This window comes from Diabrotica virgifera, chromosome 6, assembly GCF_917563875.1.
Source record: "Diabrotica virgifera virgifera chromosome 6, PGI_DIABVI_V3a".
Taxonomy (NCBI): Eukaryota; Metazoa; Arthropoda; class Insecta; order Coleoptera; family Chrysomelidae; genus Diabrotica; species Diabrotica virgifera.
This window is the reverse complement of record NC_065448.1, coordinates 57790235-57862323: the sequence shown is the minus strand read 5'-3', so window position 1 is coordinate 57862323 and position 72089 is coordinate 57790235. Positions and strand designations below refer to the sequence as shown.

At 32.4% G+C, this 72089-nt stretch overlaps 1 long non-coding RNA gene across 1 annotated transcript; it reads left to right on the top strand.

The window, feature by feature from the left end:
- The first annotated feature begins 43305 nt into the window (after positions 1-43305).
- On the top strand, positions 43306-45000 carry LOC126887004 (uncharacterized). The gene is made up of 2 exons (XR_007698865.1): positions 43306-43713; positions 44183-45000. It is a non-coding gene; the product is annotated as an uncharacterized LOC126887004 (long non-coding RNA).
- The last annotated feature ends 27089 nt before the right edge of the window (positions 45001-72089 follow it).

The following is a 72089-nucleotide window of genomic DNA, read 5'->3' as shown; positions in this document are numbered from 1 at the left end:
AAGACTTATACAGTTTAAAACATAATCATTGTTTATCTATAGAATAGATAGTTAAAAAAGCAAAGCTTAATTGGCAAAGAATTAATAAAAAAAAATAAGTCCTTCATGTGTTAAAATGTTCAAAAAAATGAATAAGACAGCTTGTTACAAATACGGTTGGAACTCGTTTAGGCTTTGTCGTTCAGCATCTTTTGTTGACACCAGCACTTACACTGACACGACATTGACACATTACATTTTCTTTTCTAGAGTACTACTGCAAATATTGTTATTATATCAAAAGATAAATTTCCATAGTATTTCTATTTTTAAAAAAGGTAAAAACTCTTCTCTCGTCTTAATTAAAGGCAAGACTCCCGTTCCAAACAGAGAAATGCCCTCCCTTCTCATGATAATCGGATCTTTATCCAATCAAAAGAAATCAAATATTTTATCTACGAATAAATGTATTCCGAAGTTACGCCCTACCAGGAACCATCAACTTTTTGGATCAACCAGAAGAATTACGCAAAATCATATAGGGTTTTCGCTGTTCACACCAAAGTTGTAACGTAGACATTATTACAGGTGTAGTAACTTGATATTATTGGGAACTTATACCAACAAAGTCCAGTCCCAGAGGCGCGTAAGATCATTAAATTTCTTTGATACTTTGCCGCGATCAACAAATTTCTCCATTCAGTTATAATATCAAAAACATATCGACTGTGCGAACCTAAAACGGATTGCACAATACACATAGTCGGCGCACATAGTGGAGGCGGTTTCCGCTTACGGTTAAACCGCGCGAACCCGCTTTTAAACGTTTTCAAAATGAATGCACGTCTTTAAATGTTCACGAACATAGTAAAAGCAGGTCCGCGCGGGCCAACCGCTTTAACCCGCCTGACCGCTTTTACTAGAATGAGAATTTAGTTTTTTCCGCGCGGTTTTAATGTTTACTCGAATTAGAATTTCGTTTATTCCCTCTTTTATAATAAGAATTAATAGTTCTCCATGGATTAATTTTATAAATTGTACATTATAATAAACAAAAGTAATAAAGTCAATCTTATTGAAACCGTAACTTTGTGTGACTTAGGTATTTATAAAATCATTCCAGTATTAACTTTAACTAATAAGTACTTGAAAAATAAATTTACAATAAAACTACTTACCTCAATGTTATAACAAGCCTTTTCTTCCGGAAGGATAGCCTGCTTATGTAAATTACACCAGTTTTTAATTATACGATACTCCTTCTTCTTCGTAAAGTGCCTATCCGCTCCGGATGTTGGCGATCATCATGGCTATCTTGACTTTGTTTACCGCAGCGCGGAACAGTTCAGTGGTAGTGGTGTTATACCATTTTCGTAAAATTTGAAGCCAGGAAATGCGTCTTCTTCCCGGTCATCTTTTACAATTTACCTTCTCTTGGAGAATCAGTTGGAGAAGGCCGTAACGTTCTTGATTTCTCATTACGTGTCCTAGATATTCTATTTTTTTTTTGTTGATGGTTATGAGAATTTCACACTCTTTTCCCATTCTACGCAGGACTTCCACATTAGTAATTCGGTCAACCCAGGATATACGTAAGATGCGCCTATAACACCACATTTCGAAAGCTTCGAGCCGATTGATAGATGCAACAGTTAGTGTCCACGCTTCCATTCCGTAGAGCAGAACTCTGAATATGTAGCATTGCAACAGACGGTATTTTGTTTTTAATAATATGTCTCGACTGTTGAAAATGGGTCTCATTCTAACGTATGCTGCTTTCGCTTTTATTATTCGCTGTTTAATTTCTATTGAGTAGTCCCATTAGCTATTTAAATTCGTACCCAGATATGTATATTGTTCAACTCTTTCGATATTCTGTTGGTTGACTGTAAGTTGAGCGTTTAATATTGGTTTTAATGATACTGCACTTTCTCCAAAATATATTTAAAAGTCTCTTGAGTCATTCTCATATACTGGAAAAATCGTTCATTGTTTTTTAATTTTTGAAATAGATAATGATATTCTCCATAAATTAATCTTTCTCGATTAATAGGATGTACACCAACTTTCTTTCTTTTCAGTTTAGTCAAAACAGAATCTAAAGCAATTATATCGTCATCGGAAGACGACATTTTGCTACAAGTAGTTGACGCAACTGCCAAATTTGAACGATCTTTCTCGCTTTTACCCGTCTTCACTGTGTAAGGGGACAAACATAGTGGAAGCGGTTTCCGCTTACGGGCAAACCGCGCGAATCTGAGCGGTTGTCGTGCGCGGGAATGGTAACACAGTGAAGACGGGTAAAAGCGAGAGAAATCGTTTAAATTTGTCAGTTGCGTCTATAACTTATAACAAAATTTCGTCTTCTGATGACGATACGATTGATTTTGATTCTGTTTTGACTAAACTGAAAAGAAAAGAAGTTGGTATATATTTTCCTAGTCGCGAAAGAATAATTTATGGAGAATATCATCATCTATTTCAAAACTTAAAATAAGATAATGAAAGAAAGTGAAATATCGTTCTCACTCGTGTCCCAAATAGGGGATCTTTCAAAAACGGCAGCAATTAATGCCTCCTTATTCATTGTATAAACATTAAAACGTTAAAACCGCGCGGAAAAAGCTAAATTCTCATTCAAGTAAAAGCGGTCAGGCGGGTTAAAGCGGTTGGCCCGCTCGAACCTGCTTTGACTATGTTCGTGTACATTTAAAGACGTGCATTCATTTTGAAAACGTTTAAAAGCGGGTCTGCGCGGATTGGCCGTAAGCGAAAACCGCTTCCATTGTGTCAGTGTACTTACCATACCCGCGCGCGAGAACCGCGCGGTTTGCCCGTAAGCAGGAACCCGCTTCCACTATGTGTGCCGCCATACGTTCGATTCCCTCATGATTACAGGGTCGAACTGATATATTTTTTACTGACAATAAAAATTATTTATGGCGTTCCTTTTGGGACCGTTACAAATTAAAATGGAATCAAAGGCGCCTTAAATGCCGCACCAATGAAAAAACTGGAATCATTCGAGCTGTGAGAGTACAGAAGAATTGTGAAAATATAGTGGACAGAACACGTCACACACAAATAGGTTCTGAAAAAGATGATTAAAGAAATGGAAATCTTAAATACCATCAAAACAAGAAAATAAGAATATCTCATATATTCATATTACATATTCATATGACATATTACATGTCGAGAGAGATACAGCTTGCTCCAATTGATTAAACAGGGAAAGATACCAGGAAAAAGAAGTATAGGGAGACGCAGAATATCGTGGCTGCGCAACCTAAGAGAATGGTACGGATGTACCTACATCAAATGAACTTTTTAGAGAAGCCGTCTCTAAAATCCGAATATCTATAATGATTGCCACCTCCTTCGCGGATATGGCACTTAAAGAAGAAGACACTGAAATTGTGGTTAACTCTTGCCATTTCATCATCATCATCAACAGCTATTCCATCCATAGTCGGTTGTAAGCCTGCCTTAGGTGTGTCCATTCATATCTGTTTTCTCTTTTTTGCACCCATTTCTGGCCAGTCATTAGCTTGATGTCATCGGTCCATCTTGTTTGTGGTCTGCTTCTACTTCCTTCGCTTGCCCTTGGTAGTCACTCGAGAATTCGCTTTGTTCAGAGGTTGTCTTTCATTCTTCCTATGTGTCCTGCCCAGTTCCATTTTAACGTGGCAATCTTCTGGATCATGTCTGTTACTTTTGATCGCCTCCTCTTCATTGGAATTGCGATCACTAAGCTTAATGTTGAGCATTCTCCGTTCCATAGCTCTCAGGGTCACTTGAAGTTTGTGGACTATGCTGTTGTTAAATGCCAAGTTTCGGCTCCGTATGTCAGAACTGGCAACACGTACTGATCGAATGTTTTTCCTTTAAAGTGTTTGGCAAGTTTGATATAAATACGGTTTGTAATCGACCAAATGCTGCCCGCTGCCCATGCTAAGGAACATCTTCCATTTAAATCAGCCTTTAGGTTAAGCTTTCACAGTTCTATTTTTTGGCCCAAGTAAATAAACGAACTTTTTCTATATTATTGTTGTCCAGAGTTATATTTCCAATAAATGGAAACACTTTAAATCCACACTTTAAACAATTTAAATTATATTTCCAATAAATGGAAATTATATTATTATATTTCCAATAAATGGAAATATACCCCTTGCCATTTACTTTCCCTTAACGAAACAATTTTGGAAGTTAGTAACGTTTTTTATTTCTCATTGTATCTTATTTTAACTTTTGAGTTTTTATTGTCATCAGAATTTCCCATTTTTTCGATTTTGTGCAGCACAAGTCGACCGAACTATCTGAAACTTCCAAGATCAGACCGATCGAAAACTACGGTTGCGCGACGTTGTCAGATCAAGCGGGTTTCAAAGGTCTCATTTTTATATTTGTTATATCTGTTTAACAGTTGGAAAATAGTGTTCATTGTCAAATAATATCTCGATTCTTCGTTTCTGCATTAATCAGATATTGTAGTCCTTGATTACTAGCTAGCACAATAGTGTCATCTGAGTATCTAATATTATTCACTAACCTCTCGTTCACCTTTATGATTAGTTATTTAATTGTCGTCTTTAAGCATGTGGTAGAGAAAATTCGAGAAATTATGCTTGCATGATATAACCGATTTAATTTACTGTTTTTGACAATTTGAAATATACTTTAGTGTAGCGGTCAATTATTAAGAGTTCTTATTTTGTTTCAGGTATGTATCAACTGCAGTTTGTTTATTCGTAAGTGAAAAGTAAACAGTGTTGCAATTATTATAGAGCAATATTCCTTGACAGCAATAAAGTAAAAACCAAGGTAACGTATGTATTATCAATGGTATAGATCAGGGGTACTGGCTAATTGGCTAAGCCAAAGCCATTATAAAATAAAAAAAAAAAGATCAGGAGTCACCAATTAGTTTCCCTGAGGGTCCGTTTCGAAAACCTATGACACTTCCGGGGTCCGGATTTATGCTGCCTGTGTCTGACTGTTCTGATTCGGTTTCTTTGTGGATTCTTGTTAAAAAATATCCCCTATAAACAAATCAGAAGGGTACCGGGCGAAATTTTTGGGCAGAAATTGTTTAATATTTTTTTTTAACAAATTCAAAACATCACCTTTTTTGCCCTCGGAAATATGGTTTTAGCATTTTTGGGTCATCTTAAATAAAAAAGATCTGTCACTTAAGAGTTTTCAAGCATCGCAAATGCATATTTTCGCATTTTTCAGATTTTAAATCGCTTATAACTCAAAAACTATCAACTTTTCAGAAATATGACAAGAGACCTTTATTGTTTATAATTACCCAAGAAACTTAAAAATACATTTCGAGGCAAAAAAGTAATTTTGAATTTGCTTAAAAAATTGTTTCACCCGGCACCCTTTTGCTTTGTTTAAAGGGGACATTTTTGAACAGGAATCCGCAAAGAAATCGAGTCAGAAACATTTTTCATAAGAAAGTGGCCTCACACATGGACTAATATGGAAAGGAAAACTAATAATATCTGATTGTTTTTTGGTTACTGTATACTTTTCTGTAAGTTTTCCTGGTACAATAAATAAAATATAAATTCATTGTGTATTGTTTTGATGTTATTAGTTATTATCAGTATATTTTGAAAGCAGCAGTATTGTAAATTGTTACTGAGAATATTTTAAAAATTAGGAATTTATATTTTGAATGCTAATCAAGTTTTTAGACATCTTCAATTTTGTAGAAAGGAAACTGAGGAATTTAAAATAAATAATCATAGCATAAAATGCTAATTAACATGTTATCTTTTCTACATTAGTTTCAATGCAAGGTGTTTGTTGCAAACTTATTAAATCTGAAAATTATTTTAATTAAATGCACATCTGAAAAGTACTCCTACTTAACATATAGTAGAGAGGAAATGAATATAAAAAAATGCACATGACAATTTTATATTACAGCTTACTTAATTTCAAAATTAATGATTAGTAAGTATAACAATAAGGGGGAAAACTCTTTACAAAATTGAATTATCAGAGAGAAAAATGACATTTTTTTTATGTACAACCTGCCTGAAGTTTGGAGTGAGTTTAGTGCAACTGAGTCTCATTAGGGAGTTGAGATATTCATCTGTTAAGTGAAATCTCTACCGATTTTTAATAAAGTTCATTCTTGATAAAGCGGCTTCACACACATAAGCTGAGCCAAACACAGTACAAAATTTCATGGCCAAATATTTTTAAAATTGCAAACACCAGGTATATTCTGAATTTATTGACGGTCCACACAAAACTAGCTCACGGTCCGGATGCGGACCGCGGTCCGCTAATTGGTGACCCCTGGTATAGATGACAGATCTGGTAAGTAAATACATTTCTTTTAAATAAATTATGTACAGTGTCTTATTGTACAGTGTACACAGAGTTTGCACTTTTATTATTAGGTAGTAATAACCATATACCGGTTAAGATTTTCTATCAGCCGAAATGTGATAACTATGGTAAGTATGAAAAGTGTACAATGCACATTTGTGATATGTGCCCTTATCTCATTAGGATTATTGAACATAATTTTTCGAATGTGGAATGTCACATTTTTTGGCACTAAATGGCTCCTGTCTTCTTCTATAATATCATTAAAGTGTACGATTCGGTACCTCTTATTTTTCTTTCTTCGACGATAGTAACCACAACGTTATAATTAGATTTCGCTTCATATGTAGAGTACCTTTTATTTTATAAAATTATCTTTAGTGTTATAATGTTAACGACACGATGGAGATCAAAGTACGGTGGTAGGTTGTAGTCAAATCTTAGTCAAAGTACGTCAAGTACAACGGTCTTATGTAAAATTATAGTAAGTCGTAACGTACGTCAAAATTCCCGAACGTCAAAATCCTTAGTATGTGAAAGGAGTGCTACTTGACGACAGGTATTAATTAATATCTCAAGAGAGTGAGAATAAATTGAAAATAATGCGACAATTTCTGAAAACTTGTTTCTTGGCAATAGAAACAACAGCCCACAGGGCTGGAGTATCGATAAATCGGCGTTAAATAAATCGATAAATCGATACTGTAAAACTAATAAAAACGACGCGAAGTCTTGATTAGACGAATTCTAAAACAATACAGACTTTTTACTGACTTCATTCAAATTATCACTGCTTCGCCTATAAGGAATTCAAGGAAAATTTCTTCGAAATTTCTATTAGGTAGGCAAAACCACCTTTTGAATGCAGTGTACCCGGGATTTCTTGGGATAACTCTTTGGTGGGCAAAACCATATTTTAAAGGTAAAAATTATTTTACTACCAGAAGCGTAACAACACAAGGATTTTACACATTTAACAAACAGATAGAGCAGAATGCACAGGGTGTATCGGGAATAATTGACATTTTTTACAGCTTTAACAGACTAAGCTATATACAAAACTACAAATAGATCTATAAACTATGATAAATCAAAACCTTTTCTAACTGAATAATTTTTTTCAATTAAAACTTAATAAAACCCAAATCAGAAATATGTTATACCACTAGAAATAAAATTCGCATATATTTTAACTGACATGCAATCAATTTTTATATATGATGTACCATCCACTTGTGTTCAGACGTATTCGAGATTTTATTAAACTCTAAAATTCCCAATAACGACGACGACAACGTCATTACGAATTTTTTGCAGCCCTTGACAAATGCCGGCGCCGCATCGTTATGCAAAGCTTAAGAGCACTTTCAAATTGTCGCTGCCCATCACGAACCAAATTCGTAGAAGAAAATAGAAACATGCAATTAATAGGTCATGGAATGTACTTCGCCATAAATATTTCTTCCCAAAACTGCGTATTCAAATTCGTCCTGGACGAATTACTGGACGATAATAATTAAAAAATGAATGTTCGTCATTCGACCATTACTTAAGGAAAATTAATAGACCATGGGCCCACACTTAAAAAAATATTACCTCCCTCATATAGTCCAAGTAATGAAGCTTGAAATAGGACAAAACCTCGCAATTTTTACAGAATAGATCGATATGCTTGAAAATTTGAGAATAAGTAGTGCATAGTCCAAGGATCAAAATCTATATGAGGCCGAAAGGCGCTTTTACCATGGTGTGGTTGCCACCCCATCTCGGGGGTGGAGATTTTTTATTTTATTTTGACCCCAAAAGTTGGTAAAAACATTCATTCTAAGCAAAAAACGTTCTATGCATTTGTTTGATAAAATTAATAGTTTTCGATTTATTCGCTATCGAAAGTGTTAGTTGTATATCGAAAAAATCAATGTTTTTAATCAGTTTTTTGCTAATAACTCAAAAGTTTTCGTTTTATCAAAACAACTTTGCCTACCAAAAATGTACCTTTTGAAAAAATAAACAAAACAGTTTTTTTTTATTTTCTTTCAGACCAATAGTAATTGAGCTATACTTTATTGTTAGCTCTTCTTCGTCAAATGCTAAATAATGTAGTTTCAAACTGAAAAGACGGGAAAACTGTGAATTTTTCGAGGATAACTTGTTCAAACTAATTTAAAGTATTTAAAAATATCTATCTACAGAAATAAAAAAAGTTTCTAGCTCAGAAATTAAGTAACTTATTATGAAAATAATGTCAGTCCCTATTTTTTTCAGCGAAAAAATGATCGGAAACTTCCTCCTGATGACCACCCTGATTAAAATTGATCATTGACCTTATTTGGTTTTCTTTATTTATGTATTATTAATAGGTTCTGGAGGTTTGATGGGCTTAGAATGATTAGTTTTTAAAAAAATGCCCTTTTCTTCAGAATAGAAAGATTAGCATCAGAGATACGGAAAAATATGTAAAATTAAAATTGTTGCTTATTTAATTCCCAAGAACGGGGTTAGCAGAAATTTTTTCTATGGCAAAAACTGAGTGAGCTATTGACAATTAAAACATATAATAACATTCAGAAACCACCTATACCGGCCCTTTTACAGTCACCTCTTTTTGCGACTGAGGATTTTAAAAGGATTTAATATTAATAGCCTTATAGATCTTGTAGAAACCTACAAAAATCTTTTATACCAAACCTTATAGGATAAAAAATAACAAAGTTGAGGTTAAAAAATCAATATATTTTTTTGACAAAAAAAAAGAGAAATCCAATTGGAAGCTTAATAATCTTAGCGGTGTTTTTATTCATTGGCCTTATTACTTCTTTATTTATGTAATAGTAATAGATTCCACAAGTTTGACTGGCTTAGAATGATTAGTTTTTAAAAAACTAGAGTTAAAAGCGAATAAAGAATTTTTGTAGTTTGGTAAAATTTTCTTCAGAATAGAAAGATTACCATCAGAGATATGAAACAATGTTTAAATATAGAATTGTAGGTTATTTAATTCCCAAGAAATTGGTTTGAAAAAAGGTTTTCTACTGCAAAAATTGAGTGAATCGTAAATGAGTATAATATCGAAAAACATTGATTTTTTCGATATAAAACTAACACTTTCGATAGCGAATAAATCGAAAAATATTAATTTTATCAAACAAATTTATAGAACATTTTTTGCTTAAAATGAATGTTTTTATCAACTTTTGCGGTCAAAATATAATTAAAAATTTCCACCCCCAAGATGGGGTGGCAACCACCCCATGGTAAAAGAGCCTTTCAGCGTCATATAGATTTTGATCCTTGGACTATCCACTACTTATTCTCAAATTTTCAAGCAAATCGATCCATTCTGTAAAAATTGCGAGGTAAAAACCTGCGGTTTCTGGACTATCATGAGACTTTTCTTATTCAGTTATTCATGTCTAGTTGGACAACGTTTCTATTTTTGAAAATTCTCGGAAGGGGGACGCAACGTTTCGTAAATATAGACGTTTCTAAACTTTGATGGGTTGGCCATGTCCATAGACTCCCTAATAACCGCCTTGTCAAGTAAATCTGGGAGGAAGTCTTCACAAGAATAAAGCTGTTAGGACGCATATGAATGCGATGGAGGGACAATATATATGGTCAGATTAAGGAAATGGGGATACCCACTGACCCAACTACCCTGGACGACCGTTCGAGATGGAAGCGGGTGGGGCAGTCACACAAGGTCCAGTTCAGGTTGCATATTTACAAATGCTAGAATGTGTTGACATGAGGATGTTGAAATCTGTGAGGTTTTGGAAAAACAGTACATTTGCAAATAGGTACAGATTTGGACACAATATTGTTGAAAGCAATGAGCTTTTGTAGTGGCTATACATATGCAAACGGCTATTGACACTGATTTTAAATCCGGCGGTTTGCCAAAAGATATTGGGAGAACATATATACAGTTTACATAAATGAGTATAAAAAAATTAATTAATAAACAAAATTATCTGAGCAGCCAATCATTTTTCGGTTAAACATGTGCTAAAAGATCCTTTTGATAACGAAAGTTGTAAAGAAGAATTGAACAATTTCGAGAATAATGAATGAAATAATCACTGTCATTTTGACAAACCTGCGTCAGATGTTCTCTAATCTGTTCTGTCATCTTTATCGATATCTGTTAAGTACAGTAGTGTGTTAATTTAAGAATTCGTTATTATTGTTTCGTAGGAAAGTAGTGTTTATTGATAGTTAATTTATTATATATTTGTTGTTGTGTAAGTTGTTGGCCTCTTTGAAAGAATAGATTGTTGTTAATTGTGAGTTTTAGTTATATGTAGGTAGGTAAGTATAATTTACGTAAAAACATTTCGAATTCTAATGCGAGTATATAAAGTTTTAGGAGCATATTTTATTCTAAAAATATTATCAATAGTTTAACAAAATGGAAAAAGTAAATCAAACGAAAAATAAAGTGAAACCTTCCAAGAAAAAGTCCATTAAAAACATATTAAAAAAATATATATTTATTAATAATAAAATCGTTTTCTATTACTTCTATTTAGCGCGACTATGATATTGTCAATATATTAATCTTAGATAATGTCAAAGATTACCACTGTTGCCAAACAGTGTTTTATCTCCCGAAGCTATATTTTGTTGCTACCTGTTGATCTCTATTGTTTACTCTTAATAAAATATGAAGAGAAGTATCCATTCTCAAATGTGGTCTCGAGGTAAGAAAGTACAAAGTTAATAAAATAATTTTTTTAGTAAAACTGTGGCTTATTTCCCATTAAAAATAGTTAATCCCAGTAATAGTCTAAGAGCTGGGAGCGGATTTTGTGCGTGATAAGTAATATGGGAAAACTATACGGGGATATGTTAAATTAGTTGTGTACATGACTTTCCCCAACGGCCGGAAACCAGATTGTGGGACGAGGGTAGTTATAAGGGGTCAAAATCGTGGTTTCTATTATTCCTTTGTGACGGTCATCATCGAGATAGTGCACCAAAAGTTGGGAATAAGTAGGTCGACTAAAGACCGGATTATATGTTCCTGTTTTGACTGAAATATGTACATATATACGTCTGAAATATGAGTAAAATATGTTGAAAATATTCCCTAAAAGTTTAAAATATGTTCCAAATATGTGGAATACGTGAAAAACATTTTAAAATAACAAGAAAATATGCATTAAAAAATGTATAAAAGTTTTATTAAATAACGGTAAGTAAATATATTGACAAAATTAACCTAAATATACCAATGTATACCTACCTATATAGTACCTATTACTATTACTTACGTTTCTACATTTTATTCCTTCTTATAAAAACAATTCACAATCAAATGTTTTTGCAAATTTTAAAACATTGACAATCTCCGCATTTAAATTGGTATTAACATCAAAATCGCCATAAATAATTTGGTTTGCTTCCTGTAATAATAATTTTAAATCTCTATTTTTCTGTAAAGTTTCAATACATTTTTTATTTATTGATTGTCCAAATTTTCCAGAAACTTCTTCAGCGTTTTCCTTAAATTTATGAATTAAATTAAGACACTCTTGTAGTGGAAACGACTCAGTTTCAAGATTGGGGATGGTTTTATAAACAAATTCATAATTCAATTTAATAAAACAAAGCTCATTGTGCAATGATCTGTTTTTTAAAATTGATTTGCATTTTGAAATCGCACCAATATTTGTTTCTTTAAAACATAAAATTAGTTCTTTTATAGGGAGAAAATGTTCCGCATAAAAACAGGCAGCTTTTAAATATTATTATGTTCCCCAACTTGTGATTATAGGCTCCGGTGGCAAAGGAGTATTTGGTAATTTCTCTTTATATATCTGAATCCGTAAAGGTGATTTTAAAATATTTTCTTCACGTTGCTAATTAAACTATTGACTGTAGGAAATGAATTTCGAATTTCTTCCGCCACTCTGTTTAAACTATGTGCCAAACACGTCACATGAATTATATTGGGATATAAAACTTTTAGTTGTTGTCCAGCTTTGACCATGTATGACGCAGCATCGGAAACCATAAGCAAGATTTTGTTAGTTGGAACAATGTCGGGAAGGAAAAAGTTCATGAAAGCATCATTTATAAACCTAACCATTGTTACATGGTTAACTGTGTCAAGCTGTTTAGAGCCAAAAATATGCCAAAATATGTTAAAAATATGCCAAAATATGTTAAAAATATGCCAAAATATGTCAAACGGCCAAAAATATGTTCAAACGATCAAAATATGTTAAGAAAACGAAAATATTCTAAATATGTAAAATTTAATTAGTGTCAAACGCCTTTAAATATCATAATTCGTCCACATCCTGAAGCGTTTGATTGTATCTTTGATGGTTATGGATATGCAAAAAACATATAATCCAGTCTTTAGTCATGACCTAACTAAGTAAAATCTCCAGAGGTGGAACGCTGCATGGTCGACAAAGTGGTGGGGCAGGGGTGAATATAAAAAATAAAAGGGGTTTTTTGCGACGTTCGTGATAGAGATAGTGCACCAAAATTTGGGAATAAGTAGACCATGACATAACTAAGTAAATTCCCCAGAGGCGGAAACCAGAGTGGGGGACGAGGGTAGTTATAAGGGGTAAAAATCGCGGATTTTATTATTTTTTTTGTGACGCTCATGATGGAGATAGTGCACCAAAATTTTGGAGCAAGTAGGTCATGACGTAACTAAGTAAAATCTCCAAGGGCGGAACTCTTTATCAAACAGTCCTACAACAAAATCACAAAATTTATATCGGCACATCTGATATTTGTAGGACGGTTTGATAAAAATATTTAAAATTGACTGGTTATATTGTCCGACAGATTTTTAAGGGTACTCCAGTGGTGTAGGACGCATCAATGTTTAGAAACCCCTATATTTAGGAAACGGCTCCCTTCCGAAAAATTTTCGTATTAGAAAAGTTGTCCGACTTTACATGAATAACTGAATAAAAAAAGTCTCATAATTGAGGTAATACATTTTTTTAAGTGTGAGCCTTGCAATTTGGATTCAGAGCTAGTCATTCCGCAATAACGTATTTACTGAACAATTTATCAACGAACATTAGACACGCAATCGGCATCTTCCTCGAGGTCAAGAAGGCTTTCGACCAGCGCTAGCATTCAGGCCTTTATCGAGAAATTCCTCTGTGGGACGGCCGATTTCGCTTCTGGGAATCTCGAATTGCTGTATGTGATCCTTTTGATAACTTAGTAATTTATAATGTTTCAATCCATTTTTCACTATCAAAGCTCTTTCACCATAGGCATTTCCATCTAACTGCTATATTTAGTTAATTTAAAACAGTTTTTCTTCGCGAAATAGCAAAACATTAATACTGTTATTGATGATGACATATTTTATGAGCATATTGTGTTAGGTTTTTGGCGATCCAGATTGCTATATTTAGGACTTGTTCCGTTAGGCAATCTTATGACGAGCGTTGTGATTAGATTAATTATTATTGTACTCATCTGTGGTATTAGTTCTTGTATCATATTTTTGTGCTCGGTGATTTTCTTTGGTATGTCAGTTTCGTGTCATTTCAATATGGCAATTTCATCTCAGAAAACTAAAACAATACTATTAAATAAAAAACCAATCAGATAGAAAATAGAAATTGATGGTATCAATACTGAACAAGTAATGGAAATAAAATACCTTGGAATTACATTGTCCAGAGACAAAGACCTGAGTCAAAAAGTGAGAAATCAAGTACAAAAAGCAAATAGACTTGCAGGATGTTCGAATAACACAGTATGGCGAACGAAACCGACATAGGGTAAATGCACCAGTTGTTGGCCATGTGCTAGTTATTGGCCTACTAATATGTTTTGATTAGAATTAGGAAAATGTTGGTATTTTGTTAATTCTAACTACTCTTTTTAAGTTTGGAAACTTGTCTCCTAGAGTATGACACATCTAGTTTCAAGGTAACCATTACATTTTGGTCAGTATTCTATGTTGAACGAGACACTGTTCTGTGCCGCTAGTGTGCAACCGAAATTTTGTTATTTACCTAGAAAAACCTGCGTTGGTCGGTAAGTACTATATACTGCAATTCACTTTCTACTTTATATTTTATATTTTTGTGAGAATATAGTGTATGTCCTGCTCCAAACTGCATAACGAATATAACGTTATTTATTCAAATAACGTAAATTTTAAGGTGACCAACTACTAATGCATGAAATTATCAATGTATCAGTTATTGGCCTCGATGGCCAATAACTTAAACATTAGATTTTGTAAGAATCTAGTGATTGACATATGTTAATAACTAGTGTTTTATGTGTGGCCAATAACTAATTATTATAAATTGTTTTAGAAAATATGCGAAAACGATCTAAAACTGAAAACAATTATAAAAAAAGTATTCCGAAGACTATGTTAAAAAAGCGTTAATTAAAAATGGTATGAGTGAGCGAGAAGCCTTAAGAATTTTTAATATTCCTAGAGACACCATAAATTACCGGAAAAGTGAAAAATTTCATAACAAGATAACGCATGGACCAGATCCACTTCTTTCGAAGGATGAAGAGGAACAACTGAAACGCTGGATTTTTCATTGTCAAAATAGAGGATTTCCTGTTCGTGTTGACGACATTAAGGATCCGTTAAATCATTTTTAGAGAGTAACCCTAGATGTAATCCATTTGTTGAAAATAGACCAGGTAGAACATGGCTATCAGCATTTCTAAAGCGCAATCCCAACATTACGCTAAGGACTTCAGAGGAAGTGACTTTAGCAAGTTCAAACATTAATCAAATAGATATTACCCAAATGGTTTGACGACATAAAATCTTAACTAGATAAAAAAAGAATTTCAGACGTTCTTCAAGACCCAACAAGAATCTTCAACGGTGACAAGACATGTTTTTATTTATGTCCCAAAAATAAAAAGGTTTTGGCTATGAAGGGTTCCAGAAACGTCTATGAAATTGAATATAACCCAAAGGTTAACTTAACAGTTATGTTCACATTTTCTGCAATAGGCAATATTTTACCTCCTATGATAATTTATCCCCATAAAAGATTGCCAAATGATATATTAAGTGCTGTGCCGAATTCGTGGGGTATTGGTTTAACAGAAAATGGATGGATGGACAACAAAATCTTCTATGAATATTTGGAAATATATTTAACCCTTATTTAGATCGAAATAATATTACACGTCTGGTTATACTTTTTGTTGATGGGCATAAAACCCATTTAACTGTACAAGTCACCTTTGTACAGATTTGAAAACTATTTTAGTAGGTGGCTTTATATCCTAATGCCACGAGATTAATGAAACCAGCGGATGTGACTGCATTTAAGCTTCTAAAAACATTTTGGAACAAATCTGTGCTTCAGTTTAGGAGAGACAGCCCCCAAAAAGTGTTAACGAAAGTACATCTTGCCCCTGTTTTAAAATCTGCTATAGATAGGTTAAATCCAGATGTTATGAGAAGTGGGTTTAGGGCATGCGGTACATTTCCTTGGAATTCTTCTGCTCTTGACTATTCAAAATGTCTTGGGAAAGAATTTGAAACTGAAGATAATCTGGATGAGCCCAATGATTTACCAACACTTATTGATCCAAATACATACAATAATTTCTTATAAACAATGTTGTGAAATAGTTGGCAAAAATTAAAAAAAGGTTTCAAAGTTTACTTTCGTATTGAAAAATATCAAGAAAAGACAAAAAAAGCGTTGAAAATGTGTTCTCCTCTAAACCAGGAAAGTAGAAGTAACAATACTGAGGTTTTTGAGCCACCACTACCTTAATTTGTCAAAGTTCCTACACCAGAATTTCATTCTCACACAAAATCATCAAGCTCTGTAATTAACCAAGATAATATTGACATTTTTAAGCATTCACCTACACCAGAAGCGGATTTGAGATTATGTACGAAAATATTTCTCGCTCACACTAAATCTCCAAGCCCTGAGAAAAAAATTGTACCAAAACGGAAATTATTTGATGATAATACAAATCAGTCCTCAACAAAAATTACAATTTTGTCTAATAATTTATTATCAAATATTCCTTCACACTTCGAAAATCGAAACTTGGTATCAAATGTTTTTCTGCGTTTTAAAAATACATACAAACTTGGTATCAAACATTCGATCACATTTTAAAAAGCAAAAAGTTTCTAAAGGTTTCTAAAGTTTATTTATATGTGTACTATGTTACAGAGTGTAAGGAAGGCATTAGATGCCAAATGTGTCTTAGAACGTAATATCATTTAACTTGCATAACAAGATTCTATGGCGACACAGATCAAGTATATGTTTGCGAATCTTGTCAGAATAAAAAATAAAAGTTTACTTTGAATTATCTTTTTTGTGTCCACACTCAACACAAAATCCTTGCTTACCCAAACACCTACCTATCTACCTATATCACTTTAAAAAATGATGGCCAATCACTAACACGTATGGTGTCAATAACTGGAACAGGGTGGCCAATAACTGGTTCATTTGCACATTTACAAAAGAAGACATATAAAATATTTTCAGACATGAAAGATTAACATAATAAAATTTTGCAATATGTAGAAATAATAATAAAATTCCATGATGTTAAAAATAGTTATAATAGGCCACAGTGACAAAACATCTCATAGATATATTGACGTGCTCTCCTTAAGAGGCCAATAACTGGTTCTTTTACCCTATTAACCCTGAGATGAAATAAAGAATTTATAAAGCTAGTGTAAGACCAATAGACGAATGGACCCTAAAGAAAAAAGAATGGAATAACCAGATAAGCGGAATGGGGGAGACACGTGTGGTCAAAATAGCAAGAAATAAATCACCAATCGGTAGAAGAAGTATCGGCCGACCGCGCAAAAGATGGAGTGACAACCTTCCATAGAGGTATCAATCCGCCAATAAACAATCAGAATTGCTTATAAAGACGAAGGTTTGGTTGATGGGTTATTCGTGTCTACACGAATAAACCACGCTTACCATTAAAAAATAACTTCTAACTGGTGTTATTATTGCTTTGGTTATTTAATATTTTGAGAATGGTTCACCTTAGAAGTCGAAACGTCAAAATCAACATATGAAGAAATCGCTTATAATTAATACCACAATATGGCCTAGATAAGAAATATCAGCCTACGAATTAATAACCATATCCTATTAGCCCGAGTTAATAAAGACTTCGATACGAACAACAAAATTTATTCGATATTAATCACCACGGCATTCCACCGTCAGTATACATAGGGAAGCTGTCTGTAATCTCTGCGAAAGTGCTTTTCCAGAAGAAAATAGGTCCCTATATTCAAATTATTCTAGAACATTAATGAAACCCGAACGTCTCAGCTAAAGTTAATTACAATGTAAATTAGTAAGCTAAATGGCTCCTATTTCTACCGCTCATTAGATCTCGTCGATGTATTATAAACTGTTCACGGCAGCTGCGGTGGTTGCTAGCCCAGACCAAAATAAGCTGCGAGCGATGTAAAGCCGTTTTGTCTAGGATTTTAAACGATATAAGAAAAATATGGGCGTGATTTTGAACGGAACATCATATTTTTATAAATCAATAGTTTAGTTTGTGTTGGCTAATTGTAAATAAATAATGTAGAGGATTCAATAAAGTAAAACATAGTACGCTAATAATACATACTAAATGTCGGACTGGTATATTATTTGACAAATAATGACATTATTTCGAAGTCAGTTAAGTATGATATAATTCCCTAGGGCGTTATTTTGAAAAATAGTAATAACGCCCTAGGGCATTAAATTTGAATAACTAGTTAAATACTGTCAAGTTAACGAATACCAACCTAAGTCAAACTATGGTTACCACAATTACGTTACGACTATTGCTGGTAAATGTATTTATTTGAAAACTAATTAATTCAAAATGCATTCCAATTTATTGCATATAAAGAATAATTTAGTCGGACATTAAACGTTGAAGGCACCACGGGTATTATAGATAATATCGCTTTTGGTCAACGTATATTCCTCGGGAAAAAAGGCCCGCGGTATATATGCCATTGACCTCAAGCGTTATCCCTATAATTAGTCTGGGCTGATTATCGGAGAATAGGCCATTTTTGGGAAAAGTTATTTACCAGCAATTTTAATGCTGGAATCGAATTATAAGATCCTATATATTAATAATATAGGTATGCAAAGTCCTCAGATAGTGTGCTACTTTTTTTATAAACAAAATAACGCCCGAAAATCGTGTTTTTTTCAATTATTGCTCTATAACTCCAAAGATTTTAACATTACAACAAAAACACTCAAATAAAAATTCACCGTAATTAAATTCTGCATAGAGACGTGTTTTTCCTGATCTGCTCCGATGAAAATTTTCCTCGGAAAATGCGGGTTTTCCCAACAAAACCTTTAATTTTCATATAAAGTTTTAGATAAGTAATTATCTACCAATAATTAAATAATTTGGTGACTTAAAACCCTTCTTGGTTTAGATTATAGTTCCAGAAGCTGGTGAAAATTAAACGAATATTTTAGCAACAATTCAATTGTTAATTAATAATTTACGGTCGCAATAATAACCAAAATAATTATGATACACTGATCAAACTTTGAAATCTTATAAAGATGAGATGCCTATTTAATATTTTGTCGATAAAATATATTTTTTTTATTTTTTTGCATAATCTTTAAATGTTTAAAAAAATAGTTATTAACAAATTAACGTTTCTCAAAAAGTTTTTATTTTATTATAATTTAAAAAAATAACTAAAATGCGCATTTCAAATATCTTGAAAATGAATGCTTTAAAACTTTTTTGCAACCATTTGCAAAAAAGTTATGAAACAGCAAAATAAACATACGATTACTACGGTGTTTATAATTTTTTTTTAATTCTTTCAAAGCGTAGAAGTGAGCTTAAAGTACAAGCTAATTATTTACAAAAAAATGACGATTATCAGTTTAATGGTTATATTTTAATTAAAGATTATAAATATATTTTTTTGTAATTTACACGCGCGAAAGTAGAGTAATACAGTACTGCAGCTAAAATTTTCACTCGGAGCGACGATCGGCCGCGAGACGTACACTTTTAATAAATAATGTATGCTGCGTGTCAGTCGCTTCGAGTGAACATTTTAGCTCCGAATCTGTCTCAGGTCTACTTTTGCGCTAAAAATTACAAAAAGAGTAATTTTAATCTTTGATTAAAATATAACCATTGCACTAATTTTTGACATTCTTTGTGAGTAATTAGTTTGTACCATAGACTCACTTTTAAGCTTTGAAACAATTAAAACAAATTATAAACAACGGAGAAAACGTATATTTAATTTGCTGTTTCATAGCTTTTTTGCAAATGGTTGGAAAATTTTTTTAAAGCATTCATTTTCAAGACCTATGAAATACGCATTTTAAGTATTTTTTAAAATTAGAATATAATAAACAATTTCTGAGAAATGTTAATTTGTTTATAACAATTTTTTTAAACATTTAAAGATTATGCAAAAAATGAAAAAATTATATTTTGTCGACAAAATATTAAATAGGCATCACACCTTTATAATCTTTCTAAGTTTGATCAATGTCTCATGATTATTATGGTTATTATTGCGACTGTAAATTGTTAATTAACAATTGAATTGTTGCTAAAATATTCGTTTCATTTTCACCGCGTTTTCACATAGAGTTTTAGATGTCAAACTACTACAATTCTACAGGGTGTTAATATTGCTACGAAATTAATAAAAAACCGTAATTATCTTTTAAAATACCCTGTATATTACAAAACCTCATATTTTAAGAAAGAAGACATCGAAGAGAATCAAAAAATGTAAAAATATACAGGGTGTCCCTTTTAAAAAAACGAAGTTATAAGCAACTTCCGGTATAACCGGAAGTTGCAAAGAGATGAAAATATTTTCATTTAATAGATCATCCTTTAAAACCCCTTTATTCCAATTTTCATGATTCTGTTGCCTTTAGTTCTCGAGATATTTCTAATAGGCCCTTTATTTGCCTCACCCTGTATATGAGATGTAGTAAATCATCGTAACACTGACTGTTCAAATTCATAAGTAATTATCTTAGTCCCTAACAAATGAAAAGCGTATTTATTTTTGCCATCATCGTGGCAATCTGTACTTTGCACACTACTGCTCTGAAAAGATTTGTGGTTGTTGGGTTGAAACAAGTATTTTTAATAGATTTTTCAGCCAGGAAACCCTTCTCCTTTCTGGTTCACGTTTTCCTTCTATTTTTTACTATAAAATTAGTTAAAACAATTCATATATTTTGCTGTTCCGTATGATGTGACTAAGGTATTCGGTTTTGGCTCTTTTTATTGTGGTTAACAGCTCTTTCCGTTTTTGTATTTTTAATAAGATCACCTGATTAGTAACGTGGTCGGTTTAAACTATCTTGAGGATTCTATAATAAAGCCACATTTCTAAAGCCTCAATTTTCTTAAAGATAGCATCTATGAAAGTCCACGACTCAACTCCATACAACAGTATAGCGAAAATATAACATCGTAGTAACCTGGATATGGTCCTAAAATTTATGCGTATTGATAGATCATGTCAAATCATTTGAATACCTTTTTTTGAAATCCATATGTTTCTTTCTCTATCCTAGATTTGATTTCTAGGGAATGGTCCCAATTTTCGTTGACCAGCTAGGTGTATGTTTTTACTCTTTCTATTCATTGTTCGTTCACACTAATTCGTCTAAATTGCTGTTCCTTTTTAAAGATTCCTTCTAAAAAGAGATACATTTTGTTTTTTCATTGTTTAGTGAAAGTCCATATCTCTGACTTACTTTTGTGATTTTATTCACAATAATTACCGTTGATTTTTATTCCGGTTTGACCATCCTTCACTGCTTCTTAAAAAATTTCCTCAGAATATATATATATATATATATATATATATATATATATATATATATATATATATATGTATGTTGAATAGCAGAGGTTATAGTATACACCCCTGTCGTACCCCACATTTGATTTTGATATCATCGGATTCTCCAGCCTCTGAAATGGAAGAGGATATTTGATTCCAGTACATAATTGTCGTGCTTTAATGTATCGAAAGCGTTATGGTAATCAATAAAGCATGGGTAGATGTTAGGGATGGGAAAAACCTACCGGTTGCAACCTAAAACCGGTTTTTTAATCTGCAATAATCGCTTTTTCCGGTGGTTTTTTTGTCCCGGTTATAACCAGTTTTTCTTTTTAAGTAATAACCGGTGAAAAACCCGATAAGTGGACAAAATAATGAAATCAGAGAAAAATGGGAAAATTTTTCTGCTGACCGAAACCGATTTGATAATACTGATGACTGATATCGATTCGAATGGAGTATTGCAAACTAAAGACCAATGTAATTGTAACCCACTGGGTATTGGCTATCGACTAAAAAAACCAAACACCGGTTTTTGAAATAACCGGTTTTTTTGACCGATTATAACTGTCGGGTTAAACCGTAGGTAAAAAAAATTGTATAACCGAAAACCGGTGTTTTGCCAACAACCGCCTTCCCTAAGTAGATGTTGCAATTTACGTCTCAAGTTCTTTGAAATAGCACTTGTATGCTAAAGAGAGAATCTTTCGTACCCACTGCATTCCGAAAACCAAATTGTGTATGATTGGTTTTGTGAATCCAACATGTGGAGAAAAATGTGAATAGAGTGGATACCAAGGAGATTGAAAATACCTCTTTACATCTACACCTTCAAGCCTTAAATGGCTGGCTGAACTTGATCTAAAAATACAATATAAACTTGCACTTATCTGTACTATTTTCTGTTTCGTCGCATGTGTTTCTTTTTATTTTATCTTGTGGTTATTCCATGTAGAAAGGCATACGCTAAATAATCCATTTCTCTTATATGATACAATATCATCTAAGAAAATGAGACATTTTAAATCGCGGAAATAAACAAGTTTCAATCTAATCAAATCTTAATTTAAAATTTATGGATTTTATATATCACTCTAAAAGTCAAGATTGCGTGGAGGGAGTACACCGCAATAAAAATCTCAGAAATATTCAAGTCCTCAATGTGCAGTTTCAAGTTTTATTGACATCAAATCTACGAGTTTTATTCTAGCGAAATAAAAATTATTTCATCTGATGCATTGCGGTATTTTACAGTGCACCATATAAAGTACCGTTTTATACGACATGACAAAAATAAACATAGTCTCTGTTGAATATAAATGCAATTTGCGAAACTTTCCTAGCAAAGGTTGACTATTAAAACTTTTTAACTCTGTAACATCTCCAGCTAAAATGTAAGTTCAGTTTAAATTGCAGTTTAAATGGGAAATTAAAAGAAAAAATTCGTTAATGCATTTTAGTTATTCCTTCTTTAATAGGCTTTTAAATGAAGAGGAAGATAAAGTTTCGGGTGCTGCAACTAATTAATATAAAAACTGTTTTCAAAAAATCTTGTGAAGTAACTTTGCGTTAATTCGCTAATGCACGGCAGAGACGGGGTTTAAAAATTTCACGAATTAGAATTTTGATTTATATGCGCCGCGCCAGTTACAAACCTTTTACTTTATTTTGTTTTAACAAAATCAAAAACAAATCGAAAATTTTTGCTTTTTCCTCCCATAATTTCGCTTCTAACTCGAGAGATTTTGATCCTACATTACAATCCGTAAAACAAGTTGCAATAAGTAAATATTGTGACCTCTAATGTAGGTGGGTTGGAGAAAATGATTCTTTAACCATTTTCGTTGCATATATTTTACATAAGTATAAAATTGTTCGACTCTAATAATTAGGGCACATAATTAAAATCGTGATGGTAAAAAGCTGGGTGGATTCCGTCTAAGTCTGCATCTGACTGGTTGTCTCATCAGGTCAATCTGTCTTCGTATTTTTGAGCAAATTTATCAATCTCTTCTTTGACCTTTCCAATTTCGTGTCCAATAATATTATTTATCATGGGACATTTGTGATAATTCGAAGAACCTTCGACTGGATCCTCTCCAAGATTTCAATGTTGGAGTTTGATGCAGTACCCCAAAGTGGAATTTCCTTAACTCCATATTGACTTCTACTTATTGATGTGAAGTGATGATTTGTGACCAATCAGCCAGCATAAACTGTGTAATTTAAGACCAAGTTTTTTACGTTTCATAAAAATGTGTGTTTTCCAGTTAAAATTTTTGGTAATGGTGAATTACAAGGTATTTGACTCTTGCTTGCTGTTTTAGTTTGTGGCTGTCGTTATTTTTATACAGACAGGCAGTGCTTGGAAAGGAAATAGGACCTGTGAACCGACTTTGTTTCATATGTTTGAAAACGCCGTGGTTTTAGCTAAGCTTGTATTTTGTTGAGGCTAATTTCGAGAAACTCTCCGTGGATCCTAATGCACGGCTGTGTCATCTGCACGTGTAGCTATCGTGGTTTGAAAGTTTCTTGGTAAGCACGCTGTGTTCAATAGACATAACACTGGCCTCAAGACATTGACCTGTAAAACTGCAGATCCAATTGGAAACTGGACGTGCGCTCATCACTATAGTGTACAAAAAACTAACGGTCATACAGGTAGGATTTTAGAATTAGGAAATGTGTGAGGGAAAGCACTTTGCATAGAAGTCCTGCTGTCAGACTTTATATAATGCTTGCGAGATGTCTAGAAAAGCGGAATTACCGTACATTTTGTCTTACAATGCTAGATTCATTGAGAAATTCAATGAAACATCAAAAACATTGAGGCATTTGAGATGTGGTGCTACAGGAGAATTTGGAAAATACCATGGACAGAGAGAGTAACAAATCAAGATGTTTTGCTGAAGATGGGGAAGGCATGCGAAGTCATAGGAACCATACAAACTAGAAAACTGGAATATCTAGGCCACATAATGAGAGGGAAAAGTACTCCTTGCTAAGACTCATAATCCAAGGAAAAATCCAGGGAAAGAGAAATTTGGGACGTAGGAGGATTTCCTGGGTGTGAAATTTAAGGGAGTGGTACGCTGCAGTTCAATACAATTGCTCAGAGCTGCAGCCAACAGAGTTAAGATTGCTGTGATAACAGCCAACCTCCGGTAGGAGACGATACTGCAAGAAGAAGAAGCTCGATTCATAGTTCTGCATATCTGATGAGCCTATTCCCTGGTTGCATGTTGGGATTTGAATCCAAACTGGTGGGCAGGAATTGATTTTCTATCTGATAGGAGTGGTTGACCGTTTTATACGACATGACAAAAATAAACATAGTCTCTGTTGAATATAAATGCAATTTGCGAAACTTTCCTAGCAAAGGTTGACTATTAAAACTTTTTAACTCTGTAACATCTCCATCTAAAATGTAAGTTCAGTTTAAATTGCAGTTTAAATGGGAAATTAAAAGAAAAAATTCGTTAATGCATTTTAGTTATTCCTTCTTTAATAGGCTTTTAAATGAAGAGGAAGATAAAGTTTCGGGTGCTGCAACTAATTAATATAAAAACTGTTTTCAAAAAATCTTGTGAAGTAACTTTGCGTTAATTCGCTAATGCACGGCAGAGACGGGGTTTAAAAATTTCACGAATTAGAATTTTGATTTATATGCGCCGCGCCAGTTACAAACCTTTTACTTTATTTTGTTTTAACAAAATCAAAAACAAATCGAAAATTTTTGCTTTTTCCTCCCATAATTTCGCCTCTAACTCGAGAGATTTTGATCCTACATTACAATCCGTAAAACAAGTTGCAATAAGTAAATATTGTGACCTCTAATGTAGGTGGGTTGGAGAAAATGATTCTTTAACCATTTTCGTTGCATATATTTTACATAAGTATAAAATTGTTCGACTCTGGTAATTAGGGCACATAATTAAAATCGTGATGGTAAAAAGCTGGGTGGATTCCGTCTAAGTCTGCATCTGACTGGTTGTCTCATCAGGTCAATCTGTCTTCGTATTTTTGAGCAAATTTATCAATCTCTTCTTTGACCTTTCCAATTTCGTGTCCAATAATATTATTTGTCATGGGACATTTGTGATAATTCGAAGAACCTTCGACTGGATCCTCTCCAAGATTTCAATGTTGGAGTTTGATGCAGTACCCCAAAGTGGAATTTAATTAACTCCATATTGACTTCTATTTATTGATGTGAAGTGATGATTTGTGACCAATCAGCCAGCATAAACTGTGTAATTTGAGACCAAGTTATTTACGTTTCATAAAACTGTGTTTTCCAGTTTAAATTTTTGGTCATGGTGAATTACAAGGTATTTGACTCTTCCTTGCTGTTTTAGTTGGTGGTTGTCGATATTTTTAAACAGGCAGGCAGTGTTTGGAAAGGAAATAGGACCTGTGAACCGACTTTGTTTCATATATGTTTGAAAACGCCATGGTTTTAGCTAAGTTTGTATTTTGTTGAGGCTAATTTCGAGAAACTTTCCGTGGGTCCTAATGCACTGCTGTGTCATCTGCACGTGTAGCTATCGTGGTTTGAAAGTTTGTTGGTAAGCACGCTGTGTTCAATAGGCATAACACTGGCCTCAAGACAATGACCTGTAAAACTGCAGATCCAATTGGAAACTGGACGTGCGCTCATCACTATAGTGTTCAAAAAAGTAACGGTCATACAGGTAGGATTTTAGAATTAGTAAATCTGTGAGGGAAAGCACTTTGCATAGAAGACCTGCGTGTCAGATTTTATCGAATGCTTGCGAGATGTCTAGAAAAGCGAAAGTACAGTACATTTTATCTTACAATGCTCCATTCATTGAGAAATTCAATGAAAAATTAAAAACATTGAGGCATTCGAGCAGGGCCTATTTTACCACTAGACCCGTGAGGCACCGGCCTCGGGCCCGCATTTTAATGGCGCCCGAAAAGGTCACAAAAAATGTTTATTGCAATAACAAAATAATTTTTCAAAATTCTTTCATTTTACGAACAGGAAACGATAAATGATAACAATGAGAGTAGATTGCCTTTTCGACATCAATAACAATAAACAAAATTGTTAGATACCACTCCAATTGATTAACAAGAGGTATAATTAACAAGAGGTAGAATTAACAAGAGGTATCTTCACTATTATCTTTTAAGTATAAAATATACTACGCATAATGTTCATTCAAAATGCAGTAAAGGACACAGCACACATATTGTGGAAAATATAATGTCACTCACACGAAATAAAGTTTACATGAATAGATTGGTACTGAAATTACACTAATATCATATCATTGCGCCAACTCTGTATTTTGAATAATAAGAGCGTCAATTGATAAAAATGAATCTAAAATCAAATGGGAATGTCCGTGTGTCAAAGAGAGAAAAAAGATTTTGTAATTCGCTTACTCCATAAATCTTTCTGATGGATTAAGGCAGAGGCTTATTCTTATCTTATGCTATCATTATTGATAATAAAGTAGGTTTTCAATAGCCGCTAGACTAATATTATTTATGAATGACAGTTTTATGGACTTTAAAAATGCGATTTCGATAAAGTTTAATTACAATTAACGCCCTAATTAAGCAAAATGCAGAGTTGGCGCAATGGTATGAAATGATTGAAATTTCGAGACCAATCTATTCATTTAAATTTTATTTCATTTGAGTTACATTATATTTTCCATAATATGTGTGTGGTGTCCTTTAATATTTACTTTGATGCTGATTTTTGCAAAGATAAAGTGTTTTCAGTCCTGTGCTTCTAGTTCAACTAAAGTTCAACTAATATATTCACTAATCATAAGTCGTTTTAATAAATTTCTTTAAACATTCATTTTTCTTACTTTTTACTAATCGTTTTGTTATTATCATGAGTTACAAGATACGAACATTTAAGTAGCAGTAAAAAACAAAAAAAGCAAAAATTAAGAGAACAGGAACAGTAACAATGTTTAATTTCTTAAATACAGTGATGAGCGCGCTAGTAATCGGCAAAATAACTCAAAACATAATACATTGCGAAACAAAAGAGATGAAACTAGTATAAACGTATAAATTAACATTACATTACATAGTTTCCCACCTTTAGACCATAGACTTATATATTATCATAGACAGAGTGTCATTCAGAGCGAAGTGATGACACCATCTGTTGTATTTGGCTTAGTACTGTTTCACTCTTACGCATAATAAAGCTGCGACAGTTGTCCTCCCATTCCGTGCCTATCTTCTTCTTCTTCATGTGCCATCTCCTCTAAGAAGGTTGGCAACCATCACGGCAATTCGCACTTTCGATACCGCTGCTCTAAAGAGATCAGCAGAAGTGCAATTAAACCAAGCTCTCAAATTGTTTAACCAGGAGATGCGTCTTCTTCCGCGACTCCTTCTACCCTGTATTCTTCCTTGCATTATCAATTGTAACAAGTTATAACGCTCGCCCCTCATAACATGTCCCAGATATTGCAGTTTTCTGACTTTAATTGTATTTAAAACCTCTTTATCTTTTCCCATTCTTCTCAACACCTCGATATTCGTGACTCTATCCACCCAACTTATTCTTAATATTCTTCTGTAGGCCCATAACTCGAAGGCTTCTAATCTGTCCGAAACATCCTTCTTTAATGTCCAAGCCTCCAACCCATAGAATAATACGGAGAACACGTAGCATCTCAGAAGTCTTATCTTTAAATAAATTGTAATGTCCCTGCTACAGAGTACTTTTTTTAGTTTGTTGAAAGCATTTCTTGCCTGTCCTATTCTTGCTTTAATCTCTTCTGTGTACTCATTAGTTTCATTAATTATTGTACCCAAATATTTATATTTTTTTTTTCCGTGCCTATACTCACACTTAATGTCATCTTAGTTTCTCGATACAATGTGCTAGAAAGAGATACCGCAAACCAGTCCATGAGATCTTGTCGTCAGGAAGCGAGTCAGGAATTACTCGTGTCACAGACGTCTAAAGATGGGAAAATGTGTAGTGTAATGTTTAATTTATATGGCTATATCAATCATTTCTACCTCCACTAGTTTCATCTCTTTTTGTTGCGCCATGTATTATGTTTTCCATTTTAAATTTCTGGTGGAACTATATTTCTATTAAATAATTAATACATTTAAAATAGTTATTATTATTAAATTATATTTAGGGCCCTAAATAAGTGCCTCGGGCCCGATTTGAAGTAAAATAGGCTCTGCATTCGAAATGTGGTGCCACAGGAGAATGTGGAAAATACCATGGACAGAGAGAGTAACTCAGTTATTTGACAGACTAAACGTGGTTCAATGAAGATCTAATCACAAAAAAGAATTTAATTTAATGCAGTAGAGTTGAGTAGAGCATCATGTTGCTGAAAGTTACCCGTTGGCATCCAATTTAGAACAAATTCTTGTATAATTTTTACTAAGTAGTTTGAACATACAACTTAAGCAGTGTTTGGCATTGTGGCTATTTAGCAAGGACAGGGAGTTCACTGATGATGGACTGATAAGTCCGAAAACGTTCTGAACGTAATCCTTTTTGATTTTTAATTTTTTTTAAATTTTTTATTAAAATATACCAATTACACCAGGGATTGTTTTACTTCACATTAAACTTTATTTAACTATTTTTACCGTTTTATTTATTTTTTCTTCTGTATTATTTACCCACAGGTGTTTTGTGTAATGTATTTTTCTAGTTGTGTGTAGTTTGTGCCTGCATTTCATTTTTAGGAACTAAAACACAAGAAAAGAATGGAAATTGCAATTTCTTGGACATCTGATGAGAGACGAAAGATATAATAGCACAAGACTCATAATTCAAGGAAAAATGGAGGGTAGGAGAAGCGTAGGAAGGAGACGCGTTTCCTGGTTGAAGAACCTAAGAGAATGGTTTGGTTCCAGCTCAAGGCAACTGATCACAGCAGCTGCCTCGAAGGTCAAAATAGCCATGATGATTGCCACCTTCGTCGCAGAGATGGAACTTAAAGAAGAAGAAGATTCTATTGTTTATTAGTATGGCTACTCCATTATACCCTGTGTTTTCAGATACTGATGCGTAGATTTTGTGGTTTTTATTTTAAAATGTCCCTGATCTTTTTGATGTGTTTCGGCTAGATGTCTATATTTTAACTCATTAATTCTTTCCCTACAAACCATTTATGTTTTTAAACAAAATATGGTAATTAGACCAGGGCTCATCTGTAAAAATATTAGTACATTTCGACGTTGAGAGGTGACTCAAATTTTTTTGCAGAAATTGCTTCAAAATAAATCAAATAATAATATTTGAGTTAACCTCCCTCTCAAAAAGGTCCGGAACATTGTTTAAATAATCAAAGTGTCAAAAAATTAAGGAAAAATTCGATTTTTTTCTTGTTTTTTTGATTATAACTTTAAAAGTATTCATTTCCGAGAAAAGTTGTACTGACATAAAAGTTGCGTATTTAAATTTCCTATAATACAGAATTGGTTAAAAATTTAAAAAAGAGTCACCCTTGTTGCAAAATAGCAATAATTGTGAAAAAAACATACAAAAACAAGTATTCGCATTTTAGGTTTTTCAACCATTTATGCTACACTTAGGACCTTCATATTTCACCCTGAAAAACTTTATAATACAGTAAAACAATACTGTAAATTTCATTAAGATCGGTTCAATAAATTTTGCAATCCAGCTTTCGTAAAAAAAATTCATTTTTTCAAAATGTTACAAGACTGAAAATAAAGCAGATAGCTAGTTGAAAATTTTTTTGCCCATAGAAGTGTACTGTACCTTTCATTTGCAATTTTGCAAAATTAAAATCGATAACAACGCGGCGTCAGGAATTTTTTTAAATAAACATTAATTATTGGTGCTACGCCCAGGACAGCGGATAGTTTGCTCTGATTGGGCATTCCAATGACCTTTGATAATGATTGATACATTTTAATTTTTATTACATTTCGATATAAATAAATAAATTTGTTTATTGCAAAATAAAAACACGTACTCTATCCTTTGAAATAACACTTTTATTAGCAAAAACTTTCATTGTTCATATATTTTAACTTAAATAATAAAAGTTTATTATTTTTAAACATATGCAATTGTTTAAACAATATTTCACTACCAATAATAAAATTAGTTTGATTTTTGTGGAATTAAAATATTAAAATACAACAAAATATAGAGCAAGAAAATAATATATTAGATAAAGATTGGAAGAAATTTTGGTGGAAATCAACTTGTGTGAATCGAACACCGCTGTGCTGCGCGTAGCACCAAAAATTATTGTTTATTTCAAAAATTTTCTGACGCCGTGGTAATTAATCGATTTTAATTTTGAATTGCAAATAAAAGGTACAGTACACTTCTATAAGAAAAAAAAATTTCAACTTGCTATCTGCTTTATTTTCAGTCCTGTAACATTTTGAAAAAATGAATTTTTTTTGCTAAAGCTGGATTGCCAAATTGATTTTGCAAAATCTATTAAACCGATCTTAATGAAATTTCCAGTATTGTTTTACTGTGTCATAAAGTTCTGCTGGGTGAAATATGAAGGTCCTAAGTGTAGCATAAATGGTTGAAAAACGTAAAATGCGAATACTTGTTTTTGTATGGTTTTTTCGCAATTATGGCTATTTTGCAACTAGGGTGACTATTTATTAAATTTTTAACCATTTCTCTATTATAGGAAATTTAATTACGCAACTTTTACAACACTACAACTTTTCTCGGAAATGAATACTTTTAAAGTTATAATCAAAAAACGAAGAAAAAAATCGAATTTTTCCTTCAATTTTTGACATTTTGATTATATAAACAATGTTCCGGACCTTTTTGAGAGGGAGGATAACTCAAATATTATTATTTGATTTATTTTCAAGCAATGTCTGCAAAAAAAATTGAGTCACCTCTCAACGTCCATCTCAAAACAGATGCGCCCTGGACTAAATATCTAAAATATGCATTTACGTTTATACAGAACATAGTTTTACCCGCACACAATTACTAACATTCATTTCTAAACCACTTTGACATTAATAAACGTCAAATACGGTTGCATCTAAAATAGCTCCAGAAAAAATTAATTTTTTAGTAGTTTAACTTAAATTAATTTTATAGTGGTTTTAATTATCATTGATAAGAAGTTTCAGTCCTATGGGTTAAACAGCCTAGGCTTCTTTTCACGGTGTTTAACTTTTGTGTGAACAGTTTAAAATTTGGCCATGGTTAAACGTACCTAAATATTGACATTCAGCTCGCAGTTTTTGTGACAATTAAAACATTTAAATTTCATCGTGGGTAAAAACATTTACATATTGTAGAATAGTGATACAAAAGTGAAAATATTCTCCCCAGATGGGGGAGAATATAAAAAAGACGCCAGTGTGCGAACTAAATACTGCTGAAGTTATTAGTGATAGTAATCAAGACATGGATACAGGAACTATCACCACAAATTCTTCTGCTACAAGGGAGGTAAAACTTTTTAATATTAATTGTAATAGTTACGACTTTCAAAATTGTTGTGTTTATGTTGAGAAGACCAATGATCAGAATATTTCCCGTTTGCATCCAATGGTTGTTGCAGATATTTTACATCAAAAATTAAAGATTAATAATATTAAGCAAATTAAAAGTATAGGAAGAAACCGTGTTAAAGTAATCCTCAAATCTATTTTGGATGCAAACAATTTAGTCAATAATAGTCACTTAAAGGACGATAATTTAAAAGCGTACATTCCAAATCACCTCTTGGAAATCAAAGGACTGATACGCGATGTTGATACCAAATATAATATTGACTATTTGAAAAAATATATGAGCTCTAGTTCACCAATTATTGATATTAAAAGAATGCACAGGAAAGTAGAAAAGGATGGAAATACAGAATACGTACCTAGACGTAATGTTATAATTACTTTTGAAGGCAATTGTTTGCCAAACTATGTTGTGATAAATTATGTATTTTTCCAAGTGGAAAAATTGTTGGGTAAAGTGACGCAATGTTATAAATGCCTCAAATATGGACATATTTCTAGACAGTGTAAAGGTACACAGGAATACTGTATACAATGTGGACAAATTAAAAATGACACACATACATGTGATGAAACAAAAAAGTATTGCATACACTGTAAAACTGATAAGCATATATCGATCTCTAAAAACTGTCCTTTTTTCGAACATCAAAAAAAAATAAAAAATATCATGATTGAACATAAAATCTCATATTTGGAGGCAAAAAATTTGAGTGACTCATCATTTTCTGGTCTTATTTCTAATAACAGATTTGAAATATTGTCAAATTCAGACAAAGAATTTCCAAAATTAACTAACTCCTCTGAAGTTAGTACATCTCCTTATTTCAAGCCATTGAGGCCTCACCTACAGAAACCCAAAAGTTTTAGCCAACCAAGCTGTAGTACATCAAGCACTGAGTATAGTGCAAATAAAAAAAGAAAAGTATCATCTCCAACTTCCGAAGATCCTACACCATATCTCATCCCTTTCAGATTTGGACCGTCTCAACCTTTACCTCCCTTAAATAAGGAAAGTTTTCCTAATACAGACAATGATAAAAATAAGTTAGTAGATTCCTTAGTACTTCTTTTCTCAAGTTTTATTCAAAATATTAATTGTTTAGAAGAGGCAAAATCACTTGACATGAATTTGTTAGCCAAAGGTATTAATAATGTTCTAGATAATATTTTAAAAAATAACTCATCTAATGACGAACAAATCTAAACTCAAAATAATACAATGGAATGCTCGATCAGCTGTTGCTAACAAAAACAGCCTTATTAACTTTTTAATAACCGAAGATATTGACATAGCTTTAATAAGTGAAACTTGGTTTAAACGGGATGTTGTATATATTTATAGAGGTTATAATGTGATACGCGAAGATCGCGATGACGGCTATTCTGGAGTTGCTATTTTAATTAAAACTGGTATTCCTTTTGAGCGCATAACAATTAAAAAAAATTATATTCAAGACTTGCTTGCTTGTGGTATTAAAATCAACTATAAACAAAGTTATTTAAGTTTACTCTCTGTATATAGGTGCCCAAAAACTAAAACCAAAACCGAAGATTGGGATAAGTTATTTTCTCAACTAAAACACCCTTGTATCATTGGAGGAGATATGAATGCACATAATTCTTTGTGGGGCTCATATAAAAATGATAATATAGGCCATCAAATTGTGGAGACAATTCAGAATTTAGATTATGTAGTAATGAATAATGGACAACCAACTTGCCAAACGAGTCCAGGAAACTCAGATTCCATGATTGATGTCACGTTTTGCTCACCATCCCTTTTTGATAAAACTTCGTGGTCTGTAGATCTTGATACCTTGGGATCAAATCATTTCGTTATAAAGGTTGTGATCGATGTCTTGGGAACTAATGCTAATACCATTTATCCCAGTACTAAGTGGAACATTAAAAAAGCAAATTGGTCATTATACTCTCAGCTTGTTGATACCTTATTAAACGAAAAACCTCACACATCCTTAAATACCCAAGAAAAATATAATTTCCTTATTGACTGTATTAATGAAGCTTCTAAACAATCTATTTCTGAATATAAACCATTTACATGCAAACGGACTCCCCCTCCGTGGTGGGATTCGGAATGTGATCAATCCGTTGCAGAAAGAAAGAAGGCATTAATAAACTATAAAAACAATTCTTCTCCTGAAAATTTTTGTAAATGCAAAGAAGTAAATGCTCGTGTCAAAAAATTCCTGAAATTAAAGGCCAAACAAAGTTGGGTTGCATGGTGTTCAAAATTAAATAAACAAACTCCATCTAGTCTTATTTGGAATCAAGCAAGAAAAATGAATAGGATAAAAGTTAATTTTTCATTACCTCTAAGTAATTCATGGGTAGACGATTTTTTCGATAAAATAGCTCCACCTTACGTAAATAACCAGTTAGATGCTATTAATTCTAAAACGCTTCCATCTGATCAGAATCATTTTCTCCTTACACCTTTTTCGAGAACTGAATTAGAATTTGCCCTTGATAATCGCGTTAGTACCTCACCAGGATACGATGCAATCAAATATCCTATGATACAACATTTACCAGATAATGCAAAACAATTACTTTTAAATATATTTGAGCAGATAATTATTGAAGGCAACAGCATAATAGATTTTAAGCGTATTATAGTCGTTCCTATTCCCAAACCGGGGAAAGACCCTAAATTAGCTGAAGCTTACCGACCGATATCATTATTATCATGTATATTGAAGACTCTCGAACGGATGGTTAAGATTAGGTTGGATTGGTGGCTAAGGGATCAAAATCCTTTACCCGCTAACCAACATGGTTTTAAAAAAGGTTATGGTACTTTAGATTCCTTAACAACTCTTGTTGTAGACATTCAGAACAGTTTTTCCAGGAACAGTTATGTGCCCGCTTTATTTTTAGACATCGAAGGTGCTTATGACTCTGTCTCTCTTTCAATTCTCCAAGAAAAAATGATTACATTTTTTAATATTCCATCACAGTTTGCTTCTAACATTGTAAACCTGTATAAAAATAGAATAATTTATTTAAAAAATAATCATACTCTTATAGGCCCTAGACTTAATAATAAAGGATTACCTCAGGGCTCCGTTTTGAGCCCTATTTTATTTAACATTTACACAGCAGATCTACACAACATCACTATTAACAATATTGCATTTAATGTTGTACAATATGCTGACGATTTCTGTTTGTACACAGAACACAAGAAATATCAGCAATCCATTGAAAACTTGAATAGTGTCTATGGTCTCCATAAAAAATGGTTTATTGAAAATGGCTTTGAATTATCATGCAGTAAATCACAAGTTTGTTTATTTACCAGACATAACTTTCCTAATATTAGCACAATCACCTTAGGTGGGCATAAATTTTCTTTTAAAAATAAAATTAAATATCTTGGAATGATACTCGACCAAAAATTGACCTGGAAGTTACATATTGACGACATGTTGAACAGGTGTAATAAGGGAATAAACTTTCTTAAATCAATTAATAGAACTTGGTGGGGATCGGATGTTGAAGTAAGTTTATTATTTTATAAAGCTTACATACGATCTATTTTCGATTACGGCAGTGTTTTGTATGGATCAGCAAGTAATGCACTACTAAATAAAATCAACGTTTTACAGAATTCAGCCTTACGAATATGTCTAGGAGCTATGAGATCCACTCCAGTACAAGCTTTATATTTGGAAGCCTTGGAACCTCCTTTAAATCTAAGACGAAGTTTTTTGTCCAAAAAATATTTAATGAAAGTATACTTAATTAACCCTCTTCTATACCAAAAAATAGTGACTTTAAGTTGCCATGATCTAACCAATAAATATTGGCAAAAAAAGAAATCTCCCTTACTGTGTGAAGCTTATAATCAAAATATAGTACTCTTAAAAAATATAGATAAAACGAACGACTTATTCAAAAACTACGCGTACTCTTCTTTCTTTTCTCCTACAGATATTATTGTACCAAATTATAGTGAAAACATATATTTAAATAAAAATATTCTTTTATCCATAACGAATAGTTACAATGAGTCAATAGCTCTATATACAGATGCGTCTAAATCTGCAGATGGAACTGGATGCGCCTTTTTTATACCATCGGGACATATAGAAAAGAAATTCAAACTGAAACCGGAGACTTCGATTTATACAGCAGAGGCTATTGCAATATATGAAGCTTTACTATATGTAGCTGAATTTGATTTCGCCCATATTTTAATTTTGTCTGACTCCTTAGCAGTATTGAAATCTCTTGGTAAATATGGACCCCCAAACATCCAATACTGCCCATACATTTATAAAATTAAACATATTAAACAAAATCTTTTAACCAAAGGAATCAATGTACATTTTATCTGGATTAAAGCACACGCAGGATTTGAACATAATGAGTATGTCGACTTATTAGCCAAAGAAAGCGTTTCATCCGATACCAGTATTCTACATAAAATAACACTGACTGATAGTATAATCTCTTTCAAGTCAACACTGCATCGGGAGTGGAGCTACCAGTGGAAGGAATACTCTTTTGTGAATCAAAATAGATACTCGTTAATTCAGCCCGATATTCCCAAATTTCCTTGGTACAAGTCTTGTAGAGCTTCTAGAAAGTACATAACTTCTATTATTAGAGTACGATTCGGGCACGCATGTTATCCAAAGCATTTATTTAAAATACAGGTTTTGGAGAATGATAAATGTGAGCATTGTGAAGAGGAAAGTGATTTAGATCATATATTTTTTGGTTGTCCTAAAAATACAATTTACTCATCTAAATTAATAAATGATTTATTAAAATGTAAAGTAGCAACTCCTTGGAATATACTATATTTATTATCACTTGGTTCTGTAGATGTATACAACTCTTTAATTAACTTTTTAAAAGACAGCAAATTATCATTATAATTCCCTTAAACATTTTTAATTAATACCTTTGGTAGTTAGTAGTTTTAGCTGTTAAGCTTAGTGTTACTTAATACCTTTTAGTTGTTATCTTTGTTTTAAACCTGTTTTGTATAACTTGATAACTTGTATTCCTTATGTGTCTGGCAGTATGACGGTAAGTCTAAGCCAAAATAAAAAAAAAAAAAAAAAAAATTTCTAAACCGATGCTATTTTACGAGACAATACACCCATTTCGGAATACAAAAAATTTAGAGGGTACTTCATTATGTATTTAAAACACGAAGTGAACAATACACAGGGATAAAACAAAGAATTAGTTCCCTGCCGACCAAATACTGTCAGGTATGTCAAATGGTTAGAATGAACGGGACTGGTGTTAAATCATTTAGATCGTATTGTGCACCACCTATTGAGTTTCATTTCAAGGATTCGATCATACGCGTCCATATAGTCCTGTTGCCAGGGGGGTACAACGGCCTCCTTTATTCAGATGGACTTACCCAAGTTTTTTTTATGTATTTTGGCCCGTAGAACACGAATTTTTTGGGTAACAGTTGATCCGGATGTCGATAAGATTGTTATAAACAAAGAAGTTGAGGAATTACATAACAGCGATTTCTCGCAAAACAAAACATTTTTTTCTATTTTTTGGGCCATTCTAACCAAAAAATGTTTCTACAAATTTTTTCGTAGGATGCATAGTTTTCGAGATAAACGCGGTTGAACTTTAAAAAAATCGAAAAATTGCAATTTTTTAACCTGAATAACTTTTGAATAAAAAATAAAATTGCAATTCTGGTTACCGCATTTGAAAGTTTAAGTCAAATTATATCGGTTTTCAATATTTGCATTGCTAAAAATTTATTTTTTTATTGTTAAAAAAAGCTATAAACACATAGTGTTTCCCGTGCCTAATACATCCGTTTTAACGCATGCTACGTAGAAATAGCCTCGCACTCACTTTTACCTACTCTACCTACCGTTCGATTTTAAATGAGAAATCATTGAAAACATCACTCAACACTAGGTGTTTATAGCTTGGTTTAACAATAAAATAATAAATTTTTAGCAATGCAAACAATTTAGACCGATATAATTTGACTTGAACTTTCAAATGCGGTAAACAGAATTGCTATTTTATTTTTTAATCAAAAGTTATTTGGCTTCAAAAATTGCAATTTTTCGATTTTTTAAAAGTTCAACCGCGTTTATCTCGAAAACTATGCATCCTACGAAAAAAATTGTAGAAACATTTTTTTGTTAGAATGGCCCAAAAAATACAAAAAAAATGTTTTGTTTTGCGAGAAATCGCTGTTATGTAATTCCTCAACTTCTTTGTTTATAACAATCTTATCGACATCCGGATCAACTGTATCGCAAAAAATTCGTGTTCTACGGGTCAAATACATAAAAATAACTTAGGTAAGTCCATCTGAATACAGGAAACCGTTGTACCCCCACTGGCGACAGGACTAATATGTGTTTAAAAAAATAAAATAAATTTACGTGCGTATGTGTTTAATAGATTAAACAAATAATTGTTACAATAAAGCTATTAATAGATTATTGTTATATTTTAAAAAATTGATAATGGAATTGAATTTTAATTTTGGATTAAATTACACAAACAAACAAAAACAATATACAAAAAAGTTAGAATTTGATACCCTCTGGTAACATATTTTCAAATAATATTTTCCAACCACAGATTACTAGGTCCTTATTTTATACTATACTATTTTTACTTTATACTATTTTTTTAATACATATTATATTATAAAAGTTCATTTTAAAAATGTAATTTTCATTACACCAACAATTGTGTCTCAATCTCCATAAACACAATTTAGTCCATAGTAATAAGGATTTTCTCGGGACACTCAAAAATCCAGGTAGCTGACTACTTTTTTGGTTATTGTAGACCTATAGGAAGAAAATCTACCTGTTTCCTGCCTAGGGTTCGCGTCCGTTTTTTAATTATTAGCAATTTAGTACAAAAATCGCGATTTTTTCGATTTTTTGCACTCCATTCAAAAGCTAAATAGTTGACATACAACTACAAAACTCAATTTTTTAGAACAGTGAAAAACCTTCAAAATGACGATTTTTGAAAGTTAAAAAGTTAATTTGTTGCTACGCAAACTGCAAAACAAGTGAAAATCGTTATCTCTTAATAACTTTTACTAAAACTACCTTAAAACTTTAGTGTTTTACCCAAAGTTGAGTATTGGCGTACTTAACGAACCTTTAAAATTTGAGACCGATCCATTAATTAGTTTAAGATTTATTCAATTTATTTATTCCAGAGACCTTTATTTTGAAATAAGATAAGACAGAAAAGAATAAAGATAGGGCAATTCTGAGTATGCCGAATGAAATTAGAAGAGTGATAGTATCAAAATGTATTAAAAAAGAATAAAAAAAATAATTAATATAGTCAAAAATCCTAATGCCAAATTTTTTAAATTTTGTAGGTTATAAACATTTAGAATAACTTTAAAAATGTTATCCGTAGAAATAATCTTTTTATATATTCAAAAAGACAGTATTTTAACACGAATTTTTAAATAAAAACATTTAGCCTGGGTTCATTTTTGACAAAGTTATATGTTTTTTTAATTCATAGCTAATTTTTTTATAATAATTAAGGAATCTCATTAATGCCATTTTACAGAATGGGATTTTTATTTTTTTTTTTTAATTTGAACAAATAATATTGTACATTTACAGCACCCTCTACGATTTTTCAAAAATGTAGTTCAAACGATTACTAGGGGAACCTACAAATCTACCGAGTTAAAATACCGAAAAAACAATTTAAAACTACATAATATAATTTTCTGTATCTCCGGATCAATTCAATGGATTTTGATCTTTCCTGTTTTAATGTATATGTAATTTCTACGTTCATACATTACAAATATGCAATTTGTTTATAAATTTATTATTTACTATACAGTCTAATTTGTTTAAACAATTCTTGAAAAAATATTTTTTTTTACAAAAATCTACTTTTTTAATCATATTATCATTGATGATCAGAGAAAAAGTTAAAGTACACTTTAATAAATAAATGATTTTTATTAGATAATTATTTATTGAAGATAATTTATTTATTAAAATATACCTTAACTTTTTCTATGATTAATAACGATTTAACGATAGTATGATTAAAATCATGGATTTTTGGGAAAAATTATTTTTTCAAAAATTGTCTAAACAAATTAGACTATTTATTAATTAATAAATGTCAAGACAAATTGTATATTAGTAATGTACAGAAAAATTACATACAAATTAAAAAAAGAACGATCAAAATATATTCAGTAGATCCCGAGACATAGAAAATGATAGTAGTTTTAAGTAGTTGTCTATTTTAGTTTTTGAACTCGTGCATTTGTCGGCTCCCAGCTCCCCCTTCACTTACCGCGACTAGTCACCAATTGAACTACATTTTTAAAAACTCGTGTCCTTAACTAAGCTTTCATGCCAGGCTTGAGGCAATGGATACTGGTATTGTCTGAAGGGCTTAGACGAACCCACGTCAGTGTGATGTTCGATGAGATGAGGTCTGCCTAACTGATTCTTCGAAGAGATAGAAGAGAATGATTTGATGACATTATTCAACTGCTCTAACTCCTGAGCATTAAGTCTACTCATATCTTTAACTGCATCAACACAAGAGATATTAAAAGAAGAGACAGATAAAGAAAACTCAGTAAAATTCAATTCACTATTAAAAGTTTTCAGAAAATCCATTCCTAGGATAACTGAATTTTTAACAGAAGGTATAACAAAAAATGTAATCATCCTTTTACATGAACTAACAGAAATCTCAGTTGTAAATTGACCTAAAATCTTTTGGACTTGACCATCAGCTGTAGTCACTTGCAAACTCTCATCTATTCCTATCTTAACATTAGAATTCTGGAGAAATTCCAGACCTAAAGAACCTAAAATAGAGATATGGGATCCTGTGTCCAGCAAAGCTAAACAAGAATGTCCTAAGATAGATATTTCAAGGTACGGACGATTATCCTTGTTTTTACGAACTAACAATGGATTAATGTCAACATCAATAAGGCAAGATAAGGGGTTACTTGGAGAAACTACAGAAGAGTCAAAAAGGACATGGTCGACTAACGTCCTCTTTTCGGTGGGTATCTGCCGTTCCGTGGTCTTTTGTCTTTCGGTGGAGGTTGGGATGATTGAGTGGTTGAGGCATGGGCCTCCTGACTCGAGAAACTGGTTCCTGGGTTTTGAGGATTTTCTAGAGTGTTCCCTGCATTTTGATGAGGAGTGGGAGCCAGGGGAGACGACCCACCCCTTCTGTCGTTTCCCGAACAGAATTCACATTCAAACTTACGGACTCCTCGACATCCACGCCCATAACAAAACAGACCTCTAGGTTCAGAACATTCAGAATACCGGTGTCCGGACCGAAGACAATTCCAACAGGTAATTCTGGAGTTGAAAGTAGAAACATTACCAGACCGGGAATAATTTGGCCTACCAGAATAGGACGATTCGTTATTTCTACCATTTGACCGACTAGGGACACTAGATACAGGTTCAGAAGACCATGACAACACTTCTTCTAATCTCTTACATTTTTCTGTAAGATCAGCAATCGAGAGAATGTCAGTGAGTGCCAGACTCAGATGATAAGACGGCAACAAATTTTTCTTAATAATTCTTACTATATGGGACTCAGAAAGAGGGACTTCCAAACGTTTACACAAACCGACAACTTCATTAATAAAGATGGTGACTTTCTCCTGGGGAGCTTGTTTCCGGGATTTAATTTCGTCTAATAAGTTGTCTTCATAGTTGTAAGGAAGAAAATCAGACTTAAGTTTTGCAACTAACTGTTGCCATGAAGTAAAACTACCTCGATTATTGAGGTACCAAGTAAAGGCTGAATCCTTAAAAAGATCACCTGCTGATGAAAAGCACTCATCTTCACTGTTCCCACGCGCTAGACGCAGACATTATATTTTCTCCAAGAAACCAACAACATTTTCATTCGAACCACCAGAAAAATGTACACCCCATTTATGAATAGGAGCCGATTTATAGAAAGGAAATGAATTTACCAACACACTAGCGTTACGAGGAGTGGAGTGAGCCTGTGGAACTACTTTATACTCAAGTTCGTCTTCTAGATTAAGTATCTTGAAGTTGAGAGACTTCTTAATGGCATCCTCTTCCTCATTTACCGACTCTAACAAATGAACCCTACCTGAAACATAACCTAAACGGGAAGTCAAGCGACCATATACTACATCACTATGGGAGCCAACAAAAGAGCTAATTTGGGCCTTCAGATCTGCAATAGTGGCTTCTATTTCACGGACCTCATCACCAAAATTTAGGTGGAAAGCTGACAGAACAGCATGACTCCGATTTGCTGAAGCTTGCTTCAACGCACCTCTCAACAAGACTATTTTAGGTTCATCTGTGGTTAACGATGGATCGGTTAACTGACGGATTTTCAACTCATAGTCCAGTTCAGGAGTTAAGAGATGTTCTGCCTTAAACGATGCCATTATAAACAACCGGGAAGTAAACACGAGAATGAGATAAAATGTAAGTAGGTAAAGTGTAACTTACTCTCTGTTTAAAGTTAATGTTTTGAGTGGATACCTATACAAGTAATATTTATTTGTTTGATCCAGTCGTGAAATCCGTTGAAATATACTGCTACAACTTCCGATAAACCTAGCTTTACCAGCTTTTCTAATATGTAAAATGATTTTTTCTACGGACAATATTTTTAAAGTTATTCTAAATGTTTATAAACTACAAAATTTCACAAATTGGCATTAGGATTTTTGAATATATTAGATAATTTTTTTTATCTTTTTTCAGTACATTTTGATAGCATCAGTTTCTAGTTTCATTTGGCATACGCAGAATTGCCCTATCTTCATTATTTTCGTTCTTATGTTATTGCAAAATAACGGTCTCTGGGATAAACAATTAAAATAACTCTTAAACTAATTAATGGATCGGTCTCAAAATTTGAGAGTTTGTTAAGTACCCCAATACCCAACTTTGGGTGAAACACTAGAGCTCTAAGGTAGTTTTAGTAAAAGTTATTAAGAAATAACCATTTTCACTTATTTTGCAGTTTTCGTAGCAACAAATTAACTTTTTAGCTTTCCAAAAATCGGCATTTTGAAGGTTGATTAATCTTCCAAAAAATTGAATTTTGTAATTTTATGTCAACTATTTAGCTTTTGAATGGGGTGCAAAAAATCGAAAAATCGCGATTTTTGCAATAAATTGTTAATAATTAAAAAAAGGACGCGAACTCTAGGCAGGAAACAAGTAGATTTTCTTCCTATAGATATTCAATAACTAAAAAAGTAGTCCGCTACCTGGATCTTTGAGTCTCCCGAACATGGTCCATTTCTAGCTTATTACCCTAGAGTAAATACTACATTTAAGATGCCACAAGAAAACAGTTTCAGAAATTTTCTATATTGTTTGTGTATTATTTCTTTTAGAATTGGCTCTTGTTGTCGTCAAGAAAAAATACCTTTTTTATGAAGTAATTGTTTAAAAATCAATTAATTTAATACAACAATTAATGTGCATTGTTTCTCTTTTAAAAATAAACACGAAGAATTGTGAGCAATTGATTGAATTTTTAAAACATTTATAACAACTTGTAACGATGAGTGCCATCGTTACGATATTATTATATTTATTCCTATAAGCCACCTAATAAGTATGCAACCAGTTATGCGTTCGTGCTTAGAACGGGTTACCTAGATTTGTGACCAAATATAATAGAAGGTTGGTACTAAGCTTGGGGAATTCTGGTCTTAGCTTGTGGCTGTACGGCTTCCGACGGAGGGGCATGTCATATCGCCCATCGGAGAGGATTGTCACTTCAATTTTCAATCTGGTTGGATGAACAAGTAAATTTTTCCGTGGTCACTGTTTAAAGAATACAATATTTAGTTAAAATATTCATTTATTATAAGATTGGTTTATTTTGGAAAGAGCTATTTTTTGTTTTGGGATTTGTGCGGTGAGAGGAAGAGTTTTATTTCCAAGTTTCCTTTTGGAAAACAGTGGGTAAGTCGGCTATTAAGTATTCTTGTAAAAAAAAACATGGTTCTCATTCTCAATACAATACTTATAGTAATATTATAATTGTTATTCTATGAATATAAAACATCAGGTCTTAACGAGTCAATCTCACTATCAAATTCATGTTTCTACAAGAAAAATTCTTTCAAATTAAATTTCCAGTTCAAAATAGTTTCTGAAGTAATGACACTTTTCATTTCCTTTTAGTATCTACGTCTATAAAGTAATCCCTTATTGCAATATATACATATCTTCTTGGTTCATATGTCCTTCCATTTCTTTACATTTCCATTTTTGTTCAAGGTTAATGACACTTACTTATAAATGTCAATAGCTCCTCTTTTTTCGGTAATTTTTTCTAGAAATTTTTATAAGGTTTTTATACCTTTCTTATATGCCCTGTTTTTTGTGTACTTAAGGAACACCAGCTAATAGGAGATTCTTATGCTTTTAGCCACGGAAGAAAATAAGAAGATGGAAAATTAAGTCAATCATACTTTAAGTTGTTTTTTTTTGGAATACATAATCATTTTGGGGATATTTTGGATGGAATGTGGATGTTTTGTTTGGTTTTTATGGAATAAAAGTTGAGTTTTCCGATACTGGGCAGCTACCTGCTTGCCGTACCTTCCTGTTGGTGTGGAGTACCTCCCTAGGGTTGGGAACCAGAGGATACCTTATTTGGCTCTCCCCTCATCATCTTCACCGAAGGTTGGAAGAAGCAATCCGCCTACTTTTTGTAGGGACAGGTTTTTATATAACTAAATTTGCATGTCAATTTGTTTTAATAATAACTTCCAATTTTACTATTTTTTTTTCTCTTCGTATCAATAACTTTCAAATCACTCTAATAATAATATACCCTCATTGTTTTTTCTTAACCATAATTAACATAATATTCAATATTTTTCAACAATTTTTATTATATTTCACCCTTATTTAATTTATTTAAAATAGCCTGGGATTTATAAACCATATGTAAGATAATGTGCACAGTATCTAGGTCATATCCTATTTAATAATATTTATTCCAGTTGTCGGATGTTGTCACCTCCGATTAGATACGGTATTGTCAACCAATATTGTAACCCTCATTAATAATAAGTTGTTAAGGTAAATACCTATTCATATTAAATTCATTACATATTTTTTTCTACTGTAAAACCTGCATTATCGACAGCAGTGTACTAGCCTAGTACGTCGGATAATTAGCTAGTGTAAAAATTGTATATAGGGTATATAGGTTTTTTTTATTAAATGTGGTTGTACATACTTATATGTTTTATTATCCTACCATTTTAATAGTACCATTTTAATAGTATCAGTTAGGTACAGCAATATAGGTCACGTGGAGAAGAATTTATAAAATTCTTCCCTGGCGCTCAACACTACTTCTGAATATCTTCTTGGTCAGTAGTTCCCTTTCTTTTCATTACTCCTTATATTCATTTATTTTCTTTATCATTCCAGTATTTCATTAGGTACCGTCTTACTAGGGCGTGCAAATACGGCCTGATCCTTCCCTGAGCCCTACTGTTTAGTCTCTTCAATTTCCAGCTAGCCTATTTTGAGGAAACTTCCATAAATAAGTAATTATCCTTTAAAGCTATATCTATTCTGCCACAACAAAACCTCGTTTTTGTTACAAACTAACGAAACTACCACAGTGGGCATTATTTTTTTAATGTTTACCAATTTAAACTTCAATCATTAGATAATTAACAGAACTATATTGGGATTATTCACTTCAGTAATAGAGGAAATAATTTATCTCGATTTACAGCTACGCCAATGGAATTACGAATCTAAAGGTGTTCCTTTTGTTAATCAATGAGTGGTTCTTTTATTTAGTTGAAGGGTTTGAGGATATAAATTGATTGTGGCTTGTAGTGATACTTAATACGAAATAAGGGTCGAACAATAGAAAAGGATTTCGGGACACATGATGTGTGAAAATTTGAAAAACCGATGGTAGATTCTTCATTTCAAAAATGTTATTCTAATTTGTCAAACGTACATAAACACTTATAAAATTTAAAGTAATCTCCTAAAATATAGTTTAGATTCATTAGCTACTTTTGCGGTTTTTAAATATCGTGGATAAAACATTTATAGATAACGAACAAACATGGCTGCTTTATCCATTAGGCAACATAGGCAGTTGCCTAGGGCGGCAAAAATACTGTACAAAAAAAATATTTGTATATAAAAGTTAACATCGAATAACAAGTAGGTATGTTCATCCATCAATGAAATAGAAGTGGGCATTCATTTCAAAATAGAATAAAACAAATTGCATTCAAACAAAAATAAAACAAACATAGCATTCTGTTATCTTAACACTATTCATTCAAAAAGGGCGGAAGTCATAAATTTAGTGATTATTAGGCCGCCGGCAGCTGGGCAAAGGCGGTGAGCCATTGAACACTTCAATATTGCGCATTTTGCAGAAACTAAAGATTTGACTTGTCTACAGTTAGTAGAACATCGAGTTAAGAGTTGGGATTTTCAGGAACTGGGAACTGTATTATTACAGGTAGATAAGGTTCGTGTCGTCGCACAGATATACTCCAGGAAAATAAGCAAGAAATAGACCATGTTCGGGACACTGAAATATCGAGGTAGCTTACTACTTTTTTAGTTATTGTTGACTGTTGACCTATAGGATGAAAACCTACATGTTTCCTGCCTAGAGTTCGTGTCCGTTTTTTTAATTATTAACAATTTAATGCTTTCAACGCGATTTTTTTCCATTTTTTGCACTCAATTAAAAAGCTAAATAGTTGACATAAAATTACAAAATTTATTTTTTTTAGAACATTGAAAAACCTTCAAAATGACGATTTTTGAAAGTAAAAAAGTTAATTTGTTGCTTCGTAAACTGCAAAATAACTGAAAATGGTTATTTATTAATAACTTTTACTAAAACTAAATGCCAAATTTTATGCTAATCCAAGTGGTTCTTTAAAATTTAGAGGTTTTGCAATATTTTACCGTTAAAGAACGGACTATTTATTCAATAGCAATCTTTATATAATACATGAAAAAATGTTTGCACGACACATATGTTGGGCATTTTAATAAGTCCGACACGTAGAACATGTCATATGACAGGAATTATATTGATTGTAAATAGCAGTCTGATGTTTTGCATGAGAGTTTAATGAAAGGGTAACAAATCAATTGGAAGTTATGTTTAACAAAATAAACTGCTCGTCAAAAGTTAGGGATATAGAAAATTCTGCTGAATTTTTATAGTATATTTTTTCGTGAACAGATTAACGGATTCCGCTAATTTTTTTTATTATTTTAGATTTTTCTTTAGTATTTACACAGTTATGCAAAGGTTTATTCAAACTTTTTTTTGTACTTATACCGGGTGGAAGAAAAGAAATGTTTTTCTTATGTTAAGTTTGAGACGCCCTGTAGGGAGGACGAGGTTCAAATGTAAGTATACGTCGAAATCGTATTGTAGTCTTAAGTTTTGTGAACATTTTGTTTTTTGAATATCCCTGATATCTTTAGAAACAAAAAAAATAGAAGGTTTTGTAATTTAACATGTGTTTTAACCGAAACAAAAGTTTGAGACACCTTGTAGGGAGAAAAAGGCACAAAGGTGAGTATATCTCGATACTATGTTGTAGTATCATCATATTTTGTGAAGAATTTATTTTTTTAATTTCTTTAATGTCTTTAATAGCAAAGAAACTAGAGACTATTACTCTTTAATATCTGGACCTCGGAGGTAAACTACACTATGTGATTTCGAGCAACTGTGTTTAGCGTGTGTTTGCAACAAAGTATAGAGCACTTAGAATGTTAATAAAAATCTGGTATTAGCCATAATGGTTTGATAGACAATACGTCTATATTTTAATGATAATATACAATCAATTTCTGTAATCCAAATAATAAAACAAGTGGATTGAAAAAACTTGTTCAAAAAACACCATGTCGACATAGTGTAGTTTACCTCCGAGGTCCAGATATGTGTTTTAACTGACGACATGCATCACATCACACATGTGAAACATAGAAACACATATTAAAGGGTAATACCGTCTAGTTTCTTTGTTATTAAAGATATCAGAGAAATTAAAAAAATAAAATATTCACAAAATACGAGACTACAACATAATATCGAGGTATACTCATCTTTGTGCCTTTTTCTCCCTACAAGGTGTCTCAAACTTTTGTTTCGGTTAAAACACATGTTAAATTACAAAACTGTCTATTTTTTTGTTTCTAAAGATATGAGGAACATTCAAACAACAACATGTTTACAAAACATAAGATTACAATACGATTCTAATGTATACTCACCTTTGTACCTCGTTCTCCCTACAGGGTGTCTCAAACTTAACAAAAGAAAAACATTTCTTTTCTTCCACCCGGTATAAGTACAAAAAAAAGTTTGAATAAACCTTTGCATAACTGTGTAAATACTAGAGAAAAATCTAAAATAAAAATAGCGGAATCCATCTGTTCGCGAAAAAATCAACTATGAAAATCAGCATAATTTTCTTTATCACTAACTTTTGACGAGCAGTTTACATGGGTCGTTTTCGTGTGGATCATTCAACGAGTATACAACTCTCTTGGATTATCTCGACAACGAATATTTTACTGTGCAAAATATGAAGAACGAAAGTAAATTGAAAATTACATTGTTGTTTATTCTAATAATTATTAGAGCCATTTACTTTCGTACTTCTTATGTTGCACAATAAAATATTCGTTGTCGAGATAATCCAAGAGAGTCGTATATTCGTTGAATAACCCAGATCAAAGAATATATACTGTCCTAGAAGAAGGGTTTGAATGAAACAGATGGTCACGTTTATTTGTTCCTTGAAAATACCGCAGTAATTGTCAGGTCAAATGCACCTACTGAGTTGGTGCACAAAATCTTATTCTGAAACGTTACAGGGCAGTACTATCTGACAAACGAGTCCTGGCGGCTGACCTTGCCCGAAAATACACAGCGATAAATGCACAATACGACAAGGTCACGCGCCACGTCTCGCTTGTTCGATAGTACCCTTCTATAAGGTCTATATCCTTTGGTCTGATGTTCGAAACCTGTAATCTGTTCCACGATTAAAACTTTCCCTGTTTCACTGTTCCCGTACATCAAAGTTTGTCCGACTAGATACAGTAAAGCTATTAAATAATCGGTTCGCTATACTCAGACACAACTGGCTAGTGATTTTAGTAAGTAATTTTGCCAATTTTGGCAAAATTGGCAAAAAAACAAAAAAATTACCTACTAAAATCGCTAGCCAGTTGTTGTGTCTGAGTTTAGCGAACCGACTATAACAAATTTTCAGCTTGCTATTAATCAACTTTTTTTGGTACGCGGGATTATTACATTTTTACACTTTTTGAAAGTAATCTGACACTTGATTTTATGTTACTTTGAGTGGAAAACGTGTTTCTTTATTCTACATTGCACTTTACGCATTAGTTTTTCAGGGAGTAGCGCGTCCTCCTAGTACTCTAGGTGTTCTAGAAGTCCATTCAAGTGACCAATAGGTACAAGCTCTTCTTCTACCTCATCTTTTTCCTCGTTTTCTCCTTGGAATTTTCTTAGAATGTCTTCATCCCTTAAATGCTCAAATTCCGGGTCGGTAACGTCGCAGCCTAACCACTATTGCAGCTTTCCTGCGTCCACATTCTCTCCCTCAGGAACTTAGTTCATAAACTTGTAAGGACAGGCAGTTCATTTTCATCTTCTCCAACTGCTAGTTCCACACAATTTTCGATGTTTGGTAACAGTTTTCTCCATGACTTTACAACTGTTGAATACTTTACAAACTCATAACTTCCAAAATTGTAATCATGTCCTTTTTTAATTGCTGGGCGAAGTAACTTTGTTCTTTAGTTTCTCTTCATAGATGCAATGACGCCTTGGTCCAAAGGCTGAACTAACTATACTTCGTTTAATTTACTTACCGTTGCACGTCATCCGCGTCATAGCCTGTGACGTCACATGATACCAACATGAAATATTTAGGCGGTAGGTGTGTTCTTTTTTAGAATATTTTTTTCGAGTACTCTGGAATAACAGCCACTAAACACATTTTATTATATACGCGTATAAATAATACTTGAAGATTTCTATTAATGTTAACCTAAAGAAATACACAATAAAATGTTTTATTTAATTTGCATAAAGGGATTATAAAGCGTTTTTATGAAGCACATTTTTTATGAAACACACTGAAACTGTAATCGAACGAAGGTGACATTTTAGAATGAATTGGTAGGTAACATTTATTTGACAGTTGCGGTGATGACACTTCATATTTGTTTATATTCCTTACTATAAGTATTTGTTTTATTATATTTACTGTTTTTATTATTTACTTTAACGTAAGATTATAACAATTCTTGTTCTCTATTTCTTAAGTGTTAATTTATTTACATTGAACATTAATTTGTTTTGTTGTATAATCCACGTGTATAATAATTATGTAATCTATTTGATTTAAAATGGATTCAGGATGTTTTTATACTTTGGCAACTATGTCAACTTAGATCTCTGGCGTAGGAAATGACGTGCAACGGTAAGTAAATTAGACGGACTGTAAGTCGAGTTTGGAGGCAAAAATTTGGCAAATATTTCTTCGTCGGCAGACTTGAGCATATTACGTTTTTCAGGTTGTGAAGGGGCGTTGTCAATCAACAGCTTTTTGTAGCAAATTGTTTGCTTTTAAATGTGACTTGACTTCTGATACAAATTTGACTTGGTAAAGATAAGTCACAGATCCATTTTATAAAATAGCTTTTGAATAATATTAAAAAAAGCTTCTAGAGCTTAAATTAAAGCTATCCGCTCGCGGATAAACGGGAGTTGACTGTATCCTTACTCGAAATATTTATTAATTCAGTACTGATTTTTTTCGCAAAAATTGAACAAATTATTTGATACTTTATTCTTCTTCTTCTTGTTCCTTCTTGTATGTAGGCTTTAAAGCCTGTTTCTTCTTCAATATTATCATCCTAAATTGTTTAGGTTATCGCACCACCTTTGCTTGGTTCGTCATAATAGGTTCCGTCGGGTTCCGAGGCTTTATATCGGTACTTTGAGCCTTGTTTTCTTTTATAATGGGTAGGATGCTAACCTGGCCCATCAACACTCCTCTTTTTTCCGGGCTTGGGACCGGCTGTGAGTGTGAACGTGACTTCTGAGCTACTCAATCCACTCAGTCTTCGCGCTCACACCCCCAGGCAGAGTTGATACTTTATTAACAAAAATAATTGGTTGCTTTATGTTACTTTATATCTGCTTCTTGGTTTATATGCGAGACGTTTATTTCTTTAAAAGTTTAATTTTTAATTTTTGTGAAAAATTGTTGATCCTAAAATTTTTTAAAAATTGTATGGAGTGACACTAGTTTTATACTTTATACAACAAAAGATTTGGAGTGAATAAATAATAAATAATAATTTCATCTCGTCGAATATCGTTATTACACAATAATTAATAATTCAATTTTACTAAATGCTCTCCCAAAATTGAAATATGTTTTCGGCGGTTATGAAAATATTGAATATAAAATACAGCCGGAGTAATTTTGATTTTAAAATTCCCTTTAAAAAGCTCTTCATAGCGAAAACCTTACGACATCGTTACCGGAAATTTCCTCTCGTAAAATAAATTTGGGAACCTTTGAGGCGCGCATTACAAGCCGTGAGAAAATCTAACAAATTTTGCCGCAAAGCAGAAATTCCATATCGGAAAGGTTACTTAGACTTTAATAAAGTCAAGTTTTAAAGTGATGATGGAAGCCGCAAAATCGAAGTAGAGTCGACCTACCGAACTGAACGGAGGAATTTGTTATGAGTAGTGATGGGAATGTGCTTCGGTAAATTAAATACCGTTACAAAATACCACACACAATTAACGGGCTTGTATAACGATAAAACAACTTTACGTTTTCAGCACTTTATAATTTTCCTTTGGACTTTCCGGCTTATTTAAAAACTGTACAACTGATGTTGTATTACTATAATTACTAAAATAATATTATTAGGACTGTATTATAGGTGTGGTTCAAATAAATTAGGGGAGGAAATTAAATGTTATACAGGCAATAACATAATCAAGTTTATATAAAGGCATACCAGCATGACTGTTGTTTCACTCGTGCATCGTTAATGGTCACATATGAAGGTTTCACATGCGGTTGTTTATCGCTAAAAAAACCTAGATATCTTATCTGTCTGCCTGTCTTTTGCGGTTACAAGTTGGCGATTTAATTTAGTTCAAGGAATCAAAGCGCTTGTTTATTATTAGAGGAGGAATTATAGAACTTCGTGGTACTGTTGTTGTTGATCAATCAGCTAGTCGTTATTACTAAGAGAGAGAAACAGCTCATGTGTGTTTTTTTTTAATAGAATAGAATAGAATAGAATAGAATAGAATAGAATAGAATAGAATAGAATAGAATAGAATAGAATAGAATAGAATAGAATAGAATAGAATAGAATAGAATAGAATAGAATAGAATAGAATAGAATAGAATAGAATAGAATAGAATAGAATAGAATAGAATAGAATAGAATAGAATAGAATAGAAAAGAATAGAATAGAATAGAATAGAATAGAATAGAATAGAATAGAATAAAAATATGGTTTATTTTATAAAACCTACAAAGACACCTAACGACACACCTACCTCGGCTACCATTATGGATCTATCTATCCCTCCTCCAACTAATACTGAGCCCATTTTGACAGTAGGACAAAAAAGAGGACACCCTACTGACAGTCCACTTGATACTCCTACCATGCTCTCTCCTTCCACTACTCCGGAGCAATCAACTTCTCAGGACCCTTCGACATTCATGATGCCACCAAAACAGGCCAAAAAAAGGCCAAATCTGATCCTCGACCGAATTATTTAATGGGACTTAATGGTATCTCCGATATAGAATCGGCTTACAAACAAAATCCGGGTAATTTTACACTCAATTCTACTCAACTCATTGCTTTTCTTGAGAACTCTTTTGGATGCCCCAACCCTCTACTAGAAGCCCAAAAATTCTCCTCCGACATAGATGGTATTCTGAAGGACTTATCACAGATTCACACAGGTACTAAGGAAAGGTCACTAAAAAACCGTATCACCAGAATCTAGAAAAAATTAAAACAACAGCCTACTTCCGATGATACACAAGATTATATTATAAGTACCTCCTCCGATAACCCCTCTAACGTCGAATCTAATCACAGCACAGATAATGAATAGTTCTCTTCGTACATTGTTTCTTTTTGTATTCAAGTTAATTCAGTGGAATTGCGATGGGTTCTTCCCTCGGCTGGAGAGATTTAATATCACAATTCCAGTCAAGATCCAACACTTAATATAACTATTTAATCCAAACATTATATGCCTGCAAGAAACCAGCGCAACAAATTCCAAACTTCCTCATTTAAAACACTTCGAGGGATACCACTATATAAGGACTAATTGGATCAAGTTTTTTACACCGATGCTTCCAAAAGTGACTTGGGCGTTGGCTGTACAGTCACCTCTAAAAACAATCTCATTTGTGCTTCTCTTATTCCTCTTTTGTGTAGGGTACATACTGGAGAATTATATAGTATCTTACAGGCTGTTAAGCACATTTACCTCCCGAACATAAATGGTGCCATTTGAACAGACTCTCTAGCTTCCTTATTATGCATTCAGAAATTATTTACCAATCATCCCCTTGTCCAAAATATCCATCACTGTTACCACCACCTTTCTACATTAAACACTGAGTTCACCTTCATATGGATTCACTGTGCGATGGCCATAGTTGCCGAGCACGTAAATGTAAATAAAAAATAAATAAATAAATAAATATAATTCAGTTCACTACAGCTTAAAATACATATGGAAAATTTTTCACTATATTTAAAAAACATTTTAAGGTTTGAAAAAAGGTTTTGAGTCATCTATAAATAGGAAATATTTAATGGGTTATAATGGATTAACAAACATTTGCAAATATTTTACAACGCAACGATGTGTTAAACCGGATAACGGTTATTAAATAATATTGCCCATCGCTATCTGAAATGCATGTGCCATTTTGGCCCGACACAAAGTCACTGGGAAACTACTTTAAGGCAAAATTTCGGCGGAATTAGGTTACAGGTTTTTGTTGTGCCTTGTGGCGTGCAGAATTCAATTTTCCGCGTGGAAAATAAACACGTCAGATGTGAAAATGTGGTTTTCTATTTTTACACTACTAATATTGTAAGCTTATTACTACTTAGAAGAATAGTTAATGTGTTGGTACCTACTCGAGGATGTCAAATAAAAAAAATAATGAAATAAAGAAAATTTGATATAATCAAAAATTTATTAAAATTGAAACGCCTTCTTTTTTCTTCTTCTTCCTTCTTGTATGTAGGCTTTAAAACCTGTTTCTTCTTCAATATTAGCCTCCTAAATTGTTTAGATTATCGCATCATATTTTTCTTGGTCTGCCAATACTTCTTCGTCCATTTGATGACTTATCTCATGCTATTCGTACCATTCTATTCTTTGCCATTCTACTAATATGTTCGTTCCACTCATGTTTCCGTTTTGTCGCCAATCCATTTAATTCTTCTACATTGCATGCTCTTCTTGTGTTTTCTCTTCTCTCCCTAACCAACAGACTTTTTCCTGATATTCGTCGAAGTATTTTCATCTCTGTTGTTTCTAGTAATCGTCTCGTTTTAGATGTGTCAGGTCTTGTCTCCACCGTGTATGTCAATATAGGTCTAATTGCTGTTTTATAGATTGTTGCTTTTGTGTCTTGTCTTAGGTGTTTGTTCTTCCAGATTGTGTCATTAGGAGATCCCGCCGCTTTTTTAAACGTTGTTGTCGTACTTCTTCTTTAACATCTCCGTAACTAGCTATATCTATTCCTACATATCTAAACCTTGCTTCCTGCTTTATTATTTTCCCATCAATTTCGATATTACATCGTAGTGAGTATTTAGATGTTTTCACACATTTGGTTTTTTCTGCTGATATTATCATATTGTATTTCTTGGCTGTTGTATTGAAGATATGTGTTTATCTTTGGAGATCGTCTTCTGTCTCGGCGATTAATGCTGCGTCGTCTGCATATTATAATATGTATTTATATTTCTTTGTTCCCCATTATGTAACCATGACCTTGTATTGCTTCTATTATTTCGTCCATTATTATATTAAAGAGCAGTGGGCTTAACGAGTCACCTTGTCTGACTCCGTTTTTTATAGGGAAAAACTGTATTAGTTTTCCATTTATCTTTGCCTGTATTCGATTATGGAAGTAGATGTTTTCGATGGTTTGTGTAGCATTGACAGGTATGTTTTTTCTATACAGTAGGTGTAAGACGTCTTCGACTTGAATACCATTGAAAGTCTTTGTCCGATTTGGACGTCGAAATGTTAATAAAATAATTTTTTAGTTAAATTGTGGCTTATTTCCCATTTAGAATAGTTAATTACAAAAAATGACACAAGGAAATAACTTCAAAGTTTTATCTAATGGCACATTTGTAAATAAACTGTTTATGTCAAAATTTACTAAAATATTATTTGGATTAAATTAAATATTTGATAATTTGTTTAAAAAATGTTGTGTGTATATTTTATAAATGTGTCCTTATTATTTGTAAATGGTTTTATAATATTTAATTTAAATTTTGATAGTTCACTACAAGGAGAATTCATGGTACTACAAATGGGTCTAAGTAGTATATTCGCTTTATGAATTTTCGACACTCCATAAAAATGTGGTGTCTTACTGTAATGAGCTGTAATTAATTTTCTTTGATAGTATGTTAAATCATTTTTAAATTTAAATAAAGTTCTATATGTATATCTTGTTTTCCAGTGTCTTGTGTCTTCGTTGGATCCTTCGTTGATTTGGTATAAGGTCCATTTGTTATTAGATCTGTAATTTTTTCCTCGATATTGTATTTTATCCGCTGGTAGGATTGTTATGGAGTTATCATTTTTTAAAGTTTTTAAAGCTTTCATTTCCTCCTTGCTGATGTTGTGTTGAATTTTATTAGATTTTTCTAATTCAAGTTTACATCCTACCCTATATTGTTTTTTTTTTCATGAGTTGGTAAAGACTGAAATATTTTCTCCACTGAGTTAATTATGTCTAATTTTGGAATAGATGGATGAGTAATGGTAGGGGAGCAAAGTATGCTAAATGTGCAGTCACTCGAGCGTTATGGAGACCTATTGGGTTGTGAAGAGTAGGTCCTAAAACCAAAAAAATTAAGCAAAGTTTTCCATTTTAGTGGGGACTTTCCATTTTTTAATTTAACTTTCCATTTCCAACAATCGTTTTTTTTTAGATTATAGCGCCATCTATCCATAATTAAGTAGAAAAAATGGCTCGAATAAAAGTTACTTATTTTTACGTGAGGAATCCAAATCTGCAATAAAAACTGTTGGCTCCCATTTAAGATTTTAAACTAACCCCCCACCCCACCTCCGTAGGGGGTCGTGTTTGGTGACATTCGATAAATTTTTCAAAAATATTGAATAAGTGTATTTTTAAATTTTTCGATCTGATGTTCATTTCGCGGAATATCGCGGGATTCGTATTTAAAATTTTAAATTTACTTGCCACCCTCTCCGTGGGAAGTCGTGTTTGGTATCATTCGATAGAAGATTTTTGAAAAATATTCAGCACATATTTTTTAGTTTTTCGATCTGTCATTCATTTCGCGAAATATTCGCATTTTTCTTGTGAAACTTTGGGACTCACCCATTTCCTTACGCCCCGCCCCGCTCAAATCGTCGAGATTTTTTAAATATACACTGTTTTGCATGTACTTAACTTACCTTATCTTAATCTGACGATTTCGAGTTTTTCTAAGTATAGATTTTTTTTCGGCCCCCCTTAACGAACATTAAGAGCCAATATGGTAGAGGCACATTTTAAGGGTACAAGGATTCTCCCCATGTAATAATCTGACGCGCTCGAGTAACCGCAAAAACCCCAGCTTTGGCTCACCTACCATAGTTTAAACCTTTTGACAATACCTTAATTTTTTTAGTTAAATTGTGGCTTATTTCCCATTTAGCATAATTAATTATAAAAAGCCACAAATAAAAAGCTTCATAACAACATCTATAATTAGTGATATATTTTTTTAGAAAATACAGATTAAATTTTAAGCTTATTACGCATTATTATGCTATACATTTGCTTTGATGTAATACGTCCATTTAATATTATAATTTTACGTACTTTAAACTAACTATTTTTTATAAAACAATTACAACGCGGTCATGTATTAAACTCTTTTTGCTAATAAACAACATCAAAAAACAAAATTTCACTCAATTTTCCCCACTCGAAAAGGGAGGTAGCTAAAATTTAATCCCCATTTATCTCCGGATCTAAATTATTAGTTATATTCCGGTTGTATTCTGATGGAATATTTTGCCAAAGCGGCAGCGGGCCTTTTCAAGGGCCCAATCCACTTTTGGGATTCACTATTATCCATGAGTTTATCCCAACAGACCCGAGTTGTGCATCGTACAAAAGAGACTTGACAAAAATGGCTGCTGATAACACATATTATGGCCCTAGGCAACCACTGCCGGGTCTTCAATAAAACGTTTACGTTACCCCTTTTTTGAATATATATTATACACTAAGCATTTCTTAGAGAGGAATAATCATGAGGACATACGTTTGGGGGTGTTTAGGTGAAACGAAGCCTATAAAATTAAAAATTCAACGTTGTGGTGATAAAGAGGATATGAAAGTTTTTGTTTCTTTGTCCTTTATGAGTTATTTCAAAATTTTTTTAGCATGTTTTATATTGAACAATATGTGTTTTAATAAACTACCAATTTAATGTAAGTTTTTGTATTTTTTATTTAAAAAACTCTTCAAAAAAATCTTATGATAAATGTTATCTGATTACTTCGATCAATAAGCAAGTTAGCTCTATTCTAATTGACAGGAGACTTATCTACTAACTAACGTGTTAATGTCATAACAGTATAATTTTTCAAAAAAGGACAAAATGCATCGTTATGACACCGAATGTACTAAGATGTAAATTAGAGCTGGAGAGAACAATACTGTAAATTAGAACAAGTGATGGAGTTTAAATATCTAGAGTCACACTATCTATGTACCTACCGGGTGTCCCAATAAGAATGGCTCTCGGCGATATCTGAGGAACCGTTTATAGTACAGCTTTGAGAAAAAAATATTTATAACAAAAGTTGCCCCGGGAAAAGCCTGGAAATTATTATCATAATTATAGGTCCACCGCTAGAGGGCGTAATTCAATATCAAAAATTAAAAAATCAAAATTTTGCAAAATTTACCTAATGAAAGGGCACTGGAAATCCAATCATTTTATTCTTCATAAAATTCTCCGCATATTTGATTTCACAAGTGTAAGTCTACCTTTGCAAATAAGAGGTGGGGGTGAGTGGGAACCTTCTTATGAAAAAATGGCTGTAAGTCCGGTTCTGCTGAATCGAATTTTGCATACTTGGTCTTGTTAAAAACAGCTCTTTTGCGTCAATGTAAAAGTCTTATTTTCGAAATAGCCTAATAAGTAATATGCAAGCTAGAAGGTGTTATTTAATTATTTTCAGACATATAGTTTTCTTTGGAAAATATTAAATACAAGTATGCATTGTTAATCTTGTATTACAGAATTAGACCAAATTAGCAACATAGTACCGAAAACCGCATTTCGATATCTTTTTTCTATCTCGAGATATCTTAAGAAATGTGTAAATTTTAAACAACTGTAGACTGAATAGCAACATATTTAACTGTTTTAGACTTTTTTTTTATGGGGACGCATTAAAGACCTTGTTTTTGCCGCTAGGCCCACTACTCGAGAAAACATTATCTAGAATCTCTAGAGAATATGAAACGCCATTCAAAGCATTGCGAAAACAGAAATTGAGACTGCTGTTCAATCTACTCTTGAAAGATTAAATAAATGCTTGCATCGAAAATTATGGGCAACAATTTGAACATTTAGGTCGTCACTAAGTAAATAGTTGCTTTTATTTATTTGTTATATTTTGTAGTGTTGTTTGTTAGTGCTCATTATTGTTTTAATTCATTATGTACGTTTACATCTGTAAAATGTTTCTTTGTTTTTTCCATAGCACACTACTTTTCCTTAACTTCGTTTACCGGTGACATTAACAGTTGTTTAAAATTTACACGTATTTTAAGATATCTCGAGATAGAAAGGTATCGACATGCGGTTTTCAGTATTATGTTGCTAACTTGGTGTAATTTTGTAATACAGGATTAAAAATGCATACGTAAATTTAATATTCTCCAACGAAAACAAGATTTTCGAGAATAATTAAATAACGCCTACTAGCTGGCATATTACTTATTAGGCTATTTCGAAAATAAGACTCTTACAGTGACGGAAAAAAGCTGTTTTCAACAAGGACAAGTATGCAAAATTAGATTTAGCAGAACCGGACTTACAACCATTTTTTTATAAGAAAGTTCCCACTCACCCCCACCTCTTATTTGCAAACGCAGACTTTAAATTGGGAAATTAAATATGCGCAGAATTTTATGAACAATACGATGATTGGATTTCCAATGCCCTTTCATTTGGTAAATTTTGTAAAATTTTGATTTTTTAATTCTTGATATTCAATTACGCCCTCTAGCGGTGGACCTACAATTGTGAAAATAATTTCCAGGCTTCTTCCAAGCCAACTTTTGTTATAAATATTTTTTCTCAAAGCTGTACTATAAACGGTTCCTGAGATATGGCCGAGAGCCATTCTTATTGGGACACCCGGTACATAGCTACGGAAAGCTCGAAACAGAAAGCGAAACTGCAAGATTAAGTGAATAGAGAAACAGAGCCGCAGGTTGCCTGAATAAAATAATACGGAGAAATAAATATATAGGGAAGATATTAAAGGCAGAATTTACAAAACACTCATTAGCACTTTAACTGCCCAATTGAATTTTTTTTACCTTCAGGCTCCATGTTTAGAATCTCAATGTTATTTTAAATTATATTTAACCCACATGACTCCTGGGCTAAACAAGGTGTGAGTTAAATACAACTCACGTGGCGTTAATGCCTTCTTATTCTTCTTCTTTTGTATAGACATGCCTCTAGTAATTTGTCCTTCCATCGTTTTCGTGGTCTTCCCACTGATCGTCTTCCTATTGGGGAACCGTCTCTCGCTGTCCTGACTACCCTATTTCTTGTTATTCGGCTTATGTGGTCATTCCATTCTCTTCTTCTGTTTCTTACCCAGTTATTAATGTTATCCACCTTGCATCTCCGTCGTATATCTGTACTTCTAGCTCTGTGCCATAGAGTCTTACCATCGATTTTTCGAAGGGTTTTCATCTCCGCTATTTCGAGCAATATTTTTGTCCTCTCTGTGTCGGGTCGTGCTTCTGTCGCGTTTAATGTGTTAGACAAATACGCGGCAGAAACACGATCTGGCACAAAGAGAACAAAAAGAATGCTAGAAACAGCAAGGATGAAAATCCTTAGTAAAATCCACTCTCGGACAGAGCCAGATGGGCAAATATACAACGGAGACCATGATATAAGGTGGAGATCGTCCAGGTCTGTGTAAGGAGTAAGAATAGAATGTAACCATCAGATAAACGGACTGAATGATAATAAATAGACTAGTAACGGTGGCGAGGGATGGTTCCCCAATAGAAAGACGAGCAAGCAGCATTTCTCGTACATGGATTAAAATAATTAATGAATAAATAAGGATGACGTTATAATAAACTAGAAGGGAAGAAAAGCAGAATAATAACATTTATTTAAAAAACTAACAAACAATTCAAAAATTTATTAATAGTGTAAGAAATTATTATTTTTTAATATCCCTCATTATGTAAGATAATATAATAATAGTTATTTATGATATAAGTGTTAAAAGTACACGTTTAAGGCACGCATGTGAAAGTTTATGTAACATGAGTTACTTAAAAATGTACTTTTTAACACGCATATCATACAATATTTTTTCTACAAACGTAATTACAGGACAATATTATCTACAAAAACTTTTACTTGAACTTGACTGACATCCCATTTTTATATTTTTTTGACATTACATCAAAATTGCCTATACGGTCAATACGAATTGCAGTGCCATAAAAATTTTAAAGCACTAGTGCCTTAAAGTAGCATTTTAACGCTCGTACGGAGTGCTAAAAATTGCATTTTTAACACGGTTATAGAAAAAAACATATTTTATATTGGATAAATTTGAAATAAACTATGAAATTAGCGAGAATAATGCATTGTTTATTTCAATTTATTTAAAATCCCTTAACAGTAACACTAAAACAATTAATTTATTTACTTACTAACATTTATTTAATTAACCGTACAACCATTGAAATAAACAGTTCATTATTCTCACTAATTTCATAGTTTATTTCAAATTTCTCCAGTATAAAATATGTTTTATTATATTATCTTACATAGTGAGTGATATTAAAAAATAATAATTTCTTACACATTTAATAAATTTTTGAATTGTTTGTTAGTTTTTTAAATAAATGTTATTATTCTGCTTTTCTTTTTATCTATAACGTCATCCTTATTTATTCATTAATTATTTTAATCCATGTACGAGAAACACAATCGTTGGTACTAAACCTGTGAATATCCAATATTTAATAACAAATTCCGTTTAACATTTTGCATTTAACTTAATCTGTGAGACTATATTCTCGTCAGTGACTTTACTGGCGTATCGATTGGTATTAGGAATTCTATCTGGTAAATCCGATGGAAGCAAGTGTATCGAACTGTAACTGCAGCATCCTCTATTAACACAGGATAATACAAGTCACAGCGTTGATGGCATTTTAATTGTCTAATAGCTTTAAGATATAATCTCTAAATCGGTCAAAATCTTAATTAGACCGATCAATGAACACACAATTTTCCGAAAAACTCCAAAAAATAAAGGAAGGATGAAAATTTGGGAATAGGTAGTTGAAATTTTCTATTATTAAATAAGAAAAAGTTTACAATTACGGGGTGAAAAATATTTTCTCGGTGATAGAAAAATAGAACTTTTGTTCTATAGAGCTTTTTCAGTAAGTCATTACTTTTCGAGTTATTTGCAAGTGTGTATGTTCATTTTTAACGAAAAAAAAATTTTGGACGGTTTTTCGCAAATAACTCTAAAAGTATTTTATCGAAAAAATTGTTCGCATTAAAAAATGATATATGGATAAAGTCCGTAGACCCAGTAGAAGCAGAGTTGTAGCTAATGGAAATAGGTTCTTATTCGTCAAATTCCAAATCGAATATTTCAACGTGAAATAACCAAAAAACAGAGCACTTTTCGGGGAAACTTATTATAATTTTTTAAATTGTTTAAAAAAAGGTTTAATTTGGTTTTTCAAAAAAACTTCTAACATTAAAATTAAGTGAGTTACGCTCAAAATACTGTTGGTCCCTTTTATTTTTTTGTAAAAAAATCGCGAAAATCACCCCATAATAATTAGCATCCCAAATAAAATTAATCGTTACCGCTTCAAAAGTTACTTTATTTATGTATTTTTATAAATATGATGTATAAATTTCATTGGTTCAATATGCACATTTTTGAAAAAATTGGTTTTAAAATAAACACTTTATTTTTAAATAAAAATGTATACCATTTTTATTCAGTTGCAATGCGAAGGAAAAACAATGTTATTTTTCACTTAGAATACGGAGCGCAGTCCAGCACTCTGAATCGACGATTTTCGACTATTAATGGAGTCTCATCAGAGAGACGTAGGCCTGCTGCTGAATTGATTCGGTGACTAGCGTCATCTGGCTATTAAAAGGTAAAGTTTTCAGTCCTAATAGCGACATTAATAATATTGAAAAATAATAAAAATATTACTAAAAGATTTTTAAATTGAAAACTTATTGGTGCATTTCCCTGGTGACACCTCCAAGTCACACCTCCAAGTGACACCTCCAACTTTTTTTAGTTTTGAAAAAACTTCATTTTTTTTTTCAAAATAACTTAAAAATTATTAGTAATACCAAAAATCTCAAAGAGTAATAAAATGTACGTATTACTTTTCTGAATATTTTGGATTTTTTGTTGGCTTGTTAGACAAAAATTGGTTATGCTCTGGTTGTTCAAAATTGGCCTAAACTCGTAATTAGTTACTCGTTCAAGCCATTTTAACTACAGCCTTTTCAAAAATAAACACTTTGAACCTGTGAAACTCACAGATCATATAAAAAGAATACATAAAAAAGTAATTTGTGAAGCGGTAGCGACTAAATTTATTTGGGATGCTAATTAGGGGGTGATTTGGCGATTTTTTTTACTCAAAAATAAAATGGGCCAACAATATTTTGAGCGTAACTCACTTACTTTGACGCAGAAGAACCTACTTTTCATTAGCTACAACTATGCTTCTACTTGGTCTAGGGATGGCGGTTTTTGACAAAACACCGCTTTTCGGTTATACCGGTTTTTTTTTTGCTTAGCGTTTAATCTGGCGGTTATAACCGGCCAAAAAAACCGGTTTTTGGAAAAACTGGTTTTCGGTTTTTTTAATCCAATAGGTTACAATGTTACATTTACAATGCACTTTAGTTTGCGATACTCCAATCGACTCGATACTCAATATCAATATGATCAAAATTAGTAGTATCTAAAGAACGTCAATATCAATATAAATAAAACACAATTTTTAATAAAACCATTTTATTCTCATTCTATTAATTATTATATGTATTTATTATTTTATTATTATTATATATTTATGGATAATTATTAAATATAATATGGCATAAAATTAATATATACATATTCCAATAATATACAATTCAACCCAACCATTTCAACTTATAAAAAATTTCCCAGACTCTTTCAAATGGGATTTAAAATCAACATAAATATTTTACTTAAAAATAAATTGGATAATGCAATTTATCTTTTATTTTTACTACCGTCAAAAAAATTTATCATGTATTTCTTTTAACACGTTTGTATATTATAATAGGTACATTTTAACTCATTTATTTAATACTTCCTGTATGGGTGTATCGTTTTGAAAACGTATTCGTATACGTTTTCGTATTTGTAATTCGATATCCATAGTCAAACATTATTTTTGGTAATCAGAAAAAGTCATTCACCCACTTTCAATGTCAAGAGTCAAGTGTGAAAAATAGATGATGTTTGCGTCTACTTCAACCACAAGATCACTTCTTATGTAAATATTATGATCACAAATGTCTTTTCAACGAAATATTATAATAAAACTTAATTGTTTTTGCTGATGTGAGTTTGCACTTTCCGTTTGCTTCTGTATTTATAAAATAAAATTTGAACTATGGTTTTGTTTGGAATAATAACTAGAGAATAATAATTATGATTGGGATGAAAAATAATACCTAACCTAATCCTAATAACCGTAAAAACCTAATAACCGGTTTTTACTTTAAAAAGACCTTTATAACCGGGACAAAAAACAACCGGTAAAACCGGTTATTGCGAAGTAAAAAAACCGGTTTTAGGTTAAAACCGGTAGGTTTTTCCCATCCCTAATTTGGTCTATAGACTTCAGCATACACAATTTTTTTTTAATTCTTTATAAGCTATATTTTTGCTAAGAATATTTTTTTCGATAAGATACTTACTTTTGAGTTACTTGTCAAAAACCGCCCAAGATCATGTGTTTTTTTGTTTTTTTTTTTGCTTTGGCAGAGCTCATGTGTTTTTTTGTTAACATGTTTGTAACATGGTTGTTTTTTGTTCGGGGGGTTTTGAGTGGTTAAACACGAATACGAATATGCCATCAGAAGAGACCTCTGGATCACCTGGTGCCCAAGGTCACTGCAAGAGACGTCATCTATTGGAGTTTACGGATTACTTACGGTTTTTGAGGTCGCTAAACACGAATATGCCATCAGAATTGGCCTCCGGGGTACCTGGTGCCCAGGGTCGCTAATAAGTCACGTCATCTTCTGGGGTTTCGAGGGTTTTCGGCATTTAATTGATGCAAATGGATTACTCACGGGTTTTTGGTGTCGCTAAACACGAATATGTCATCAGAATTGACCTTCGTAGTACCTGGTCCTCAGGGTCGCTACAAAGGCACGTCATCTTCTAGAGTTTCGAGGGCTTTCGATATCAAATTGAAGCAAACGGATTACGTACGAGATTTTGAGGTCACTAAACACAAATATGCTATCGAAACCGACTCCCTGTGCACCTGGAGCCCAAGCTCACAGCAAGGGGCGACCTGTTCTGGAGTTTGAGAAATGTCGGCATTAAATTGATAAAAGTGGATTACTCGGGGGTTTTTAAGTCGTTAAACACGAATATGCTATCAGAATAGACCACCGGATCACCTGCTGCCCAAGGTCACTGCAAGGGACGTCATCTTCTGGAGTTTCTAGGGCTTTCGGTATTAAATTGATGCAAACGGATTACGGTGCAAAGGTCTGTCATGATGGCATCTTCGTGTTTAACCACCTCAAAAACCCCCCGAGTAGTCCAGTTACACCAATTTAGTGCTGAAATCCCTCGAAACTCCAGAAGATGACGTGCCTTTGTAGCGACCCTGGGCACCAGGTACTACGAAGGTCAATTCTGATGACATATTCGTATTTAGCGACACCAAAAACCCGTGACTAATCCTTTTGCATCAATTAAATGCCGAAAACCCTCGAAACCCCAGAAGATAACGTGACTTATTAGTGACCCTGGGCACCAGGTACCCCGAAGGCCAATTCTGATGGCATATTCGTGTTTAGCGATCTCAAAAACCCGTAAGTAATCTGTTTGCATCAATTTGATACCGAAATCCCTCGAAACCCCAGAAGATGACGTCTCTTGCAGTGACCTTGGGCACCAGGTTATCCAGAGGTCTGTTCTGATGGCATATTCGTGTTTAACCACCTCAAAACCCCCCCGAATAGTCCAGTATTTTAAATTTAGTGCCGAAATCCCTCAAAACTCCAGAAGATGATGTGCCTTAGTAACGACCCTGGGCACCAGGTACTGAGGAGGTCAATTCTGATGGCATATTTGTATTTAGGGACCCCTTAAACTCGCGAGTAATCCATTTGCATCGATTTAATGCCGAAAACCATCGAAACTCCAGAAGATGACGTCTGTTGCCTTGACCTTGGGCACCAGGTGATCCGGAGGTCAGTTCTGATGGCGTAATCGTATTCAGAGACCCCAAAAACCCCCAAACAATAAATTTTGTTCCTTAGTATACTGTTTTATATTTATGCAATTTTGGATGCATTTTATGCACTTTACAGTGCAATTATGCATTTCCACCCATTTTTGAATAGTAGACTTTCTTCTGGCGTCATCCTGAACATAATGCAAAAAGCTGCAAGTCTCTAGGTGCTGTATTTAAAAAAATATTTATTCGGGTGTTTTTAGTGCTAAATGCCCTGGTCTATATATTGTTATTCAGTGTTCTTCAGATAAAACTAACCACTTTAAATAACTTTTGAACCACTGATTTTGAGGAAAAGCGCAAAAACACGTCAAATAATATTTGAAGGGAGACAAATTATGCCATATTTAAGCTTGCTGGGAAAGAGCCCCGTACCATCCCCTCAATTTTTTAAAATTACCTCCACCTTTTTTTATTTGATATTTAGATTCTTCTCTTCGTACTGATTTCAAAAATGTTTAATACTTGATGTTTATAGTGATTAGTTTATGAAAAAAATAAATACAAAAGCAAGAAAACTGGTTTAAAAAATAGCTATTTGTATAACAAGGGAGCAATGTGCTACTTTTCCTCCCAAGAATGAAGTTTACTTAGTAATCATTCAAGGGAGGAAAAGGCACTTTTTTGTGTGTGAATTTGATGGCCTTGACCGAGCCAATTAGCCAGACATTTTGTTATTTTAAAAACAAACCAATTTGTTTTTTCAATCAGAGGAATTTTTTCTGTATTTCTAACTCTAAATACATAACAAACTAACATATTACAATTATTATCTAAAAAATACACTCTTTTGGTTGTATATATATTTTTTGTACATATTTATTTTTTTTGTATTTTTTATACCTTTAATTTGTTTTTTTATTATTTTTATTATTATTTTTTATTAATTGGGTTTTTTACTACGCTAAGACATAAACCCGATTCAAGATCTCGGAGGTTTACATATTCTTAGTTTTTTTTTCTTTTTTTTTTGCTTTTTTTGCTTTTTTCTTTTTTTCCTTTTTCTTTTCTCTTTTTTTCTCTTTCTTTTCTTTTCTTTTTTCAATTATAATATACAATAATTACTTAAATCTACAGGGTTTAAAAAAATAAAAACAAAAAAACATGTTTGTTTTGTTTTAACAAACATGCCTGCTTTGTTTTAACAAAATTACTTAAATACAGGGTAAATTTGATTGCTACAATCTATATTTACAGTTTTTGATATGTTCGTAAATTGTTTTTAATATATTAATATCTTCACAGAATATCAAATTGTTCAGATAAACGGGAAGTGGAATTTTTGATATATTAAGATTATCATAAAATTTGTTTATATTTACTGATTGATGTGAACATTCGAGGCACTTTACTCCCATGTTATACTTATGATTTTTCCACTTTTCTCAAATAACAAGCCATTTTTCATTTTTAGACAATTTATTTAAGTAACTAACTAACAAAGTTTATTAGAGAACTAAAACTAACAATATAAGTCAAATTATTAATGTAAACATTGTTAAATCTAAATAAGAATTTACTGTTTTTACCATTCTGCAAAATACAGGGTGTTCTATATATAAACTTTAAAATGTGTAGAAACTTACATACGTAATAGATAATAGAATACTGTATAGGGCGTCAATAAGTTATTTTAACAATGACATACCATGACGTCACTTTTACTTTTACTCCCTAGGGAGGAAAAGTACGACTTTGCTCCCTAAAATCAGGTCAGGAAAAGTATACTTTCGGTAGAGGTAGGTGGCAAAATTATTTTTTTAACAATTTTATTACAAACATTTTTAGAATGAACATTTCACTACCAAAAATCTTTACAATAAAATTGTTCAACATGACTGCCCTTCACCTCCATACCATAGTATATGGCTAATAAATGGCAGACATTTTGAACAATAAATTATTATGTATTGTATAAATTGGGTGTACAACATATTCACTCGAAAGTATTGACTAAGTGAAAACACTCTATAGTACAAAAATGTTGCTTAGAATTATTAAGTTTATTTACTTTCGGACTTATTTTGAACGTATGTTTTTCACTATCGAGAAGGGGATGAAAAAATATACGTTTTTCAAATTCACCTCGACTTACCCTCAGAACAAAAGCACACATCAGCTCAATATCACTTTATTTTTTTGACATTAGCTATGTGTAGGTATGCCAAATTGCATGTCGATCCAAGCGGTTCTTTAAAATTCGTAGGTTTTGCAATATTTTATGAATGGACTAATACGTTGACAACAAAATTTATAATCATTTTCACGAATAACTTAAAATGCAAAACGGATACCCACTGAAGATTACTGAAGTATGGAAATCGATAAAGCTAGTTAATCTGAAAATATGAGGCGTCACTTTTGAATCTTCCAGGAATTTGTAAAGCTTAAAGGGATGACATTTTTAATCCACTATTAAGATAGGTAGTTGTAGGAACCACCTGATGAAATATGTGTTAAATCAGTAATATTTGGTCATTTTAAAGTCTATTTATTTGGTATTACAATTATTTTTAAAATTCTTGATGTTTTTGTTTTTACTCGCGTTGCAAGATATAGTAGATAATAGCATAAAAAATAAAAAAAAATTATTTTGTATTTTGATAACGTCCACTTTCCAAAGTGAAAGTCAAAACGTCAATAAATTTCATTGTAACTTAAATTGTGGCTTATTTTCCAATGAAATATTAAATTACATTTTTATAGACACAATACTACGCCAGTCAATGGGAGCAAGAATAGGATATTACCTCCGAATTCTATCCTACTGCATGGATTTTAATGAAATTTTGGGCCTAGCCTCTACTTATCTCCTAATTCAAAGTCTACCCTATGCCGATGTGTGCTTTTATCTTGGGGGTGGTTCCCACCCCTTGTTAGGGGTGGAAAATTTTTTGGTTAAAATTACCACGGAATTCGCTAGAGAACCTAATTCTAATCAAAAACTGTTCTATAATTTGTTTTTCAAAACTCAATACTTTTTGAGATATTCGTGGCTGAAAATTAGCCATTTTCATTGACACATAATACCTTGTCGAACGGTTTTTTGCGAATACCTTTTAAAACTATGCATCTCACTAAAAAAACTGTATTAAATATTTTTATCTACTGTATGTCATATATGTTTTTATATACATATAAGTTTTTAGTTTGTGAAAACTGTCATTATAGATAGCAGTGCAGAAGGGTTTAAAGTGTGCGTGAAGTAACAATCTATTTTAAATGGGATTTACTTTTTCGCGCACTTTCAATGGGTTATTGGCACACTTCCATATAATCAAATATTCTTAACTTTCGCATTGTCGTGGTGATGACTAAAGCTCGGATTATAGGCAAAATGCCTTTTTTGCCTATTTTGCCTATTATAATTGTTTTTTGCACTGTTTGCCTTTTTTTCGTAAATTCCGCCTATTTGTGCTTTTTTTAAAATTTCATGGTACTAACCATGATATTATTCTATTACTAAACCATTCTATAATAAAATTTTGGGTCAATAATAAAATATCAATGGTTTGTTTATATAACAGATTTCTAGGAAAATGTACCTGATCGAGACTTGAGAGTTAACTATTTGGAAATCCCTAAGCTTCATTAGTTTATTATCAGTTGTACAGTCGGTTACTGTATCAGAGTTTAGTCACAAATTGCTATATCCTAGTTTAGTTTTGTTGCGTATACCGAAAAGCAAAGAACACGTTTTAAAACGTTTTAGACATTTGTGTGAAAAGATGACATCTAAATTAAGGCTATGGATTGCAGCTTATTCGGAACTTTCTCTAGAAGGAGATGGAGCATTTTGTAAACCATGCGGCAAATCGGTAAGTTTTATTTTTTCTATTTTTTTCTCGTCCCACAACATAACCAAATTCTAAAGCGGTTTTAGAATTCTAATTATTTTTTTTTTTAAATTCTCAGATTTCAAGTAGAAAAAGTACTTTATTGACCAGCATTGTGGAAACCCACTTCATAAACGTAATTTGGAAAAATTAAATTCCTCTAAGTTAGCCCAAATATCTCTGCGGGATAGTTTAAGCAGTTCAAAAAAAAAGGAGGAAGACGCATTTAAATTTGATTTATGCCAGATGATGATTGCATCCAACATTCCTCTATATAAAGTTAATAACCCTAGTTTTAAATGCTTTTTCGAAAAATATCTTAATAAATCTTTACCGGACGAGAGTACATAAAGAAAACATACTGTGGAAAAATGTTATGTGGAATGTATTTCAAAAATTAAGCGGGAGTTAGACGGCAATTTTTTGTATATTATCGTAGATGAAACGACATATGTATGCGGCAGGTATATAGCTAATTTAATGATTGGAATTTTGAACGAAAATTTTGCGAGAAAACCTTATTTAGTTGCCGTTAAAGAATTGGAAAAACAAACAATTTAACAATAAGTCGATTTATACAAGATAGTTTAACAAACCTCTTTTTACCCAACCCTATACCAGTGAATAAAATAGTTTTAATGCTTTCAGATGCTGCGGCATATATGTTAAAAGCTCCTGTTAATTTAAAGATTTTTTATCCTAATTTAATTCATTGCACTTGTGTAGCCCACGGGGTAAATAGAATTGCTGAAGAAATAAGAAATCTGTTTCCGTTGGTAAATAATTTTATAAATTTTATGAAAGAAGTTTTTCTAAAGGCTCCGTTGAGGGTGCAAATATATAAATAAAGACTTCCCGGTGTCCCTTTGCCACCTAAACCAGTATTTACAAGGTGGGGTACCTGGCTCGAAGCAGTTTTTTTTTACTTTGAACACTGCAATGAAATCGAATTAGTTATGTCAGAATTTGATGATGATATTTCCGAAGCCATTCGAGAAGCAAAAAAAAATATTAAAAAATTCCAAATTGAAACAGGAACTCGCTTATATCAATGACAATTATAAATTAATAGTTACCACAATTACCTTATTAGAAAAACAAGAGATAAATTTATGTGAGTCAGTAAAATTAATAGATAATTTAAAGACGAAAATTAAATCGGCACCTGGAAGTAACGGTCAATTAATTTTTAAAAAAATGAAATATGTTTTCGACAAGAATGAAGGTTTTTGGTTTTTATCTAATGTTGCTAAAGTTTTGAATGGGACATTTTCCGAGGAATTACAAATTACGCCAGATTTATTATCCGCTCTGAAATATGCTCCAATTACATCTGTCGATGTCGAACGTTCGTTTTCAATGTACAAATTAATTTTAAGTGATCGAAGACATAGTTTTAAGACCGAAAATATTGAAAAACATTTAGTTGTATCTATTAATGATAAAATTTTAAGTGCTTATAAATAATAAGTTATATTCCTTTATTGCCTATATTTTGCCTAAATGTTAATATTCCTGACTTTTTTAATAAAAATCTTTGCCTATATAGGCGCCTTTTTCTTCAATTTTTGTTGCCTATAAATATGAGCAATGACTTACAACAAAGTTTTTGACAGTTTTGTGGTTTAAAAGTAGTTGGGATTTTTAAATGTCAAAGTTCTAAAAATTGTAGAATAGAAATGAATTCCAGTGACGAAGAGTTACAGTTTTTTTATTTGTATACCGTAGATAAAATATTGTATGAAACTGTGCATGAAGTACTTTTTGCGAACTTACGCGATGTATAGCACTCGCTCCGTTGTCGCTCGTGCTCCAAAAATCGCGTGCGTTCGCAAAAAGCATACTTCACGAACTGTTTCATAAATAACTATTAGGTTACTAGTAGGTTATAAAAAACAAAGAGACACTTTCCTTCATAAATCTTCTAGTTATAACCACAAAAAGGGATATGGTAGGTAAAAATAGTTTGTTTTTTGGTACATTCTCAAATTGGTGTATTCAATTTGAAATAACAGAGAAACGGTCAAATTTAGGTGTAGAATGCTACTTATACCTTTTGTAGTGCTTGAAAAGACCTTCAAAAAGAGCTATATTAGAGGTCTATTTCATTAAAACTAAACGAGACATGCTGCAAACAAAATTGATAACTAATGTATTTCAAATTATAGAGCGCATTTTCAAATTTTCTTAAAATTTTTCTTTTTCTCCATGTAACTTGAAAATGAAAAGAGATAAAGTAATGAAAAATAAAAAGGAAATTTCTATCTGAAAAAGCCCTACATTTTTTGTGGTATCTTT